Source organism: Stigmatopora nigra, chromosome 8, assembly GCF_051989575.1.
Source record: "Stigmatopora nigra isolate UIUO_SnigA chromosome 8, RoL_Snig_1.1, whole genome shotgun sequence".
NCBI lineage: Eukaryota > Metazoa > Chordata > Actinopteri > Syngnathiformes > Syngnathidae > Stigmatopora > Stigmatopora nigra.
In genome coordinates this window covers 13,490,779-13,562,867 of record NC_135515.1, presented here as the reverse complement: position 1 = coordinate 13,562,867, position 72,089 = coordinate 13,490,779, and the positions used below count along the sequence as shown (strand labels likewise).

General features: G+C 41.7%; 4 protein-coding genes and 1 long non-coding RNA gene across 11 annotated transcripts in view; 3 read left to right on the top strand and 2 right to left on the bottom strand.

The window, feature by feature from the left end:
* Window positions 1-14,295: 14,295 nt before the first annotated feature.
* LOC144200752 (galactose-3-O-sulfotransferase 2-like) lies at window positions 14,296-21,055 on the top strand. The gene is made up of 2 exons (XM_077723045.1): window positions 14,296-14,955; window positions 19,997-21,055. Exons 1-2 carry the CDS (start codon window positions 14,347-14,349, stop codon window positions 20,885-20,887), a joined length of 1,500 nt encoding a protein of 499 aa, XP_077579171.1. The 5' UTR covers window positions 14,296-14,346; the 3' UTR covers window positions 20,888-21,055.
* A 10,661-nt stretch (window positions 21,056-31,716) lies between these two features.
* vezf1b (vascular endothelial zinc finger 1b) lies at window positions 31,717-53,853 on the bottom strand. 3 transcript variants are annotated; one of them, XM_077722481.1, is made up of 8 exons: window positions 53,722-53,853; window positions 53,415-53,537; window positions 48,455-49,209; window positions 47,079-47,148; window positions 39,272-39,440; window positions 33,373-33,414; window positions 32,759-32,824; window positions 31,717-32,571 (listed from the first exon to the last, which is right to left on the bottom strand). In XM_077722481.1, exons 2-8 carry the CDS (start codon window positions 53,508-53,510, stop codon window positions 32,204-32,206), a joined length of 1,566 nt encoding a protein of 521 aa, XP_077578607.1. In that variant the 5' UTR covers window positions 53,511-53,537; window positions 53,722-53,853; the 3' UTR covers window positions 31,717-32,203. The 3 variants fall into 3 exon arrangements, with proteins under 3 accessions (XP_077578607.1, XP_077578608.1, XP_077578609.1); XM_077722482.1 differs by lacking the exon at window positions 32,759-32,824; XM_077722483.1 differs by lacking the exons at window positions 32,759-32,824; window positions 33,373-33,414.
* A 7,119-nt stretch (window positions 53,854-60,972) lies between these two features.
* On the top strand, window positions 60,973-62,981 carry LOC144200436 (gap junction delta-2 protein). Its single transcript, XM_077722596.1, has 2 exons — window positions 60,973-61,350; window positions 61,762-62,981. Exon 2 carries the CDS (start codon window positions 61,770-61,772, stop codon window positions 62,862-62,864), a length of 1,095 nt encoding a protein of 364 aa, XP_077578722.1. The 5' UTR covers window positions 60,973-61,350; window positions 61,762-61,769; the 3' UTR covers window positions 62,865-62,981.
* Window positions 62,982-64,884: 1,903 nt separating this feature from the next.
* The window catches only part of LOC144200326 (uncharacterized), a 10,884-nt gene continuing 3,679 nt past the window's right edge, over window positions 64,885-72,089 (top strand). The window contains exon 1 of the long non-coding RNA XR_013327090.1: window positions 64,885-65,207. This is a non-coding gene — a long non-coding RNA (uncharacterized LOC144200326). The remainder of the gene's footprint in view (window positions 65,208-72,089) is intronic.
* fat3a (FAT atypical cadherin 3a) overlaps window positions 70,275-72,089 on the bottom strand; it is a 129,295-nt gene continuing 127,480 nt past the window's right edge. For all 5 annotated transcript variants that reach the window (XM_077722403.1, XM_077722404.1, XM_077722406.1 and 2 more), the window contains one exon: window positions 70,275-72,089. This exon is cut by the window's right edge and continues 1,229 nt beyond it. The gene's annotated coding sequence lies outside the window, so the exon portion shown is untranslated.

The following is a 72,089-nucleotide window of genomic DNA, read 5'->3' as shown; positions in this document are numbered from 1 at the left end:
CGCCAAGCCCATTGACCCAAGAACGGAAAGGACCACGCCCAGCCCATTGACCCAAGAACAGAAAAGGACCACGCCAAGCCCATTGACCCAAGAACGGAAAGGACCACGCCAAGCCCATTGACCCAAGAACGGAAAGTACCACGCACCAAGTATACAAACCAGGACTACGGACAGGACACGGACAGGACTACGGATCAAGGATACAAGTTCCAAGACTACGCCACCGAAACAGAAACCGCCATTGTTGCAGACCAAGCGTATACCAAATAAAGGTTCTCTGAAAAGTACGACGTATATTTCTTTGCCTGCTTTGGGGCCCAACCCAGATCATAACATATTCAATCGTTTTGACCAGTGTTAGGTGTTCTGGCCATGGCTTCTTTATTTCTTCCATAGTTTTCTTAAGCCTTGGTTTTATTGTACCATTTGTTCGCTCTATCAGTCCCACGCTCTACATATGGTACAAGCAGTGTTTTTTTAGACTTATTCCTAGGTGTTTTGCAATGTTTATTACTATGCCGTTTACAAAATGAGCTTCATTGTCACTCCAGATGATAAAAAGAACACCCTCCCAGACAGGTGTTCAAATGAACAAAAATACAGAAAATAAGGCCTAGGGGTGCCACTGTCAGAACTGGTGTAATAAAAGTCTAGACAGGGGAATACATTATGTGTATAATTGCAACCAACTATATGTATACTCCGGGGTGTGTTTCCATGACAATACACTTGTAACCGAACATTCAAATTTAAATTAACTTGGATTAATATATACAGACACACTCAAACATATGTGTATTGTAACTTTACACAAAACTGAATTCTAATTTAGTTTTACATTTTTATACTTTCCGGCCGGGTTAGCTGTTTGTCACGCCTCCACCCTCACATTCGCTATCAATGGGCTGTTTGCTGTTGTATTCCCTTCAAAATGTTCTGAAAATGATGCACACAAATGTCGTTGACTTGGGAAACGTGAAAACTGGGGTGGATGCGGAGGCGCGGTGGGAGCTTGAGGCGCACGGCGCATGGGTTTATTACCCGTTCGATCTCGTAGGGGCCAATGAAGCAGGCGGACAGCTTCCAGGACTCGGTCCTTAGGGGGAGATCTCGGGTGGACAGCCATATCTTTTGACTGATGACGTAGGCTGTTGCGGGGTTCACAGCGGCGGTTGGTCTACCTTTGGGCACGGTTGGAGGCGTGCTGAAGCGCAGCCCGGGCCTTTTCCCCAGATACGGCCACATCTGGTCAGGTGTGCCTGGATGGAGGGCACGACAGTTACTACCTCCAGGGAAGGAAACAAGGGGTGTTGATAGCCCAGGGAACACTCGAAGGGGGAAAGACTGGAGGAGGAGTTAGGGTGGGAGTTGTGGGCATACTCAATCCAGGGCAGCTGGTCGCTCCAGGTGGTTGGGTTGCGCAGCCATGGCTGGCCCAGCGAATCGCTGCCTCCAACTGCTGATTGGTGCACTCACACTGATCGTTAGTCGAGTCGTTGGGAGAGGCTTGCTGTGATCTTGAGGACTGAACAGAAGGCAGACCAGACATGAGACGTGAATTGTGGACCCCGGTCCGAGACTATGTCGGCTGGGATTCCATGCAGGCGTAAAACATGCTGCGTAAGGAGGGCGGCCGTCTCCTGGGCTGAAGGTAGTTTTCAGAGGGCGATGAAGTGTGCAGCTTCGGAAAACCGGTCAACGATGGTTAGTATGATGGTGTTACCTTGGGATTTAGGAAGGCCTGTGATGAAGTCGATTGCAATGTGCGACCAAGGACGGCTAGGAATTGGGAGAGGATGGAGTCGACCAGAGTTCGGTTTGGTGGAGGACTTGTTGCGAGCGCACACGTGGCAGGCAAACACGAGGGATCATGTATCTGCCTTTAACGTCGGGCACCAAAGGGATTGGCGCAAGACCGCCAGTGTGCGGGCAAACCCGGGTGGCAGGTCAGGCGGGAGGTGTGGGCCCGTTCAGGCATTTTGGAACGCATTGGGGTCGGAATTTAAAGGTCAGACATAAATCCCTGATGATAGGCCGCCCCCTGGTCTAGGAGTGAAAACCAGGAGTTCCCGCCCAAGCTGTCCATGATGTCTTGGACTCTGGGAATCGACTGTCGATCAGGACGTGTCTTCCTATTTAAATCTCTGTAGTCTACGCATAACCGAAGAGTTCCATCTTTTTTTCTGACACACACGACTGGCGAGGAGTATGATGAGTTTGACTTTCTCACCCACCCCTGTGCTATTAAGTCATGGAGATGCCCTTTCATCTCTTGGTACAATGGTTGGGGCACTGACATATATGAACGCTTGACTGGCTCAGCATCTTTGAGTGAGATAATCATTTGTAATCTGTCAATGCAGCCAATGTCATTGTCTGAGGTTGAGAAGGAGTGACTATCTGTCTCTGCTTCTCTGTCAGGTGACTTACATCTATAGGTGGGTCCCATTGTTCACCTGTATTGAATGGGGTGTGAGTGCTGGTATGGTTCACTGCAATTGGTCCTGGGGTTGGTTAAAAAATCTCAGCGGGAAGTATAGTCAAAACATTTTGTACTGTGCCAATTACAGTGTGCCCAGGTAAGAAAATATCATTGTCTGTTGGATTCAAGACATCAATTGTGATGACAGGGAAAAAAAACCTTTCTTACCCTGACCAATGTGTCGTTGAACTCAAGACCATCTGGCCACTGGGAATGCACATCTGGTTGAAAAAGCACACTCGTGTCCTCTTTAAAAGTTGTGGCAGCTATTCGACACTCAATCTGAATAATGGTGTTTTTCAGTACCAAAACCCTGTTCTTCTTAGCTCTCACTACAGACTGGTCTATCTGTTCCGCACTGACGGCCTGTATTAAAGTCTTCACCTCGTTTCTTCTGAGACTTGGGAAAGCCCTCCTCACAGTAAGGTACTGTTGATGTACTTCAGCCTGTGCCAGAATGTGTTCGATAACATTAAAACCAATAATGGGATGGGACAGATGATGCCCACCGGTTACAAGCATTGGAATGATCAATGGGTTTTTTTCTGTCTACCCCTGAGACTAAATGAAATGTTGTCTCCACCCTCCCAATATAAGGCATCTCAATCCCATTTGCTGCAATCAATGTCAGATCTGCAGATGTTTCCAATATTTCTGACACATTTCTCAGTCGCACGCCAAGTAAATATTCATCTTTCCACCTTTCGTCAATAATTGAAACTTGCGAACCTGTGTCCCATAATGCTTGTAGTTTGTGGCCATTTATTTTACACTGAACTAGACATTGCCTTTGTTAGATTAATAATTTTGGCACCTTACTCCAATTCCTTAACTCTGTTTTATCCCATCTAACAATGGAGCGTGTTCAGCATCGGAGGAGACAAACCAGGGTTGAGTGAGTTAATCCACAGATGATTTATTCCATACAAATTGATCCATACAGAGCTCCGGGTCTCCCTCCCAAAGAATAAGCCCGCTGAGTGTTGATGTCCCAAGCGGAGGATGAGAAAGACATCGCCCAGACCCTCATTTGCCCAGTTATAGTATTACAAAAATGCATATTCATTTGCTGGTTGACAATGAAGCGGACTGTTCCACGGCTGCCGAGGGGGGGGGGGGTGTCTTCTTCCGGACTTCGCACTCTTCATCCTCGAATCCACATCCTCCAGACCATCTGTCTCCTTATCAGCATGAATCCAATCTGAGAAGAAGAATCTCAGACAAAGCATTTTGTTAACATTGTAATTGAGGCAAGAACAAGAGTTTAATCCGGCAGTAGTAATATCATAAGGAAACAGCTACAGTAATATGAATGAGTAAAATATGTCATATTCTTCACTTTCCAACTAGGGAGGTAATTTTATGTTGATGACCTATTACTGCCGGCGGTGACCGGTAGGGCGTGCCTTGGTCTTTGTGAGGAAGTTCCCCATGGTCACCATGTATAAATCGTTGGAACCTTTCTCTCTTCATGGTCGACACCTGTCCCGCAAGGGCAAAGATTAGTCGTTTAAAGGGGCTTCTCGTAGTTGCCTGACAACTCGGGTTTTACATCCAAATTGGAAATGTTCCCCAGTTCCACACCAATAACAATGTGTGCGCTGGACATCTCGCCCTTCACGCAGATAAACAAAACACCTCCTCGTGACATGGGCAGGGCGGCCTGTGTTCCAGTGGGGTGGTGGGGGCTGGCTGTAGTAATTTTGTCGAGCAGTAGGTGGCTGGGGGTCCATCACTGGTCTTCTGACTGAGGGTGGGGGTAGGGCTGATGCTGGAACATAGGCTGTTGTAATGTCTCTGTAAGCTGAGCTATCTCGGCACCGAGATCTTTAAAAGACGGAACACTTGTCTTCAGTTCAGTCAGCTTCGCTTGTGCTTCAGGGGACATTTTAGATTTTTCTTCGACAGGCCGATTAATAGGTCGCAGGCCTTCTGACTGTACTTTGTTAATTTGTCTCGCTGTCTGTGGGGTGCTAAACTTCTTTTTATTTCTCCTTTCCAATTCATTAGCACATGCTATATTTAACCTGTCCAGTAACAGCTAATTGGCAGTTTTACAGTCCAGCAAGAGAGGCTGCATGTCTACCCGGACACTGCCACTCTGTAGCCCAGTAAGTATTGTGTGCAAACACATACGCTGGACTAAACTTGGGTAGTACTGGAGTCCTGATTCTGCTTCCCGGGATGCAAACAATACTTTCTGCCTAAGGCCCAAGACTCGCATTGAAGGGCTTGAAGGGACTTTGAGGGCTCTCTCTGATCTGCTGTACTTCGAAAGTTAACTGCTTATAAAGGTCGGTAGCACTCCTCTCCTGAAAATGAGCGCAGAGGATGAAGTTGAGTGTGGGAAAAGTGAGGTTGGGTTTTCCTTCTCAGTAATTCCGTAACTGTAGACTGGGGGAGATAGCTCTGATAACTGAATCTATGATTTCTACATCCTGGTAACCCCTATTTAATCCATTTTCAATTTGATGAACCAAGCTGGAGAATGTCAGCTTGTCCTTCTGGCCTGGTTCACCTATTTGACTGGCAATTTTGAAATCTTTGCACCAGTATGGGCTTGGCTGGTGCTGGGGAGACACGCCCCTTCGAGGGTCCGCAGCGGCTAATAGCTGGGGCAAAGTTGTTGGAGACTCTTCCCTTCTTGATCCTGGTCTTTCATTTTCATCTCTTTTTACTTCTTGCTTCATGTCTGATATTCTATCTTTCAATTTCAACAATTCAGACATGACTTCATCCTTTTCATCTTCTAGTTCTTCTCTTTCTAGGTGCTTCACAATGTGAGCCTCCAATGATAAACGTGATTTGTGTTTAACACTTCTTAATATATTAAGAAAATCACATATTTCTAGCAGGTTATTGTCGGTCAGGTCATTCAACGTTCCTACCACCTCTTCGTGTAACTGCTCAATTTCGTCGACTGTGTAGAACAGGGGTGGCCAACCAGTCAGAGACCAAGAGCCACATTTTTTACTGTGGTACCGCAAAGAGCCACATTATTTACTGTGTTACCGCAAAGAGCCACATCATACACATACCTTTGCTCAGCCAGATTTATTGTAAATGTCACACACCAGCATAGTAATGACATAAATTGACTCCTACAGCACTAACAGCACAGGCCAGTCATTATCAACAATGAACATTGTGTGCACTGTCTCACACAGACAAACTCTCAGTTCAACCAAGTCCACAAACAAAAATATAATAATTTACAATAGCGTTTTTCTTTTGCTAAGCATGTTACTTAGTGGGACTTCTGGCATAAAATTAGAGCCTATTTTTGCGCAACATTCGCTCCTTGTGAGCTCTCATTTATTATGAATGGCTTTTAAGTAGCGCGCCCACCACGTGGTGTACGCCTCACTCTCCTATTGGCTGCTCCCGGCTGAGCACTCTCGCCTTGGTCTGCCTCGCAGGGGGTGTGGCTTTTTCAGCCGAGGCTCGATCTTTGGGATACTTTGTGTGTGCGCGACGCTGTTCATTGTCGCTTCTGGTTCACGGGAGCTCTCCCACTCTGTTAAAAACGTTTACTTAAATGACCTTGCTCCTACTGGGAAACTTTGAGGTATTTTCATCCCGAGCACATGCGCATTGGACGAAAATACCGTATTGAACTCAAGCGAAGCGCACACGCAAATAAAAATAAAACACAAATACAAACTTTGATATGGACGTAAGAGCCGCATGAAACCGGGCAAAGAGCCGCGGGTTGGCCACCCCTGGTGTAGAAGTTCGGTTGACTGTGCATGAGTGATCTCTGAACTGGCACGTCTTTACCGTCTCTCTGATGACCTCCGCTAGGCCTCAGATGACGAGTACTCAACTGCCAACTTCAAGTTCTTTTTAACAGCAGCACCTTTCCTCACTGCCTTCTTCCTGGTTTGTGGTGTTTGGATTTAGCTGGCTCAGAATTCAGTGAGCAGGTCGTGGAAACTGGTCATCTAAGCAGCAATCCCAGCGGTGCCTCCAAATGTTGCACCCCGCATTTTAATATTGCTTTTAAACACAGGGAGAAATAATCATACAGTGGTCAGTTGTTGTTGTCTTCAAACCAACTTTTACTGTAATTATTCACACAAAAACACAATATACAATTTCACCCATATATACACATATATTAACAAGCCGTTATGACCCTAAACAATGTACTTGTTCCATAAACGGTCATAACTTGTGACTTGTGTAACCTTTGGTTTTCCAACTTAGAGGAGTCCTTAGCTATTCAGGAGGGCAAACAATTAAATCTCAATAGCATAGCATAGCTTCATTTGCTATGACCGTCATACACACATACACATTATAATGCTAACTATAATGGCGACCGAGGGTAGCTTGCTAAATGCTATCACATGTCCTCCACCCGAGGCTCGTGAAATCTCAATAGCATAGTTTCCTTTGCTACAACCGTCATACACTGCATATTATATTGTTAACTATAATGGTGCCCGAGGTTAGCTTGCTAAATGCTGTTACATGTGCTTCACCCGAGACTAGCACATTCACGCACACACATCAAAAGTAAACAAACATCAAACATTACTAAACATTATCTTCTTTCTCACATGCTAAACATTGTATCTTGCAAACCACACACTCAATCGGCCTCTACAACAAACAACATACCTTGTAAACATAAGGAGAAATAGTCATAGAGTGGTCAGTTGTTGTTGTCTTCAAACCTTTTACATTAATGACTAAAAAATCTCCCGTGCCCCAACCCATCTGCACCGAGACATAAATAATCGAACACTGATACATACCCTTGCTATTTGGATGAAGGCATCAATAATCGAACACTGATAGCCATCCAATCCAAAACTAGTTTTACATCACCAACATGCAATCATTTATAACTTAAACACTTTAGCATGTCACCCTCTATTATTAATAACTCACACACTTTAGCCTGTCACACTTTCATTTCTGTCAGACCTGGCTTCTTCACGGGCTGCCTGCAGCGCACTAACCTCGGTTGCATTGGATCACAGCTTCCTACTAGCGAATGGGAGGGAAGTTACTGGGAGATGCCAATGAAAAAGCTATTCTAGCATGGGAATATAAAAAAAGGAAATATCAGATATAGGAAGCATATTTATATTTTATTTTTATAATTAGATGGCCGAGTGGCTCCCAGTTGTGGGTTTGAGGGTTTAATCCTAGGTTGGCATAGTTTGCATGTTCAACCTCGGACTGTGTGGATTTTTGCAAGGTACTTGTCACAGATTTTAGCAATGTATAGTGAAATCCAGTGGGTCATCACTTTAACATGTTCACAATTCTACTCATAATGTTACGCGCTGTTGTTTTGTATTCATTCAAGTAAAGACAGGATCTGAAACATGGTATCAGAAGTGGCTGGCTAAAACTGGAAGCAATTTTCCCTCTAAGCTGCGCGTGTGCGCAATTGCGCACTATTCTCGTCTTCTCTCTGCACAGCAGCAATAATATGGCGCACACAAAAAAATCCAAACTTTTTTCCCCTTTCCCTATGATGGCGCCGTTCATGCGGCAGTCAGTGGCAGTAGCTCTGTCCACTTATGTTTTTTTGTGTTTTACAGTTCTTCTAACTTCTTAAAACATTCCTTTTTACTTTACTGTGCAAATAGAAGAACAAGCCGCAAAATCGGGTGAGAATTGTCTAAATCTGCTGTGTGTGGTTTTGTGCGTGCGTGTGTGTCTAGTATGTGTGAGAGGGGAGAGAGGGGAGAGAGGGGAGAGAGGAGAGAGAGGGGAGAGAGAGAGAGAGAGAGAGAGAGAGAGAGAGAGAGAGAGAGAGAGAGAGAGAGAGAGAGAGAGAGAGAGAGAGAGGGGAGAGAGAGAGAGAGAGAGGGAGAGGAGAGAGAGAGAGAGAGAGAGAGAGAGTGAGAGAGAGAGAGACAGAGACAGAGACAGAGACAGAGAGAGAGAGAGAGAGAGAGAGACAGAGAGACAGAGAGACAGAGACAGAGAGAGACAGAGAGAGAGAGAGAGAGAGAGAGAGAGAGAGAGAGAGAGAGAGAGAGAGAGAGAGAGAGAGAGAGAGAGAGGGGGGGGGGGAGGGGAGAGAGAGAGAGAGAGAGAGAGAGAGAGAGAGAGAGAGAGAGAGAGAGAGAGAGAGAGAGAGAGAGAGAGAGAGAGAGAGAGAGAGAGAGAGAGAGAAAGAGAGAGAGATAGAGAGAGACAAGACACAGTCACTCTGTGGTTGCATTGCACATTCTAAATGCAATATTACAACATGACCATCACTCTGTGATTATCACCACCTCTAAATTTTAGAGGGAGCTAGTTTAGGTTTTGCAGATGCTGTCCCCTCAGAGAAAATGGCTCCAGGACCAAGCATCCACCTACATCTACTTGTAAGTCCTCTCAAGCTTGAATTATTTATCTAAATTCAGACGAGTACTGAAACATAGCTGAGTGGCAGTAATTCAAACTCACAAAATGTCCTGCCCTAGGTAACTATGTAATTTGATAAATATAGTAAGGTTAGGTAAACTATGCAATTTGCACTCTGCGAGGATGATTGACTCACAAAATGAAAGAGTTTAGGGGAAATTGACATTACTGAGCAAATTATAAATGAGCATTATGACTAGATATATTCAACAATAAGTATGTTTTCAGTATGGAAATATGTTCCACGGGTTAAGAGACTTTTAGCGCCTCGTTGCACCAGTAGGTCACACCACTTATTCATGTTGACTACTTATCTACATTTATTATTTATTTATATCGACAACTCATGTTGACGACTTATTTATTACTTATTTATTGATTATTTATGTGTGCACTTCATTGTTAAACTTTAAATCTCATTATACTTGGATAATGACAATGAATTGACTTCATAAGTAGAGATATGACTGGATTAGGCTTTAGACATTTAGTTTGTGTGACAAAGACTTCTTGTGTATTGTGTGCCCCCTTCTAGTCTTAATAGGCCATATCATTAGTAGCCCATCCTGGGTAACCCTATTCCTACTAGCCATTTCCTGTTAGGATTCATCGCAGCCCATCAAACTTTATGTGTTAGCTTTTACTTCCATATTGAATTAATGAATTGTTTAGGGTTAGGGATTTGTATATCAGTCTTACGTGCAGATAATTTAAGAAATCATACACCTTATTGCTTTTTCCTATCATATCCTACTCATATGTGGCCTTATTTTAAACTTGTTTTAAAGCATGTTTTTACTTTCTAAACACTTAAGGATCTTTGCTGCTTGCTTGTCACAAAAATCATTAATAGCGGAATACAGGTCAAAGCTTGATAGCACTATTAAGTCAGTCACCTTAGTAGAAAAACCTCATACTTTTATTTGATGGTTTCCTCTGCAGGTGCACGCGAAGAATATTCTGCAGAAAGTGTCCCTTGCTGTTGATATTACTGATTTTGATTGTTGTCTGCATTGCCATTCAGACATTACTACTCTACAAAGAAAGGTAAAATTAATTTATCAGACTGTATTTGGTTAGAAAAGTGTTCATAGAACAAATGAATGTCAAGAAAATCTATTCATCAGGTTTCATGTTATCGTTAACAATTCAAAAGTTACCACTTGTGCCATTCTAGTCATGATGGGAAAGAGAAAGGCAATTCTTCACCAGAGGAATGCAGTTGTGCTTCATGAGTTTCCAACCACGTGCTGGCTGACAATTGTTCAGTTGTATTGACTTTAGTGCTGGAATGAAAAAACAAACAAATAAATGAGCATAATGCGTGACTGTTTTTCAAATATGCTGGTACTGCAGACCCGATCCAGGGAAAGAATTTTTGTCACAGCATGGCATTCTCGATGGCACTTTATGCGCAGTTCTATTTTTTTTTACCAATTTGGGCCCCGAGACGCTCGACCGGAGAATGAGGACCCCTATCTTTTTCCGATTATTCCTACCCGGATTACCCCGACAGGCATCTGCATGGTGGGCTGGCCAGTTCTATTTTTCTACGTTTGAACTTTGGGAGAGAGAGGATACTAGTGGCTGCAGTGAATACTTACTACTCTACAAACACTGTAACTAATACTACTCAGGGTATAGAGCTGACCCACTGTTCCACGGCCAGGAGGAAAACAACTTTTCTCCTCCTCAATCCATGATTCAACTTGTTGGCGGACCCTCCTCTCCGGTAGCAAATAGACCTTTCCAGGAAGGCTGAGGAGTGTGATTCCTCTCTAATTGGAACAGATCGATCCGACCAAATTGACCCAACGGGACGCCGCCGACGCGCTTGTCGACGCCAGCCATCCTCCTTCAAGCTACCCGACCACATGGAATTAATGAGAAGCCCCTCAAGCTCACATGAGGAGTTCAATATGGACACGCCTCAGGCACGTATTTGCAGAGTAGGAATCTCGGCTAAGAGGAAATTCCGATCCTCCATTCACTCCAACACCCCCCACCGCTCAGCCCGTCGCACTGGGCTGCCTGAACAGTTAAGTCATTATGCCCAGGTGCGGACAACCACAGTAAATCACCCATGTTATTTGATGTCAAGAACTAGAGGATCTTTTTCACAACGAAGGGACCCTGATTATTCTGAGGATGAGGACGACGATGAGCTAATTGATTTCTTTGTCAGAGTTTCTGACTCGGTCAGGGATTTTTTTTTACCAATTTGGGCCCCGAGACGCTCCACCGGAGAATGAGGACCCCTACCTTTTTCCGATTATTCCTACCCGGATTACCCCGACAGGCATCTGCATGGTGGGCTGGCCACCTACAATGGGCCACCACCTGACGGCGGGGGTGCTGTGCAATCCTCCCGGAGGAGGGCCTGTACACTCGAACCCCTGACCAAGCTCCTCGCCCATCCAAGATCCTCGCCCGATCTCGCCTGTCCAGGCTCCTCGGCCGACCTCGCCCGATCTCGCCTGTCCAAGCTCCTCGGCCGACCTCGCCCGTCCAATCTCCTCGGCCGACCTCGCCGTTCCAAGCACCCCAAGTTCCTGTGCCGAGGCCATGCAAAGTACTCCCATTGCCACTGGGGCCGCCAGTCGCACCCGCACCGAAGTCACGAACCAGGCTTCCGGTGTCGGCCGGCCTTCCTAGCACCATTCTGCCTAGCAAGTTTCTGCCTAGGACCGTTCTGCCAAGCACCGCTCTGCCCAGCGCCTGCCCGCCCAGCCCCTGCCTGCCCAGAAGCGGCGCCAATGCTCCAGCGCCCCTGGATGACGGGGCCGGCGATGGCGAGAGCGGCAATGCTTCGGCGCCCCTGGCTGACGGGGCCGGCGAGAGCGGCAATGCTTCGGCGCCCCTGGATGACGGGGCCGGCGAGAGCGGCAATGCTCCGGCGCCCCCCTGATGACGAGGCCGGTGTCAGCGAGAGCGGCAATGCACCCGCGCTCCTGGATGACGGGGCCGCCAACGGCGAGAGCGGCAATGCTTCGGGGCCCCTGGATGAAGGGGCCGGCGACGCAGACGCCCGCCGGACCAACCATCATCTCGCTCTTAGCCGGCGTGGACGCCTGCCTGGCCGACCACAGCCTCGTCTCGTTTCTGGCCGGACCGACCACTGCCTCGTCTCGTTTCGGGCCACCGCGGACGCCCGCCAGACCGGCCACGCCCATGCCTTGTCACAGGCTGGCGCGAACGCCCACCGGACCTAACACATCCTTGTCTTGTTTCTGGCCAGCGTGGAAGGCCGCCAGACCGGCCACGCCTCGTCACTGGCAGGCGCGGACACCCGCCCGACCATAGCCTCGTCATGTTTCTGGCCAGCGCGGACGCCCGCCAGATAGGCCATGCCCACACCTTGTCATCGCGCGCCGCGGACACCCGCCGGACCGGCCACTGTCTTGTCTCGTTTCTGGCCGCCGCGGACGCCCGCCAGACAGGCCACGCGCATGCTTTCTCATCGGCCGGCGCGGACGCCTGCCGGACCGACCGACCACAGCCTCTTCTCGTTCCACAACTCATTAGAACCAGCCACGCCCACGCCTGTTCACCGGCCGGCACGGACGACCGCCGGACCAATCACTGCCTCGTCTCATTTCTTGCCGGCGCAGACGCCCGCCGGACCGATCACTGCCTCGTCTCGTTTCTGGCCGGCGCAGACGCCCGCGCGACAGGCCACGCCCACACCTTGTCACCGGCCGTCACGGACGTCCGCCGGACAGACCACAGCTTCTTCTCGTTTCTGGCCAGTGCGGACGCCCGACAGACCGACCACTTCCTCATCTGTTCACGGGCTGGCATGGACCTGCGCAAGGCTGACCTCTTCCTCGTCTGTTCACGGGCTGGCATGGACGCCCCCGGACAACGTTATGGCTCCCAACCGCCCTTCATGCTTGCTTCACGTTTCTCATCTACATTTGACCTTGGCACCTCTAGGATTCGTCCCTTAGAGGGGAGGTACTGTCAGTGGCTCTTTGCCCCTCCTGGCTAGATGGCATTTTTAGCTCAGCTGTGTTCAACTACTTGATTAGGTTTCCTGGGTTATTTACTTTTCGGGTCATGCAGACATCACTTGCTGGCGTTACTTCCACGACGCTACGCCACACCACGCCGAAACCTTCAGCACTTTGTGGGATATCATGTTTCTTTTCATTTAGATTCGGTTGATTCAAGCCTGTGTTGTTTTATATGTTTTTGTTGAGTTATTAAACAAAGCCTTCAAATGCAAACAGAACGGCCTCCTTCCTCCGGCATCACCGCACATGGGTAACGTTTACCCCGGTCGCGCCACGCTACGTGGACAGTACGTAACAGGATATCATCCAACACTGGGGTCTTGCCACTGAGGAGCTTTTTAACCACCTGAGTGACTGAGTGGATGAAGGAAAGTATTTGACGCTCCGATTCATAACATCCCAAGTCTGGAACTCCCCATCCCCACTTTACACTGTGTTGATGGTGCACCGCTTTGCCCTCCAGTAACACCAGATGGCCGACCAAAATTTAATTGAAATCATCAAAAAGTCGTTTTCCAGGGTCTCATCTAACTCCTCCCACATCTGAGTTTTTGCTTCAGAGACCACCAGAGTCGCATGCTGTGGGCCAAAAATGCCAAAACAGTCACCAACCTCCTTTTGGCCACAGTTCCGGGCAGTCGCCTCGGCAATAGCGGTAGGGTACGTGGTCCATTCAGACCAAATCTCTGCCACGTTGCCCCGGACATGAGTTTCTGTTGGAGGTGTTAGTTGAAACTCCTTATCACAGGGGACTCTACCAAGCATTCCTAGCAGACCTTCACAAAATGTTTGGTTCTGCTGGGTCAAACTGGCATCTTCTCCCACCATCGGCACCAACTCACCCCCAGGTGGTCATCGGTTGACAGCTCTTCCCCTCTTTACCCGAGTGCCCAAGTCATGTGGCTGCAAGTCCGATGACACAACAGCAAAGCCAATCATTGAACTGCGGCCTGGTGGTAAGTGCACACGTACCCGGTTATGCTTGAACATGGTGTTCATTAATGACCATCCATGGTTTCACTGTCATTGGTCACATGATCATTGAAGTCCCCAAGCAGAACAATGCAGTTCCTAAAAGGGAACTATTCTACAAAGGGCCGCTGTGGGTGTAGGTTTTCATTCCAACCCATAAAGAGAACACTTTTGCATCAATCTGATGTCCTACAAGTGCAATCAGTGAATTGGAGTTAGGCTTGTTGTTTTCTGCAGAAATCTCATTGGTCAAAGTATCCGTGAGGGATCAGTTGGAGCAAAACCCTACACCCACAGTGGCCTTCGAGGACCGGTTTATATACTCCTGAGATAGGCTGTATGGAAAATGAATGAAGGAATCATGATGCCATATGGATTTCAAATGTTGTGAAATACGTTGTGATTTACACCACTTTAATTGAATGTAATTTCAAGTCTGAAGAGATCCCACGTGTAAATTCAACCCCTGCCAATAAACACTCCTTACAAGAGCAAAATATGTGGACGGACCCTCATACTCTGGCTACACTGAAAGAAATGCAGGACGTGCAATCAGGGCAGACTCAAAGAAATGCAAAGCTTCATAATCAAAATGAGCAAAATGTGGAACAAGAAAATAATATCTCTTCAAACAGTGTCGATACAACAATCTTCCATTACATAGGCTCAAAGACCGGTGGTATTTCAACAAAACGATTTTTAATGTTGGATCATCAAAAGAGAATTAAGATTAAACTTGAAGATTATTTGGCTCCAGAGAGTGATGAAAAGAGTTCCATGGCTAGCAAAGACACGCACCAGACCAACATGCCCTCTTCTTCATATTTAGTCAAAGAAAAGACCCCAAATATTTATAAAGAAAGGAAGTGTACCCCAGCAATTCACATTGTGTTTCTCAAGACACACAAGACAGCAAGCAGCACAATTCTAAACATCCTTTACCGCTATGGGGAAAGTAGGAACTTGACATTTGCACTTCCCCGAAACAAAAAAAAACAGCTTTATTATCCCAACTATTTTGCTTCAAATTTTGTGGAAGGTATCAGCAGAAGAAACATGAAGGGATTTCACATCCTATGCAATCACATGAGGTTTAAAAAAGCTGAGGTGAGTGCGTGTTTATAAAAACTGTTTATTAGTTTCACACCACATACATTTCCATTCATAAATATCAATATATCGAGTAAAGACCCCACCTTTTTAAAATGAATGAAGACGGCAAAACTGAGTGAGCATCTACTTTTACAGTGAATCACATCACACTCGAAACAAACGTGTTAGTGTTTCATTATTCTAAACAGTTTGTATAAAATTACTTTTGTAGCACAAATATTTTAACAATAACAAAACAGGAAACTAAAGCCAACCTTCATTTGGATTAAACCAATCACACCATTTGACATAACAATCATATACCAATTACATAAAGAAGCTCGGAGTGCGTCACGAGGTATGCACACTATGCGCGTGTTGCTGGAAGTGGCAAATATCTGTATCTGTTGGAAGCCCGAGTCCTTGCTGCCTCCCGATCAACAATCCTCGGAGCCCGATACTGGGTGAGATGTCGGATAAACAATCCTTGGATAAGAACTAGATGACTGGTTACGACCCTGAGCACATTTTGAACAATTGGAAGAATGATTTAACGAAGAAATGATTTACTACACATATATATAATAGTAATACAGAATAAACCCAACATATGTGCACCAGACATTAATAATCGAATACCGATACATACTTTAACATATTACTCTTGTTATTTGGGTGAAGGCATCAATAATTGAACACTGATAACAATCCAATCCAAAACAAGTTTTACATCACACATGCAATCATTAATAACTTACACACGTTAGCCTGTCACACTCTCCCCCACAAAACAAATGTTGTCTCGACATCAGCATATTCCAAATACCTCTCCACTTGTTGGTTATTCTGAACAGTCTTGCAAACTCGTTGCTTCACATCCTCTTCTGAGCTGATACTCGTGAAAACTCCAGGCGGCAAGGGCCACAGTTCAAATATAATCCCCAACTCGTACGGTCCACGTTTACTTGATGGGAACTGCAATCACAGTCCGTAACAGTCCATGCCCGCATAATACATGTCACCTTCGTAGGATCAAGCTTGTTGGAGTCCATACATAAAGGGTGGTCGCATGTAATATGGATGCAGGTGTACTAAGCAAGGGACCACTCCTGGTGCAGAGTAGACAGGTAGCCGCTGATGCGGTGACGGTACTATAACAAGAGCGGGCACCAAGCTGATCATAGGTCGTGCGTCGTGCTGGGTGTCTCTCCCTTCTTGGCCATTGGTCAGTCAGCGCCTCAGGTTCAGTCACGTCGAATGGCGGAGACGTCTCTGATAAATGATCATCACGAGGATCTTCAAGAGGAGGATTTGTTCCCTCACCAGGCAGGCAGGTGCAGCGGCTCCATGCTCTCCAGTTTGGTGGTTTGTTTTCTCAATCTAATCTTATCGTTTTATACTAACATCTGCGAGGCAAAGTTTTGTTTGCAGTCGCCATGATTTAATTACTTTAGGGAGGAGATGCGATATCTCCATCACAACAGATTACCAACAGACCTACAATATCCCCGATGACATCTTGAGACCACCTGGATAATGTGTCTGTTAACGCAGATGCCTAACTAGCAGAGGAACTGAACCGTTTCTTTGCCCGCTTTGAGACTGACAAATCAGACCCAGTCTCAACACATTTAACGCCACCCTGCAGCAGTACACTGGAGCTTCAGGAACATGAAGTGAGACAGGTACTGCAGACTGTGAACACCTGGAAGGCTGCTGGCACTGACGGAGTACCTGAGTGGGTGCTGAAAGGTTCATAAATAATTACCCTTCCGATGTAATTATCAATCACTGCAGGCAGACATCTTATTTAATTATTGACATTTAATTAAATAGATTGCATCATGGATAAGGACCCTAAGGGAAGATACATCAAAGCAACAAGACTTCCCCCTTGTCTTCAAAGTATCCTCTCGAACAGTAATTCCCGTACGGCTTTTAAGGCCATAAATCAAAACAATTACAAGGTTATTGATTAATTCAACATGCGTAAGCAAAAACAACATCTGAAATTGAAATAACATCAAGGTATTTTAACAATAACAAAACAGGAAACTAAAACCAACCTTCATTTGGATTAAAACAATCACGCCTTCATTTGACATAATCATATAACAATTACATAAAGAAGCCCGAAATGCGTCACGAGGTATGCACACTATACAAGTGTTATGGAAGTGGCAGATATCCGTATCTGCAAACCCAGAATAATCTTCCTCGGAGCCCAGACTGGTTAAGATGTCGGATAAACAATCCTTGGATAAGCTGTCCTCGTGAGAGGACCAGACGACTGTTTATGACCCCGAGCACTTTTCAAACAATAGGAAGAATGATTTAACAAAGAAATGATTTACTACACATATATGTATAATAGTAATACAGAATAAACCCAACACCTAACTACCAGAGGAACTTAACCGTTTCTTTGTCCGCTTTGAGAATAACAAATCAGACCCAGTCTCAACACATCTAACGCCACCCTGCAGCAGTACACTGGAGCTTCAGGAACATGAAGTGAGACAGGTACTGCGGACTGTGAACACCTGGAAGGCTGCTGGCACTGACGGAGTACCTGAGTGGGTGCTGAAAGCCTGTGCTGACCAGCTGACTGGTGTTTTCACAAAGATCAACAATTCTTCCCTGCAACAATCCATCATCCCATCCTGCCTGAAATCTGCCACCATTATCTCTGTACCCAAAAGGCCAACCGTTGACAGCCTGAATGATTATAGGCCTGTTGCACTTACACCTGTGATCATGAAGTGCTTTGAAAAGTTGGTCGCCCGCCATATCAAGTATACAATCCCTGCCTCAGTTGACTCTCACCAGTTACGCTATAGAGCAAATAGGTCCACCGAGAACGCCATCGCCATAGCTCTACACACAGCACAGAGCCACCTGGAGCACCATGGAAACTACGTCAGGATGCTTTTCATTGACTAGAGCTGAGCCCCTGATGACATTGAAATCGTGGAGAATTTTAGGTACCAGGGTGTTCACCTCAACAACAAACTAGACTGGTCCACAAACATAGATGCCCTGTATGAAAAGCCTGCTCTACCTACTGAGGAGACTACGGTCCTTTGGAGTGTGCAGGACACTGCTGAAGGCCTTTTACGACAGTGGTGGCATCTAGTTTTATGCAGTGGTCTGTTGGGGATGCGAGAGCATAAGGGACAGGAACACCGTTCCTCCCATCAGCTGTCAGGCTCTTTAACAAAAAAATGGCTGAGTGTTAAGACCTACCATATGTATACATGTACAGTTGTGGTCAAAAGTTTACATTCATTTGTGAAGAACAAGAGTTTCCAGTTATTTCTACAACTGACTTTTCTCTGGTAAAGTGATTGGAACAGATATTTCTTTGTCACAAAAAACATTCAAGAAGTTTGTTTCTTTTATGAATATTATGGGTCAACAGAAAAAGTAATAAAATCTGCTGTGTCAGAAATATACATACAGCAACACGAATTAGCAATTTTGGTGACTTAATAAGTTGTCAGTGAAATGAGCTTCATAGCATGGCCTCTTCACTTCTTGAGTGATTATGAGTGACTACAGCTGGGGACTTCCCTGAGGCAATTTAAAAAGGGCTCATTGGATTCAAATGCCCACAAATGCTACAATGGGAAAGTCAAATGAGTTCAGCATGGGTCTGAAAAAGCGAATCCTTTACTTGAACAAATCAGGAAAGTCATTTGGATCCATTTCAAAGCAGCTACAGGTCCCAAGAGAAACAAAGCAAACAATTGTTTGTGAGTATAAAATGCATGGCACTGTTTTTTTCACTGCCACAAACAGGAAGAAAATGCAAGCTATCACCTGCTGCTGAGAGAAAATTGGTCAGGAGGGTGAAGATTTAACCGAGAATAACAGAAAGCAGAACTGCCAAGAATTACAAGCTGTTGGGACACAGGTGTCAGTGTCCACAGTCAAATGTGTTTTGCATCTCCATGGACTGAGAGACTGCCGTGCACGAAGGAAGCCCTTGCTCCATAAGCAGCACCTTAAGGCTCAACGGAAGAAAAAGTGTGTCTGGAGAAAAGTTCTGTGGTCAGACGAAACAAAAATTGAGCTGTTTGGCCACAATGCCCAGCAATATGTTTGGAGGAGAAAATGTAGGGCCTTTAACCCCAAGTACACCATGGCTACCATCAAGTACGGTGGTGGTAGTGTTATGCTGTGGTGGCTGTTTCCTAGCCAACGGAACTGGTGCGTTAAGAGAGAGTAAATGGGCAAGGTTGGGTGTTCCAACAGGACAATGACCCCAAACACACATCCAAAGTGGTAATTGAAAGGGTTAATCAGGCTCGAATTAAGGTTTTCGAATGGCCTTCCCAAAGTCCTGACTGAACCCCATTGAGAACTTTGTGGACAATGCTGAAGAAACAAGTCCAACAAGGGTGTTCACTCCTGAAATGGGGTCAACCGAGGTTGGCAGTTCTGCTGTATACTTCCTATGTTACATACATAAGATGATAAGTAGAGGTACCAGTGTGCTGCATTATATTCATATACTCTTGGCTTGGTTTGGCTCAGCAAGGAAGTAGGAAGTGGCAGCCTCCAGAAAATGTTCCTCATTGTTCAGCATTCCTGATGTTTGAGAATGTTGAGGAAGAATAAAGAGGGCAGGTATTTCAATCATAAGGCACACTTTCATTCACACCTGGACCATTTTAAAAACCAACAGTTTGAAGAACAAATTCACCTGCAAATTTAATTCAAATCAATCAGTCAAAAGCCTTTATAATCATAATACACAGCTGCGCACAACGAAATAGGTGGAGCTATTTCACAATGTGCGTTTTCCCACTAAAAACATAAATAAGTACTATAAAAATATAAAAAGTCACGTCCGGGCTAGGCAAAATCTAAAATATTGCACAATCTAAGATATTGCACATTGTTATTGCAATAAAAAAGAGACAAATTACACCAATAACTCACTTGAGCCATGGCACACTCCAATTTTGACCTAGTTTAGGCATGAAACACTTCAAAATATGTAATGTGAAATGACTTAGTACCTCTTTGAACAATATTTTTCATGCCCCAGGTGGAAAAGATAATGCCTGCGGATTCATTCTACTTCTCCATCATCAGGAATCCAGTGGACATGATGGATTCCATCTTTATTTACTACAAGAGTATCCCAGCCTTTCACAAGACTTCAAGCTTGGATGACTTCCTAGACTGGGGTAGCCAAAATTTCAATTCATCAGTTCCTAGTAACCATTACGCTCACAATATTTTAGCCTTTGACTTTGGCTTTGACAACAATGTTATGTCAGATGATAAAGAATTGGAAGAAATGACTAATAATTCTATTGCTGCAATTGAACAGGACTTCCACCTCATTCTCATTTTGGAATACTTTGAAGAGTCTGTGATCTTGCTTAAATACATCCTTTGCTGGTCTCTGGATGACGTGGTCTCCTTCAAGATGAACAGTCGTAGTCAACGCACACGCAGCCTTCTTTTACCAACCACTGCAGAAAAAATAAAGAGTTGGAATGCTCTAGACTGGAAAATTTACCTGCATTTCAACAGGAGTTTTTGGCACAAAGTGGATATTGTGGTTGGACAAGACCAAATGAAAGTTGAAGTTGCTCAGTTGAGAAAAATACAGGCTAAATTAGCTAACACATGTCTGAAAGATAGCGGGCCCGTTGACCCACTTCAGATAAAAGAACCTAGATTAAAGCCATTTCAGTATGGAAAAGCTGTCATCCAAGGTTACAACCTTAATCCAAACATGGCTCCACAAAATAAAATTAAATGTGAAAGACTGATAACACCAGAACTGCAATATACAGATCTTCTATATGCTCGACAGTTCCCTGAGTTAGCAGCTAAGCATAGAAAATCAAAGACGGCAGGAAAGTCAGCAAATGGAAATAACAGACTTGTCGAGAAAACTTATGAAAAAGAAGCCTTGAAAAACTAAACTTCGAGAATCAGAGGGTGTACAAAAAATGGGTGTGTGCGCGTGTGTATTTGTACATGTCAGTAGTGTCCCGTCAGGGCCTTCAAGGCCTTCTCTGCTGGCCTAAGAAATATCTGAATCACAGACTGATGTTAATTATATTTTGCCCATGAATACTTACTAAATAATTCCAAATTGTAACCAATCACATTTCACTCAAAGGACACACCGTTTTTGAAGACGTAGCCAGGCATGACAAAACATACACCAGCTTAAATTTAAGGACACACGTTTTTAAAAAGGTAACGGAAGCAAAACCGAGTTTGGCTGTACTTTATTTAGCCATTTTACAATGTACAGTAATCCCTCGGTTATCGCGGTTAATGGGGACCGGGACCACCCGTGATTAGTGAATTTCCGCGAAGTACAAACAAATCAAATAGAGTATATATACAGTAAAAAAAACTGCAAATGTAATCAATGTAAACTTTTATTCAGCTTTCAAAAACATCATAGTAGTTCAGATGGAGGATCTTCTGCAGTTTTTTGCGCGTAAGAAACATTGTTATTGGGGAGTTGTGAACCATGTTTTTTTTGGTCGGTGAATATACGCGTGTAAACAGCCATGACGTCATCGATGTCATTGCTGAACTTGACGGCTTTCACCATGTTATCGTCCATTTCTTTGGCCTTTTTTGGAGGTCTTTGGCAGCATTGAAGAGGTCCTGCAAATTATGCTAAGTAAGGCCACCTTCGTCAGCTTCATCACCCTCGTCAGCAGCAGACTCGTCTTCATCCTCACTTGCCGACTTGGTCATTTCCTGTAGGTCCTCCTCTGTCAGTGGGTCGGAGTGAGAGTCGAGAGAGAGAGATTTGTAATTTCATCAGCCGTCATATCCGAGAAGCCTTCAGTCTGCACCAACCTAACCAGCCTGACAGCCTTATCAACGGCAGAGTGATGAATTTCGCTAGGCGTGAAACCCTCAGTCTCGAGTGATTTTGTTTGGCCACAATTTCTTTGAACTGGAGATGAGTGTCTGTTCTTTCATGCCCTTTAGGGCATTCTGGATATTAGTCAGGCACATAGCTATGTTGTAGTCCTTCCAATAAGATTTGATGCTAAATATCTCGTCGGGCTCTTCAATGGAGGAGATGAGACCCTCCTTTGTCGACTTGGTGTAGAGGGCTTTGAAGGCCCTAATAATCCCCCGATCCATGGGCTCTATAAGGGAAGTGGTGTTGGGGGGAAGGAACTCCACCTGTACCCCTTCATGATGCAAATTAGCTGCATGACATTATGCACAGTCCATGAGGAGAACCACTTTGAAGAGCAGTCCCTTTTCACCCAGGTAAAGCTTTACCTGTGGTATGAAAGAGTTAAAGAACCAATCAAGTGTGAGGGCCTTGGTGATTCATGCCTTTTTATTGGACATCCAGTACACTGGCAGTAAGGCTTTGTTCTTGTTCTTCAATGACCTGTAGATCAGGCCGGGCTTCATCATGAATCCTGCAGCATTGCCACACAAGAGCAGAGTCACTCGATCCTTGTGGGCTTTGAAACCTGTCATCTGAAGTTCGTCCTTGAAAAGAAATGTTCGGGACGGCATCCTCTTCCAGAAGAGTCCTGTTTCATCCATATTGAAGATTTGCTCCGGGACATAGCCATTTTCTTCTATCATATCCGGAAACACATCCTCAACATAATGCCTCGCTGCTGCTCCGTCTGCAGAGGCTGCCTCTCCATACAACGACACACTCTTAAGTCCGACTCGCCGCTTAAACCTCTCAAGCCAGCCCTTGCTGGCAGCTAAAGTCGTACGTGGTCGTGGGTTAGTCTGGCTTGAGGTACCAGGCAGAGGATCACCTTTTTCGTCGCCGTCTGGGCATAACCCCAATGGGCTGTACGGCTAAAACGCGGGCAATTCTCAAAAGCTACATATCCATTTCAAAAGATACATATGGATTTTATTGAATTAAGTAAGATATCATTCCACGATGAGGAATTCCAGAAACCATGTATAGTGATAATGGCACCCATTTAGTTAATAGAATATTGAAGGAATTGGCACTAGGTTTCATATTTTGTTGCGAAATCATTGCGCCTACCATCCACAATTGGCGGGCCTTGTCGAATGAATAGATGGAAATATAAAAATAGACAAAAAAATGCATGAAAGAAACAAAAAGTCCATGGAAATAGGGTATTGATTTAGTAAAATTATACATTAACGTCACAACTTCAAATGAATTAATCCCATATGAAGTCCTGTTTGGTAGACCTTACAAATTGCCATTATTCACTACACAATGGGAATTGGATAATGAGGCAAATCTAGCAGACTACATAAGGCAATTTAAGCTACCAGAGGGAGATTTTGCTTCTCAATAGGATACAGACGTAGCGGCGGTGATTCCTGGAGACTGGGTGCTGAAACGCAGCATAAAAAAGAAGCATTGGAGCGATGCGAAGTGGCAGGGTCCATGTAAAGCAGGGGTCTCAAACTCGTGCAAATTAGCGTCCCTCGGGCCGCAGTTGGCCCGCGGGACGCTAATTTGCAAGATTAATGTCCGTGCGGCCCGCAAGATTGATATAAATGACACGGTGTTCAGAGCTAGATGAACCAATCACGGTGAAGTATACGGCTCTGGAGGGCGGGACATTGGCCGGGCTGTCCAGTGCCTCGTTCACTCACTCATTCATTCCTCCAATCAGCTGGGCAGAGGAGAAGCCGTGAAGCCGATCACTCCGGTCGGCTCGGAGTGCTGCCGTAATCCAATACGATCGGAGAGCGGAAGTGCGCATGCGCCACAGACCCGCGCGTCTGAAAGTCAAACGGTCAAATCGAAAGTGCGCATGCGCCACAGAACCGTGCGGCTGAAAGTTAAAAATTCAATCCGAGACTCATTCCTAGTGTACACCCATATTACAGCCCCGGAGATGTCTGTTTCAAAGCCTGCCGTGAAGAGAAAGGACAGTGATGAGCACAGACATTTTCAAGAAAAGTGGGGAGTGCAATATTTCTTTGTTGAGCACAGGGGCACTCGACGTGTCTCATTTGCACTGAAAAAGTTGCGGTCCACAAGGAATACAATTTGAAACGTCATTATGCTACGAGACATGCTGGGGAGTACGACAAATCCCAGGGAGATGAGAGAGCCAACCAGGTTGACAGTCTTAAAACAAGTCTTCTGAGGCAACAGGGTTTTTTCAAGAAGGCTACATATTACAGGCTGCACATATTGTCTGTCCAGAAAAAAAAGTCAGTTCAACAACATCAGCCTTTCTGCCAACACCGTGGTAGAGCGCATTTCTGACCTGTCAAGTGACATTTATGATCAACTTTGTGAGAACGCGCAAAACTTCAGTGTATATTCAGTGGCTCTTGATGAGACCAAAGACATCACAGACACTGCCCAGCTCGCAATATATGTCCGTGGTGTTGATGACAATTTTGAAGTGTTGGAGGAGTTGCTCACAATAATTCCAATGCATGGCCAGAACACCGCAAAGGAGTTATTTCACAAGCTGTGTGATGCCATTCAGAATGCCGGTTTGCAATAGAGAGCTTTGTTGGAATAACAACTGATGGAGCCCCATCAATGATTGGGAGGAAGAATGGACTGGTAGCACTTGTTAAAAAAAAAAACAGGAAGAGGAGGGTGTGGAGGAGGCCATAGCTCTGCACTGCATTATCCATCAGCAGGCCCTTTGCAGCAGATGCCTGAAGTTTGACAATGTGATGTCTGTCGTTGTGAAATGCATCAACCAAATCAGATCCAGGGGCTAAAGCATAGAAGGTTTCGTGCTTTTTTTGGAGGAAATGGAGTCTGAATATGGGGATGTGCTCTACTTCACTGAGGTACGTTGGCTCAGCAGGGGAAATGTGTTAAAGAGATGTTTTTTGAGTTGAGAGCAGAAGTAAAAGACTTCATGGAGATAGACAGGGTTGCTGTTCCGGTGCTAAGGGATCCCAAATGGCTCATGGACTTAGCTTTTCTTGTTGATATCACACATGAGCTTAATGTACTGAACAAGAAGCTAAAGGCCAGGGGCAACTTGTCAGTGCTGCCTATGACAATGTGAGAGCATTCTGCACTAAACTTTTGTTATGGAAAGGCCAGCTCTCTCAGCCAAACCTTTTCCATTTCCCAGCATGCAAGGCTCTTGTGGATGCAGGCTCACCATTCAGTGGTGAGAAATATGTGGAGGCCATTTCGAAGCTGCAGGAGGAATTTGATCACAGATTTTTAGACTTCAAGACACACAAAGCCACAGTTCAAATGTTTGCGGACCCCCTTCTCATTTGATGTGCAAGATGCCCCTCCTGAGCTTCAAATGGAGCTCATTGACCTGCAGTGCAACTCTGCACTCAAAGCCAAGTTCAGGGAGGCGAGTGGAGAAGCAGACAAGCTTGGACAATTTTTGAGAGTTGACCCCCAGCTTCCCTGAACTTTCCCGAATGTTCAAGTTGACCATGTACCTTTTTAGGAGCACATACTTGTGTGAGAAACTCTTCTCCACCTTGAACTTCAATAAGTCCAAGTATAGGTCCAGACTTACTGATGAGCATCTTCAAGCTCTATTGCGGGTCTCCACTGCTTCCTCCCTTAAGCCAAATGTGACTCAGCTATGTGAGAAGAAGCGCTGCCACGTCTCTAGCAGCAAGAAGTAAAGTTCAGAAAATTAAAATTTAAAGAGCTGTTAATAGACATTTGAAACAAAAAATAAAAAAAATTAGTTTTCTCTACTTAGCCAGCCACTGTATATCTACTGTATTCTCATTATTTTTTTATTACTTATTGATTTATTTTTTATTCATCTTTAAGTTAATTTATTTAATTCATTATTTTTTGTTAAAAAATAAAGATATTTGAAAACGTTGGAATGTTTTATCAGCGCTTTTCCTGTGGAAATCCTGATGCGGCCCAGCCTTACCCAGACTCTGCCTCTTGCGGCCCTCAGGTAAATTGAGTTGAGACCCCTGATGTTAAGTGTTGCTAACCACACTAACAGCTATCAAAGTAGCTGGGAGGGGAACACGGATCCACCTTTCCCACAGTAGGAAGGTTGTCTCAAATGAAACATTTCAAGAAGAAAACTACCTAAACAAAGACAAAAAGTCATGTTTAAATGGGATTAATGATGATTGTGATTTTATTCTTCTCCACAGTAGGGCTGTTTTCTCCAGTTGTAGAGAAAGGCGTTTCAATTGAGGATGCACCTTTTTGGGAGACATGTATTCGAGATTGAAAAATATATTTGGACTCGGCAACTTCCCTGTTGCCATACAAGGGATCAACGTATGGTGGGGAATATGTGGTACATACCAGCCCAAAATGGAGATTGGGAAATCCTTGTTGCAGAAACTGGTCAAGATTGGAAAGCTTGGATTGACATATTAACTTGTGGAATATATTTCTGAAAAAGGTATTTCCCGAACGTAGGATAATTTGGTGCTGTTAATGGAAAATGCAGCCATTGATATAAATCAAACCTGCAGTGTAAAGAAGAAGCACAAGCGATATGTGGAGCTACTTTTGTAAAAGGGTGGTCTCAGTTGAAACATTAAGTGGACAGGTTAGAGAAGCTTTCTGACTTAATAAAATGCGGGAAACACCCCAATATTGATTGGAAAGATTATTATATACACACACAGACACACACACACCTATATCTATATCCATCCATGCATCCGTCCGACCATCCCACCCAGACAACCCTCCCATCCATCCATCCATCCATCCATCCATCCATCCATCCATCCATCCATCCATCCATCCACCCACCCACCCATCCACCCACCCACCCACCCACCCACCCACCCACCCACCCACCCACCCATCCATCCATCCATCCATCCATCCATCCATCCATCCATCCATCCATCCATCCATCCATCCATCCATCCTATCTATCGATCTATCTATCTAGCTACGATTAACGGTTTGTGTGGAGATTTTTAGCAACATACACTAGACCACCTCAACATTGTACATGTCTCAACATAGCCAGTAGACACATTTTGCTGTTTTCTTTTATTCAGACAAACCAAATAAAAGGCACATTAAAACATTGCGCATAGGTTTACATAATAATTCTCCATTAACATACATTTTTTAAAAATGTAGGAATGTTTTACCTTTCTGCTAATCAGAAAGCCTAGCCTTCATATGTACAAAACATTTTAAATCTAATACAAAATGATTTTATAAAAAAGACTTTCTTGCATGTCTGTCATTACTATATCTAAGTCCTCGGATCTAAACATTAGTACAAAGATATACATTCATTTGCCTTCACAACATTTGCCATTATTTCCATCCCACCCCCAACCCCCCAAAAAAATATTTGGCCAGATACACATTTAATAAGCACCCCAACCCTACCCTCAAGTTATTCTGAGGGGAAAAAATGTCTTTTATATTCCAACCTCCTTTTTATTTCTGTTTTAACTGGAGTAACACCACATTCATGTTGCAGAAAATAAATTGTTAATGCCAAAGTTTGGTTGTCAGATATCCACCAACATCTGTAAAAGGCTTCCATCACAATGAACTTATGGAGAAGTCTTGCAAAGTATTTCAGGCACATTTGTTCACACCCACTACAGTAGGACACATGACAGCACATGCTTCAATTCACCCTAAGTTTTTTTGTTTTTTACTTAATATTACTAACATTCTAAATAATGTTTCTGAACTTAAACCTATACCGGACTAAATCAGTCCACATGCGACATTATATATTAAAGTAGTAGCGATTAAATGAATAAAAATGTCCAAGATCATAATGCCATTCCACAATTTGTAGCATTTTCCATGGAGGACAGTGTTGACATGCATACAATGAAATGAGAAAATTTGGACTACGGGACACCCCCACAAAAAAATTAAGGCCTGCTAACTACATACAACAAATTGAAATGCTTCTTAACGTACCATTCACCCTCGTAGTGTACATATGCTTGTCTGCTGCAAGTGCTTCAATAAGTCGACACTTCCCAAAATCAACTTAATAGAGGGTTCACTTTGACAAATTTGCTTGGATCAAACATCAGAGAAAGCTCTAGCTACTTGTTGAGAGATAAAAAAAAAAATACATAAAAAAATAGCACTGTACGGCATTGAGGCCAGTAAAGAAAAAGGATCAAGCTCATCTTAAAGGATGGTTAAAAACGAATAAAATTTTCAACACAGTTGGCAATTTGATGGCAATACACGAGGCTTCGAAAGTTTAGAATCCAACATCTGGAAGAAAAATGCTTGCAATGCCAAAAATTAGGCAATCTATAATCCCTTGATGCTTATTGTTGCAAAACAGACACACTAGAGATCCAAGCAGCCTCAATCTTTTTTGAAACATAGCTGCCTATTTTTGATAATTTACATCATTCATTGTTAATTATTTAAGAATTATTTTTTGTTTTTGAATTATTTATTTTAGAATCTTTTATATTTTGATCTTTTAATTTGTATCGTACTTTTTGAAATAAATGTGCACTATGTGGTGAAAGCCTTGAATCTCATTATACATTCAATTCAATATTATACTCTACATAGATAATGGATACATATTTAAGGTTTAAGAATTGAAACATTGGTATGATTTAAATCTAAATTGCCTTAATTCATGGGAAATAAATTCTCTGTTTAGATCACAGCCTATTTAAGTTTCACGTTGACCTGAAACTGTGACTTTGTAAATGTGAGCTGTACAAGAAAATTCAGTTCAAAAGAATAATGCTGGTGATAGATAATGTTATCCACTTTTCCCCCTAAATCGTTGGAGAGCTAAAAACATGTTTTTTATGTTGGTTGGTTTTACAACTAAGTTTATTTTAAACAAATTAAACCAGTTATTTTCGTGCAATGGATGGGGGAACAATATTAATTAGTATTTTTTTGGAATTCTTGCTGTTGGTTTCATAAATGCCGATATAGTTCTTAATTGGAGCTCGTGATGCAAAGTCAGACTGGCGCTTCCGGAGGTTGAAGCAGATTTTTTTTTCAACTATCAAAAAAAAGGTGATATAATTCATTTATTTTAAAATACTAATTTCAGTCATCTGGGTTTTATTTGAGTAATTATATCGTATGCCTGCTAATGTAAACATTCTAACCGACCAGACAACTGTCGGCATGCACTGTCCATGTGCAACTAAGCAAACCTATTCAACTCCAAGATGTGTGTGTGTGTATGTATGTATATGTATATGTATGTGTATGTGTATGTGTATGTGTATGTGTATGTATATATATATATATATATATATATATATATATATATATATATATATATATATATATATATATATATATATATATATATATATATATATATATATATATATATATATATATATATATATATATATATATATATATATATATATATCTATCTATCTATCTATCTATCTATCTATATATCTATATATCTATATATCTATATATCTATATATCTATATATCTATATATCTATATATCTATATATCTATATATCTATATATCTATATATCTATATATATATATCTATATATCTATATATATATATATATATATATATATATATATATATATATATATATATATATATATATATATATATATATATATATATATATATATATATATATATATATATATATATATATAGAGAGAGAGAGAGAGAGATAGAGATAGATATAGATATATAAACCTTCCCATTTGACTTTTGAAAATAGTGGCAAGGGCGAAAGCCGAGATTTTTGTTGGGGAAAGAAGAGGGAAAAAACACTGTCCCCTCTTACTGTACCAATACCTGACATGTTCTCATATAAATATATTAAAATAATGCCATATTGATGATGTCATACAAGTGCATAGTGTCTCAAGCAGTTATATCAAGTGCCCAGATTCCGACCACTTCAACAGAGAAATTGGAGGAGTTGATAACAGATAAATTTGAAACCGCTCCTTCGAGCAGCCCCAGAAAAATTAAAGAAATAAAAAATATTGCTCAACACAGCTTTCCTAAAAGAAAGATGTTTTTTTCTAGTGAAATCTTGAAAGACAAGCACTATTAAATATTCATAAGACGTCTAAAAAAAATTTAAACATCAAAACATAAACTGGAAGCATTTTCAATGTTAATAAATACACCAGTTGTAAGATGTCATACGTTTTGACATCAAATGCCCAGAATGCAGTAAATCTTAGTTCAGCTGTTCACTTAGACACTGTTGTTCAGTAATTTAACAGAAATAGAAAAATTAAAAAATGTTAAGCCTAAAATTGTGGGTGGAAGTGTAATTGTAGACAATGTTATAATTCATAATAGTTAGTACTAAAGTTCTACTTGACAATACAATTATATATAGAGAAATATATATATATATATATATATATATATATATATATATATATATAGATATAGAGATAGAGATAGAGATATATATATATATATATATATATATATAGATATGTAGAGAGAAATATATATATTTCTATATCTATCTATCCATATCTATCCATATCTATCCATATCTATCCATATATACACATATATACACATATATACACATATATACACATATATACATATATATACATATATACACATATATACACATATATATATATATATATATATATATATATATATATATATATATATATATATATATATATATATATATATATATATATATATATATATATATATATATATATATATATATATATATATATATATATATATATAAATATATATATATAGATAGACTACTTTGTATTGTCACAAATGTAATAACCTTTATGAACTTCACACGTGTACAGTTGTGGTCAAAAGTTTACATACACTTGTAAAGAACATGATGTCATGGCTCTTAAATTTTCAGTTATTTGTACAACTGTTTTTTCTGATAGTGATATGCACAGGTACTTCTTTGTCACAAAAAACATTCATAAAGTTTGGTTCTTTTATGACTTTATTATGGGTTAACAGAAAAAGTGATCAAATCTGCTGATTCAAAAATATACATACAGCAACACAAATTAGCAATTTGGTGACTTAGAAAGTTGTCAGTGAAATGAACTTCATAGCATGGCCTCTTAACCTCATGAGTGATTATGAGCGACTAGAGCTGGTGACTTCTCTGAGTCAATTTAAATACAGAGAGTAACTGAGATAATGCAGGCGGAGGATTCCCTTCAAATTCCTCAAAATAAAATAGTCATCAGCCCGAAGACTGCGTCAACAGGAGAATGACCCTAAATACACATCAAAAGTCGTAATGGAATCGCTAAATCAAGGCTAGCATTAAGGTTATCGAATGGCCTTCCCAAAGTCCTGACTTAAACACCAATGAGAACTTGTGGACAATGCTGAAGAAACAAGTCCATGTCAGAGAGCCATCAAATTTAACTGAACTTCACCAATTCTGTCACGAGGAGTGTTCAAAGATTCAACCAGAAGCTTGCCAGAAACTTGTGGATGGCTACTAAAAGCGCCTAATTGAAGTGAAAATGGTCAAGGGACATGTTACCAAATAATAGCGCTGCTGTATGTATATTTTGACCCAGCAGATTAATAGCTTTTTTTATGTTCACTCATAAAAGGACCAAATTTCATAAATGTTTTTGCGACAAAGAAGTATCTGTTCCAATCACTATATCAGAGAAAAATCTGAGTTGTAGAAATAACTTGAAACTCAAGAGAGCCATGACATTATGTTCTTCACAAGTGTATGTAAACATAACTGTATATATATACATCCACGCTGCAAGCCTGGAACAGATTCAAATTTGACGCCTCATGGTTGCCTTTGGCCTCCCAAAATATTTAAAAATATAGAACTCACAAGAGAAATGTGTTGCTTGAAAAATCTTTGGTATTAAAAAAGAACATTAAGTGGAATAACTTAAAAAACAAGAGCAGACAGTCTCACACTTGATTTTCTGTTGCTTTTCCCTTTTATAGATAAAGATAGTCTTTTTCTTTCTTAGTTGGGGAATAGCATTAAACTGCTCTTTTCTTGGCAAATTGAGAGGGACGGCTTAAAAGGGTATATTAGATTGACAGCATTTCGCATCAATGTGATGAATCAATTTATCTGATATGTCAATCAAGTTTGTTTTAGCAGGAGCTTTTCCAAGCATTTCCTTCTCTTATAAATAATAATTTTAGCACTGATTTCAAATCTATGTAAATTTCTGAATGATGATGTAGAAAATCGGACGGCATACGAACTTAACATTTTGCTGATATACTAAGAATGCTATTATACAAAGATTTGACAGGTTATTTCTATTGTTAGCTGGTTACATTCTCAACAGTTACTCACTGACTCAATAAACAAACTACCAAGGAGGTGAGGATGGCAGAACTTGGGATAGAAAAGGCATGCTCTCCATTGGCCTCATTGCGATGTTAAGTGGGCCGGTGATATTCATGGACATCGGGGTTGTGATGGCCACGGAATGGGCAATATTCATGTGGGCTGTGGTGGGGATATTGACGGAAGCTAGGTTTACTGGGGCCGTAATGGTGACCGGGTGTTGTAGGTTAACAGGGTTTGTAATGTTGACCGTGCTGGTTGTGATGTTCATCTGAGCAGCAATGGTGACGGGGCTGCTGGCATTACCACCACGGTTCATGGCCGAGGTGATGGCTGCCGTGTTGGTGACTGGCGTGTTTGTGGCGGAATTGTTGTGCATATTGTTGGCATCTGCAAATTGAAAAAAGGGAGGGAAAAACAAGAAAAATAAAAGCCTATTCACCTAGGTAATAATTTTCATTAATTTTGAAAAAATTACAGTAAAGCCACAAGTCCATTCACCGCCTTGGTCACTGAAAATGTAAATACATTATTTGTACATCATGTCAACTAAAGTAGTATTGCTGGAGAAACCTACCTTTGTGAGAGTTGTCAATTAGGACTTGGAAGGAGTTATTTAAAATCTCTCCTACCGTCAAATCACCTAAGGGGTAAATTCAAAAAGCAGGATCAATAGACTAAACAGCTAACTTTCTGAGGGTTAAAAAGCTGTAGGTTTGAACATTAAAACAGTGTAAAATAATTCCCAGATCTATGTGCAGAAGGCTAGATGAACAGAACAATGCATCACTGTTAACAGGACTATCTAATCAATTTAAGGCAGGGACAATTTCGGTAAATCTTGCCCAAACCAGCATCAACATGGGTAGCTGCTGGAGTATTGAAGTCCCAATTCATCGAGGGAGACCTAACAGTCGGGTAGTGTGCATTTAGCCTGCATGATGGTCCAGTTTTGTGTTAATTTAAAAAAAAAAAATCTACTGATCCTGCTTCATGAACTCTAACCTAAGACACACAACTGTATATGCAATAAACATAGAAACCGTAATCACATCAGCTCTCAAAGAAAGCACAGGTCATCAAGGCAAAATTGTGTAACAAGACTAAAAACTGGCCACTTGTGTTTAGTAAAGTTTAAAAATATATTTTTAAAAGTTTTGGTTTTGGCTACCAACTACAGGACTGAATTACCTTTTCGTGGCCCTGAGTGATTCCACTGCCAGTCATTTATGCCTAGTCAAAAATACAGACACAAGGAGTTACAAAAACATAAGGCAATATTGCCACCATTGAGGGACAAGGTTGACATGGTTAAGGGTATGGCTATGTTCGAAAGGTGGGAAAGTGGAAAAATTGAAGTTACTAGATATGCTGAAGGTGGGCAACAAGTATTCTCATTTTTGCATTATGGATACCTACATGATTAAAACCAAAGCCAAGAGCTTTTACGATAGCTTTGCGCCTGACGAAGACAATGAAGATGGACCTAAGCCTTATACAAGTGCAGATAGTGAGGGTTGTGATTTTATTGAATGGTTTGAAAAGTTTAAGAGTTATGGTCTACAACAGGGGTGGCCATGTCTGGTCCTCGAGAGCACCTATCCAATTTGTTATACATGTCTCACTCCACTAACAAACCTTAATCAAACAATCATGTTCGGAATGAAGCTTCTGGACAGCTTGCTGTTGAGTTGATGATTGGATTCACGTGTGGTAGATAGGAGAGATATGGAAAACAGACTGTACTATAGAGGCTCTCAAGACCTGACTTGGCCACCACTGGTCTACAAAGTGTTTCGCTGTATGGGGAAGCCTCCTCGGCAGCAAAACGATACGTTGAGGAAGAGGTCCCGAACATAAATGAAGAGAATGGCTATCTTTTGGAGAAAGTCTTTAACATGGATGAAACCAGTGTTTTTGGAAGAGTATGCCTTCCAGGACATTCTTATTTAAAGATGAACTGTGCTAGGGTTCAAGGTTTACGAGCATCATCGACACTCATCATGTGTGGGAACACTGCTGGCTTCATGGGAGAGCCAACCTTAACTTGCAAGTTCGACCTTCCTCATGCTTTAAAAAACAATAAAAAAAAGACTTGCCTAAATGTTCTAGTTAAGAAAAAAATTCTGAAGCAATTGATTTTGTAAGTAGAGAGGCATGACCATTTCTTAATAATTGTACTTGTGTACTTGTACATCTGTATAGGCGAGAAAACATGTGATATGCTAGTAATAATAGGATTATCCTATTTTGAAGTGTTTCGATTATTGTGGCCATGTCTGGTCAACATTATCCACCAAATTAGAGGGATTACCATATCTATTTATTAGCGGCGGTCCGTGCATTTTCTAGCCACGCCTTCAATCCAACCCTCAGTAACTATTTTAAGATATAAAACCTCTACGGCCTCTACAGCTGGAACACAAAAAAAATCATCAATAATAACCTCATACAATTAAAATATTATTTAGGAATGTAGCCACATTTTACTTACCAAAAATCATTTTTAACTGTACACAATATCCATCCTTTCCTTCTTCCTTCTTTTCTATCGCCATCGAAGCTAATGATGAAAGTCGATTATGTCCTGTCGTATTTCTTGCATAATCCGTCTTGAAAATGGCTTTAAATCAACACAGCAATATATTTGCTTGTGCAGCTCGCTCCGAATACAGCTTGGTAGCTCTCATAGTTAGCGCATTGAAAGTGGCGGACACACCCTTTTACCGGCTGTAACAGGCTTGCTAGCTTTGGAGTTGACCGCCCTTTCTTAATGATGTCCATTTTTTTCTGGAAAAGTCCATCTGGAAAATAGCTTTGTGAGCAAATCTGCAACCAAATCCATTTGTTTTTCTCCGTCTGTCATTGTGGGTGGAGTTTGCGATCCCTGGCTGGCTCACTTTGGCTTTGGGCCGCCTACTAGCCAATCATAGTTGGTGAAAGCGATGACGTATCCCTCCGCCTGCGAAATGGCCTTGGTGTCATCAAATCGAATTCTGATTGGTTAAAGCAACAGTCTTATCGACGCTTGTTTAATGCAGCAGAGCCCGCAGAACTGATTGTGAAGGCCTTGAGGCAGATTTCTGACCCTGGCAACAAAATAATGGCTGAAATGTGATTGGTTAAATGCTTCAATATGAAAACACACATCTGGTGAAACCAGCGGGGAAAGCAATGAAAGGAAGCTAACAGACAATTTGGAATTCTTTAATAAGTATTGATGGCCAAAATATATATGATTCCGATATTTCTTAGGCCAGCAGAGAAGGCCTTGACGGCCCTGACACACACACATCTATACATAAACACACACCCCTATTTATACATCTATTTATCTGTTAACTTACTTATTACTTATCTATTCATGTCTAAAATGCCCTTTCTATATCTGCATCCTCACCATCACTGTGACAACAAATCGGGACGAAAAAAGTTATCCAATCCGTATAGTTATGGTAGAGATAATCATCCCGAATGGTTTTGTTTAACGCCTGTCAGTTTTGGGATCTCTCTTTTTGGTACTGTCATTTGCTCTGATATGTTTTTTTGAGCAGATGAGTATCTACTTTTAGGAATCTTTTTTGAGAATAGGAGGTTATGGTCTGATAGACCTTCAATCTAATTGAACGTCTTTTGGATCCTTTCATGCTCATTAGAAAAGAGCAGATCTATACATGTTTCGAAAGAAGACATTAGTCCAGTACAGACATGGGCAAACTACGGCCCGTGAAGCATTTTAATCCAGCCCGCCGACATTGTCCAAATATGTTGTTTTGTTTCCCCCAAGATAGCGCCGTCACGCGGAAGCCCGTGGCAGTAGATGTAAAATATATGAAAACAAAATTAAAATTCAGTTTTGTGTGAAGTTACATTAAAAGTTGAGTATCTGTATATAGTTATCCAAGTTAATTTAAATTTGTTTGTTTGTTTAGGAGTGCCGTGGATAAAGGTCCCCCCAACAACCACCCCCCCTGCTTCCGTGTATGCCGCTATCTCTACCCTGCGTGAAATGCGTCTAGTTTTACATCTAATAAACACTTTTTGTTACTAGTAAACCACTCATTATTTATTACTTTGTCAATACAGACGCTCCCCTACTTACGAACAAGTTAGGTTCCGAGCGCTTGTTCATAAGTTGAAAGTGTTCATAAGTAGAAATTGTTCAAATTGAAGTTGAAGAAGCTTTCTAATGACGATTGCAGTTTTCTTTTTTTTTTCCTCATAAATTCGGTAGCACTGTATGGCATCATTCAATTGATTTGCAACCTTTGTGCAACGTTCAATATTTCGGTCCTGCTGCTCGATCTTTCTGTTTATAAATGGTCATTGACGGTCGAACGATTCAAGTTGTATTCCCGTGCAACGCTAACCACGTTCTTACGCGCATCAAGCTTCTTTATTATTGCCACTTTCGTTTCAAATGAAATGGATTGCCTCTTCCTTGCACCTGCCTTACTAGAAGCTTTTCGCTTTTCCCCAACCATAATGAATAATGGATGCACGGGATATTTAATGATAGAAATTAAAAAGGTTATTTGTGCAATGGAGATATGTTACGGACTTCCGCATAGCAACGAACTGGGCAGAGGAAGGTAGATGCTGGGTGAGCGGAGTTCACAGCGGCAGGCGTCGGTATTAGCGGCGGAAAGAAGCACTACTCGGAAAACGGCGCGCAATCCAAAATCGAATTTACGAACATTTTTCGACATAATCAATTAGCAGAAATGTTCGTTTGTGCCGTTTGTTCGTAAGTAGGGGAGCGTCTGTATATCGCAAATTAGAAGAAATAAAACCTTTTGCCCAATCCGATATCCTTTATTTTTTTCAGAGGGTTGGGACAAATTTGTTATCAATTCATTTCAATGGGAAACGTCCGCTTGAGTTGCGAAAAGCTTGTCATACGATCTCAGTCTCGGAACGGATTACGATCGTATGTCGAGGTACCACTGTATTGAAACAATTCTGCACAGAAGAAAGGGCCAAAGTTACTTCAAAGCACTGTGAAAGACTCGTCACATATTATCGTAAACGCTTGATTTCAGTTGTTGCTGCCAAAGTTGGCACAACCCGTTATTAGGTTCAGGGAGCAATTACTTTTTCAGAGGGCTGCAAAAGTTTGTAATGTTTTCTACCTTGGTAAATAAAAGCATCATTTAGAAACTGCATTTTCTATTTGCTTGGGTTTTCTTTGTGCCTTACTAAAATTGATTTGATCTGAAACCTCTCTGTGATAAAAATATGCAAAAAACACAGATCATCGTGTTCCCTAATATAGAACATCACTTCCCTGCCACGGTTTCCCTTACAGTCTCTTCTGAAGATATTGTAACCCGGTGTTTTCAATCCTGCAATCAGTGAATTTACATTTAGCCAGGTGACAATTAAGCATATAAAAAATTTATAATAGATGAATTTGGTCACAATTTGGCAAGATGATTCTGATATTTAAATGACCATCAATGATTCCTTTTGGTTTATGTCGTGGGTCCCATTGCGCCTTGGCTTGGTTAAGGCAGTGCTTCTCAAATAGTGGGGCGCGCCCCCCTGGGGGGGCACGTGTAACCCTGGGGAACAGGATTTTATTTGGTCGTACTAGTATAAAGTGTAATTGCGCATCCACAACAGTAGCTGGCAGTGGCGCTCTCATTGTTACTTCTGTCATGTTTGTGAGAGTGCAACATTTCACATGTTGTACCTATAACACTTTTATAAAATGATCTTATTTATAGTCACGGTGGGAAGTGGGGGTGGGGGGGCACGAATAGTTTTCTTCTTGCTAGGGGGGGCCCAACAGAAAATAATTGAGAAGCACTGGGTTAAGGGCACTGTATAAATGGCCAGTTCTTTTTTTCTTAAATAAAATGTTTTTTTTTAAATAAATCATTTTGGGACACTGGTTTAATTTGAGGAGTTGAAAGCTCCTCGGCTAACAGGTGTCTAGGGTCACATAAATCACTCTGGGATTTTAAATCGGCAAATTTAGCTTGAAGAGTTGAAAGTCCGGCTAACTGACACATAGGTTCGCATAAATCTCTCAAAAACTCTTTAAAAAGTTTAAATCCGGCAAAGGGGCGAGTAGGCTCATTTGTGTAGCTAAACGTGTAAATTCGGCTAATTTAGCTAATGACGTAGCAAACGGTGTAGGTTCAACTAATCTGGTGAATAGTGTAGCCTCAGTTAACTTTGAGTTTAGTTAATCGGCCCACTCTACAACCTTGCTTTCGCAACCTATTTCGACGCAGAGGTCTTGGCTATTTAGATCCGATAATGATCCATGGTCGTGGTCCTGTCGATCTCGCTATCTCTTTCTGTATATTATGGAAGTGATGGAAGTCGTTATAAATCGTAGTTACGTGCCGGAACCCATTTTTAATTTATCTTAGTGGCTGTATTTGATAATAAAGTGTGGTATTAACGAACAACTTGCAATAAGACACGAAAAACACGATGAGTAAAAAAGTAGGGAGAGTTTGGCGCTACCGGCATCGGCACCGCCATCTTGTCATTTTGACTTCGTCCATCCATCCCTTCTGATTAAGAAGGTGTTCTAACTTGGGCCACCTCGCTTTACATCCATGGAAACTCAGCTTCAGCTTTTTGACTTGTCGAAGATGATTTTCCAGCTGCCTCCACTTTCAAACCATGGACTCGTTTATGTTGAGGGGCCTCACTGCAGCTCGATTTCCGTGCTCTTCTGCGATTGCTACCAGTTTGAACTGTGCCTTGTCGGTGTCTCTTTGCAGGTGCCATTTTTGGGGATCAGACTGATATTGGTTTGCACAACGCATTCCAGCCCTATTTTTAGGTACGTGATCCATTCATTCCCAACCCCCCTTTCACACCCACATCAGTCACGTCCGTCTTCTGACTATACCAGTATGGCGCGTCAGCAAGAAATTAACCCACACAGTCAAGCGGTCAGAGTCATTCAGCGACATCTATAGCATCTTGAATTTAGTGCCTACATAAGGCTCACCCAATTCACAAATTAGTGTTTTAAGTGCATTCCATAGGCGTGAAAATATGATAATTGTATTCAGAATTAAAAAATTAAGTCAGAATGGGATTGCTATATATGAAAACAGCTTACCTTTATTGTTACATTGGTTGCTGAAGCTGGCCTGACCGTGAGTCTTGAGGTGACTTGTGATGTATGCAGCACTTAGCATTTTGCCACAGATGTTACAGGTGACTTTGCCTTCATGTCTAATCATATGAGAGCGTAGACGGTCTTTGGTAGCAAAAGCAGATGTACAGGCCTGAGGACAAAAAATACATTTATAGCGGAAAAATGGAAATCATTACTCGTAAAAAGCTGAATAGCTATTTAAACACTTGAAAAATATAAAGTTTCTGCAAGCAAAACTACTACTATTACTTGGCCACATGATGTGTCGCCACAGCAAATACATTTATTTCATTTCACCCTTTCATCATCCTCCCCTACAACAGCTACTTTGATGCCCACCAATTTACCAATTTCGTCATACGCAGTTTCTGGGTATGATAACAATTAGGCATTTGTTGAGTCAATGATGATGACAAAGCCTATGTCCGATTATTGTACTAACCCTTACTGCATCCATGTATCTTCTACCATGTCAACCACTAACCCTGTTCACTGGCAGCTCCACCCTCATTATCCTTCTACCGATAGAGTCCCTATCTTCCCTCTGTACATGCCTAAACCATCAAAATTTGATCTCTTTGACCTGGTCACCAAGACACCTCACCCTTACTGTCCCTCTAGTGGTCTCATTTCTTAGTTTACAAAATCTTCCATCACAAAGCTTCTCCGCCACTGCAAGATTTTGTCCGAAAAAATCCAACACATCAACAAGGGCTGGCTCTAGGAGTGACTGTGTAATTCCCTCCTTCAAAAAGACTAGTTTCAGCCAAAGCAGCTTTTCTGTCCATGCCGCACATATCAATATCAATTAACATAGAAGAACTCCCATCTTTGAACCTCTTCGACAATCACCTTAAAGCTGTTAGACGAACATAATTGCGATTTGTAAGGCATAAGTAAAAGATATTTCCCCATCAATTTCTTTGCACTGTGGAATTTCTTGCAGCCGTAAGAACAAATGAGGACAAAGTAGCAGTTGTTTAATTGATAACTCTTTGGAGTTCGAGATACGCAGAAATATATACCTGTTAAACATATTTAAATTTTAAATAATTACCCATTACTTTAGGAAATATATATTCAAAATGATTTGCTGAGAACCTTAATTCTACGATTAATCTCAATGTTTTCTACGCTGGTGTAAATTGTATCTACTGTTATAACTACTTTTTACTGTTATGATTACTTTGTTTGGCCGTGAATAAATGCCCTACTTATTCTAAATGAATGTTATTATCTGTAACTTGTTATTCTAAATGTATGTAGTTATCAGTAACGGGCCATAAAACTTGTACATACACGACGGGGGGCGGGGCGAGCGTGTCGGCTAAATGTTCTTCGACTAGATCAGGGGTCTCAAACTTAATTTACCTGAGGGCCGCAGAGGCAGTCTGGGTGAGGCTGGGCCGCATCAGGATGTCCACAAGAAAAGCGCTGATAAAACATCCCAACGTTATCAAATATCTTTTTTTTAACAAAAAATAATGAATTAAATAAATTAACTTAAAGATGAATAAAAAAAATCAATAGTCTTCTGAGGCAACAGGGTTTTTTCAAGAAGGCTACAAAAGAAAGTGATGCAGCAGTCGACGGTAGCTACGCCATTTGTGAGCCGATTGCCAAGGCAGGCAAGCCATTCACAGAAGGTGAATTTATCAAAAAGTGCATATTACAGGCTGCACATATTGTCTGTCCAGAAGAAAAAAGTCAGTTCAACAACATCAGCCTTTCTGCCAACACCGTGGTAGAGCGCATTTCTGACCTGTCAAGTGACATTTATCATCACCTTTGTGAGAAAGTGCAAAACTTCAGTGTATATTCAGTGGCTCTTGAGGAGACCAGACATCACAGACACTGCTCAGCTCGCAATATATGTCCGTGGTGTTGTTGACAATTTTGAAGTGTTGGAGGAGTTGCTCACAATAATTCCAATGCATGGCCAGAACACCGCAAAGGAATTATTTCACAAGCTGTGTCATGCCATTCAGAATGCCGGTTTGCCATGGAAGAGCTTTGTTGGAATAACAACTGAAGGAGCCCCATCAATGATTGGGAGGAAGAATGGACTGGTAGCACTTGTTAAAAAAACTGGAAAAGGAGGGTGTGGAAGAGGCCATAGCTCTGCACTGCATTATCTATCAGCATGCCCTTTGCAGCAGATGCCTGAAGTTCGACAATGTGATGTCTGTCGTTGTGAAATGCATCAACCAAATCAGATCCAGGGGCTTAAAGCATAGAAGGTTTCGTGCTTTTTTGGAGGAAATGGATTCTGAATATGGGGATGTGCTCTACTTCACTGAGGTACGTTGGCTCAGCAGGGGAAATGTGTTAAAGAGATTTTTGCGAGTTGAGAGCAGAAGTAAAAGACTTCATGGTGATAGACGGGGTTGCTGTTTTTGCGCTAAGTGATCCCGAAAGGCTCATGGACTTAGCTTTTCTTGTTGATATCACACATGAGCTTAATGTACTGAACAAGAACCTAAAAGGCCAGGGGCAACTTGTCAGTGCTGCCTATGTCAATGTGAGAGCATTCTGCACTAAACCTTTGTTATGGAAAGCCCAGCTCTCAGGCAAACCTTTTCCATTTCCCAGCATGCAAGGCTCTTAAGGATGCAGGCACACCATTCAGTGGTGAGAAATATGTGGAGGCCATTTCGAAGCTGCAGGAGGAATTTGATCACAGATTTGCAGACTTCAAGACATACAAAGCCACATTTCAAATGTTTGCGGACCCCTTCTCATTTTATGTGCAAGATGGCCCTCCTGAGCTTCAAATGGAGCTCATTGACCAGCAGAGCAACTCTGCACTCAAAGCCGAGTTCAGGGAGGTGAGTGCAGAAGCAGACAAGCTTAGACATTTTTTGAGAGAGTTGACCCTCAGCTTCCCTGAGCTTTCCCGAATCTTCATGCGGACCATGTGCCTTTTTGGGAGCCCACACTTGTGTGAGAAACTCTTCGCCACCTTGAACTTAAATAAGTCCAAGTATAGGTCCAGACTTCCTGATGAGCGTCTCCACTGCTTCCTCCCTCAAGCCAAATGTGACTCAGCTATGTGAGAAGAAGCACTGCCAGGTCTCTAGCAGCACGAAGTAAAGTTCAGAAAGTTAAAATTTAAAGAGCTGTTGATACAGACATTTGAAACAAAATAAAAATAATTCGTTTTCTCTACTTAGCCAGCCACTGTATATCTACTGTATTCTCATTATTATTATTTTATTACTTATTGATTTATTTTTTATTAATCTTTAAGTTAATTTATTTAATTCATTATTTTTTGTTAAAAAATAAAGTTATTTGATAACGTTGGAATGTTTTATCAACGCTTTTCTTGTGGAAATCCTGATGCGGCCCAGCCAGTGTTCTCGTTACCTCTGCGTCCTGCGTCTGATACGCACAGCTTTTCTTCCAGACGCACAATTTCAAGTAATGTGCTTTTTTCGGACGCAAAGAAATTTTTATAAAAAAAAAAAAACCAAAACACATATCCGATAGCAAACCAATTTATTCCACATAATCTTTGCGAAATAATTCTCGCGTGAACGAGACTAGCAGACACTAGCAGACGAAGGAGAGAAAGCGATAGCAAGAGTTTCGTAATAGTGTAAGAAAGATAAAAAATGTTTCAGAAAAAGCAAAACAGTCTGGATAGTTATTTCGCAGTTAAAAAATACAACTAGTAAGAAAAGAACTGCAGAAGATTCGATCGATGATCATGAAGCAAAACGGGGGAAGCAAGGAAAAATACGCACATTTCAAAAGACTTTTGGCTGCAAAGAGAGGAGGATCTACGAGCTGAAAGACTAGTACAATGATAAATAAACCCTAACCCTAAACCATATAATAAATAAATTAAATCTGAATGTTTATATATCGTTGCTTATGTTTTATTTGCATCCGTAGTATGTTGGGACTCGTGACAAGTTTCCTGGGACGCACAGTTTTCAGACAAGCGAATCCCTGGGACTCGCAGTGTGCCAATTGTAAAATTATCACTGGGCCCAGCCTCACCCAGACTCTGCCTCTTGCGGCCCTCAGGTAAATTGAGTTTGAGACTCCCGGTCTATAATGTGCCATCGTCTATCTTTGGCCTAGACCAGGAACTAAAGATGTAAATTGGCCCTTAGCTACAATCTTACATATTTACATATAAAATGTCAATCATTATCTTGGGTTCGGGTAGGGCTTCTCTCCTGCTGAAAAATTAAATACGAAAAAGATGTGGTTCTCTCGCTGACTTTTTAAAATACAAATATGTTTATAACAATATATACTAAAATAGTGTGTGGATACTAAAGTAAGGAGTACTTCTAAAATAAATAATTAGGATAAAACAGACAGACAATCATTGCACGTGCTATTTTTGAGATACTGTGTGAATCAAAAGCACATTATTAGGGTCAATATCCTTGGGAAATTAACATGCATGTCTTTATATGCAAAATATCAAATTATTCAATTTAAAAACAGACAGACAATCATTGCACGTGCTATTTTTGAGATACTGTGTGAATCAAAAGCACATTATTAGGGTCAATATCCTTGGGAAATTAACATGCATGTCTTTATATGCAAAATATCAAATTATTCAATTTAAAAGAAGAAATAAGTCTATATTGACGCGAACAAAAATATTAGCGACTTAGCTCAATGTTGCCTCATCTACCCAGATACTCCGGTCAGAGTGAGACGAAGGCACACAGATGATTCTTTAACTTTTTATATCAATTCCAAGTAATCATCAGTAAGCAGACTTATTTGACAACAGATTACAGTCAACTTTGATGAAGACTGAATCAAACTCTGCTGGAAATGTTACGGGTGCGCTCTACTAAAGAGTACAACTCAAACTGGAACTATAGGATCCGAAGCTGTCCGCGGTCCTCGGGCGATTCGCCAAAAGACGTTTAGCCGACGGACATCTGGCCAAGGGACAGTTCGCAGAGGGGCCGTTTGGCCAAACTGTTAGCGGAACGAATAGTTAGCCGACTGGATAGCCAGCCGACGGACGTTACGCCAACGCGCTTCTCCACCCCTTGACGTTGCACCGATGCGCTCGCCCCGGCCCCCGGACGTTGCGCCGACGCGCTCACCCCGCCCCCGGCCGTGTGTGTAAAGGTTTTTTTAACCTCGGCTCGCGGGCCATTTACGGCCCTTACAGATAACAACATTCATTTCGAATAACAAGGGCGTTTATTCACGGCCAAACACACGCAGAACAGTACGTGACAGAAGAAAAAAAGTAGTTGTAACAAAAAGTACAGGAATGAAATCGTAAATCCAGGAATCCTACTCCAGTACATGACAGAAGAAAAAAGTAGTTATAACAGTAAGTAATGTAAATCCATGAACTCTAGAAAATTTACACCAGCATAGAAAACATTGAGATTGATCTTTGAATTAAGATTTTGAGCAAATCGTAATATGCCAATCAGCCATGAGGCGAAACGTCCAAAATGCCCGGAAATGCATAAAAAAACTACTTTAAATCCAGCCGAAAACAGCATTTATCGATGAACTGTTTCTCGGTCAGACGTCCGCCGGCGTGCCTGAACGAAAAGAAGGCTTTAACCTGCCTTTTAATGAAAAGAACGGAAAACAAAGGAAATTTATCACAATAAATGTAGAATTGTATTTTATTTCTAAATCAAGGCTACTCGCGTCTGGCCAGTTAAAGCATGTTTAACTAGGTTTAAATTTCATTGCCCTAGGTAAGATGGATGTGCCCCGAGCGAGCAGTGACGGGAACGTGAACTTCAAATTAATTGTTCAATGTGCGAGAGAAACTTGGTTGGCTTTGCTAAATGTACCATATTTTCTCGACTTTAAGGAGCACTAAAAAGTCTTCCATTTTCTCCAAAATAGACAGGGCACCTTATAATGCGGAGCGCCGTGTGTATGCTCTAAAGCCTGACCGAGATCACTTCTTGCCGACACACTTCTTATATAGAGAGAAGGCGGACGTTGGTGGGGTCAGACACTAAAGGCACGCCCCTACAAGGTACCCATATATAGTGTGGGCATGTGTTTATTGCAAAACAATTTCGGTTTGGTTTCTAAGGCCCCACGAAAATGAATACAAATAGACACGCGCATACGATGCTCGGTTTACACTTTAAGCCATCAATTATGCAGGGGAACATTGGAATAGAGCAGCTGTGAGGGAATTTTAGATGAACGAATCCATGGACGAAGCAGAACGAGCTTCGCTAAGTCAAGAAGAAACTGAGTTTATTTGCAACTCCATCCGTGCCCATCTCGCAGCAGCGGTGAAAAATCAAGTCACGAAAATGAACTCTGAGCTACACTCCTGGTGTAATCGCACCTCAACACGAAACTCTTCTCTGACTGCTGGAGTACAATGGTCATAAATGTCCTGAACTATGACTCCAGACCTCCTCTTTCATAGGTATTCTGTCACAGGCATTTCGTAAGATCTATAAAGACAACACAGTTCCTTGTGGCCTTCACTGCACTTGTCCATTGCCAGCCTCAATGCAAATGTTGCATATGTGGTATTCTTCCTCATCATAAACCAATACTGCTGCTTACAAATATTTACTTTGGTCTTTAATCTAGCATCCATAACTCCATAGTGTGACTTATTAGTTTTATTCCCCTAGTTTCCACAACCTTATTCATCTCTCTTCTTCTAGAACAGGGAACCTTTTTGATGGAAAGAGCAATAAACAATTCATATTTTTAAAATGTTAATCCATGCTGCAAATCTAAAAGTCAACATACATGAAAACCTGTGCATTTGTTCGTCACTTCAACACTTTCAAAGTACAAAAAGTCAGAGTATCAATGAGAATATTCATGCTGAAGAGTGTAATGAAAAAAAAAGTATGATTACAAGGCACTGAGGGTAGTTTCAATGCCATAATGCAAACGTGACACTCCTATTCCTGCGCTTTCTCGCCAGCAGTTTCCATAGTTTACCTCACAGTTTAGCGGAGAGCCATATGCACCCGTCAAAAGAGCCATAGGTTCCCTACCCCTGTTCTAGAAGAAAGCACGAGTACACTTAATTCCTCTGGCATTTCCTTTTTCATGATTCGTTATCACAAAAGAAGTTTTCTAATGCTTTGTATTTGATAAGGTAACAAAATAGAGGTTCCAGCAGAGGAACGGAAACCGGTACTCGAGGGCCACTGAGTGCAAGTCTTTGTTCCAATCAATTCAGCACAGACACTTTAACCAATAAGATTTCTGCAGAAAACAAGAAGCACCTGATTGCACTTGTAGGATAACAAAAACCCGCACCCACTGCGGGCCTTTGTGGAATAGTGTGAAATATATTTTTTGCACATCCCTGGGTTAGAGCCAGGGGCGGGCAAACTATTCCACATAGGGCCATAGTGGGTGCGTTTTTTTGTTCCAACCCATTAAGTAAGTGCACACCTTTTCACCAATCTGGTGTCTTAAGAGCAGTGGATTGAAGTCAGGTGCTTCTTTTTTTGTGCAGAAATTTCATCTGTGCTCGATCGGTTGGAACAAAATCCTGCACCCACAGTGGCACTCGAAGCGGTACCGGTTTGCCCACACCTAGGTTAGACAAAAGGTTTGGACTTGTTTAAATTGACGTGGATGGTATCATTAGTTTGTCAAGAGTGAAGCAAGTCATATAGCATATTTAAATCTGTTCAAATCTGTGGACACATTCTCATTGAGTGATACGTTTCATATGCTGAAGCAGTAACATACGGCTATGTTCAAACTCGTATTCACAAAACAAACAAGTGTTAAAGATGGTGTTGAAAACGATTACCGTAACTTGGCACTTGAAAGGCCTCTCTGAGGAATGGACATGTTTGACATGACAGCTTAGGTGATCAGGCCTGAACCAAAAGATAAAGACATTTAGAATAATTGAGGGTAGGCATGGGCAATATGAAAATAATTGTATCACAATTTTTTTAAATAGTCTATCTATAATTATTAGGATAATAATCACTTTTTCTCAAATTTAAAATGTTAAACTTCTGTGTATAATTAATTACTTTTCTCGTTATTCAATAATGAAATTAACTATCTTACTTTATAAGAAAGGAACATAAAATAAGATTTTAAAGTCTTTTTGTTGTTCTGTTGTGCAATAAGACAACTCCTTTCACTACAAAAATTACAGAATAACAAAACCTGCATACATTTTGACAGCTATCTACTTATATAAATTTTGTTTCAAATCATAAGTTGCTGCACAATATGAAATCAAGAAAATCAAATGGAGAGATAACTACTAGCAAGAAGACTATTTCCAGCCTTACACAAAGAAATGGAAATTTAAGTCAGGTAGCCTATTGCAAAATTTATTTCAAAAAGTTGGATAAGCTTAACCCATTTTAACCCAACTTAACAAATTTTAAAATGTTTGAAACGTTTTCATAACATTTGCATAAATAGGGAAACTCCTTGATATAAACTAAGAAAACAATTACAGGCTATCCTGTGGGTTAAAATGGCTTTTCCTTACTATTTTCATCTACAGACTGAACATTGGTCTGGAACTACTGTTAACATCACATCAGCGCCCCTGGTCTTTGCGGTGTTTGGGTAGTGCATTTGCAGTTTAAATTTTTCCAAATTTATCGAAAGTTTATAATATTGTTGAAAAAATTAGTTGAGGATATTTATCAATGTCATTTTATCGCCCAGGTCTAATTGAAGATGATATAGAGTAGCAATCACAAACTCAACTGATCTGAGGGTGACTGTAGTTGAGTGTCTGGGCCGCATCAAGTATCTAAAACACACGGTTTCTAATATTTATAAAAATAACAACTACAATAGCGGCCCGGTGGAGCAAGTGGCTAGAGCGTCAGCCTCACAGCTCTGGGTCCTCGGTTCAAATCCAGGTCACGTCCATCAGTGGAGTTTGAATTTCCTCCGGGTACTCCGGTTTCTGCCCACGTTCCAAAGACATGAATGGTAGACTGATTGGACACTCTAAATTGCCCCTAGATATGGGTGTGAGTGTGCATGGTTGTCCGTATGTTTGTACCCTGAGATCGGCTGGCCACTGATTTAAGGTGTCCCCCGCCTCTGCCCCGGAGACAGCTGGGATAGGCTCCAGCACCCCCACGGCCCTAACAAGGATAAGGCGGTTCAGAAAATGAGATGAGATCAAATGTGGCATATACCTACCTGGAGAACCCTTTTCCACATACAGAACAAATATAAGGCTTGTGAACTCCACCATCATGGGAGCGTGCATGATATGTCATCCGATCCTTCCTCTTGAACCTCTGATGGCAGATGGGACATTCAAATGGCTTCTCGTCAGAGTGGGACAACTTGTGGCGGTTCAGGTGATAAACATCCCTGAAGGCCTTTCCACACATATCACAGCCGTGATTCTTTTTCACTGGTTTGGGGTTTTTTTTAGGGATGTTCTGCTGCTGTTGGTGTTGCATTGGGGTCATAATACTCGTACCTGATGCTGTTGATGTGGTGGCTGTTGTCAAAATACCAGCTACAGTAGTGACATAAGAAGGGTTTCCATTATTCTCACGAGGTACAGTGGATATGATTGGCACCATGGTGGGAGCAGTTTGTGCTTTCTTTGACCGCGAAACCATCTTAATGCCAGTGTGGCAGGATTCGTGTCGTCGAAGGTGGTAGCTGTCCCTGAAAGCCTTGTTGCAATAGCCACAAATGAATGGAGTCTTTGATTTTGGCTCTTTTTTGACACTAGCAAGTGGAGGTCCTCCTCCGCCTCCTCCCCCAGTTGCAATGGCCACATTATCTTTAAAAAGTTCTGCAGCACTGACTGGTGGTTTCTGGTCCAACAATATGGGAAGCACTGGTTTCTGATCAGGAGGTTCTGTTCCAGAAGTGAGCAAAGGCAAGAGGCTATTCCCAGCTAATTGATGCTGGTGGTGAAGCGCCTCATTGGCCTGCTACCAGGAAGAAAACAAAGATAGATAATGTTTATTCAGTCACAGAATAGAAAATTAGTGATATTTGCACTGAAATGCAAAAGGTGTCAAAACACGATAATCAAATTAAACAACTGATGTGCACAGATTGTAATAAGCTAAATAATCGATGTGCACAGTTGCAGCTCAACTTTGCTCAGATTGATAAGGGGTGGCCATTGTACATCTTCAGTAGAGGGGAAAAAAACACCACATTGAGCACCAGCTGATAATGGTTTTGTGCAAAATAAGGCCGGTTTTGTAAAACCCTCTCTAAAAAATTATTGGCCCTTTCCTAAAAAAAAGTTGGTGTTTGATAGTTGTTTTTTTTTAAGAAAAAAGAATATTAATCATAGCCAGAATATAACAATATTCATGCAACCTTCATTAATTTAGTCATACAACCTCTCATTATTCTCTTAAATAAGATGACAAATCTGTCAGTTTCCCCTCAATTGTTTTTAGTGTGATTCAAATTTGTGTACAACACGCTTGTAACGAAACATACACAATTTAAATGCAGACACACTCAAAAATAAATTTAATTGAACCTAACACTAACCTTAATTCTAATTTTGTTTGACATTTTGATACCTTTCTCCCGGGTTGGCTCTTTTTGCCCCACCTCCACACTGACCTCAGTCAATATCGAGGTTTGTTTGAGTTTGTATTACCTTCTAAATATTCCCTAACTGATGCACACAAATGACCTCACAATAGGATAACGCACGACCACTTGCCAATGAAAAGTGGTATAAACGTCATTAGCACTGACTAACGGGGAAAAAAAAACACTGAAAAAATGCAACTCTCCGCCCAGTGCTTGACAAAGAGGGAGTTGCGACCAGAGACATTACACGTGGGAGTTGGGCGGAGAGAGACAGTGCCCATGATGTTCTTATGAGCAGCATCTCAAGTTCGCTGTCTGCTCCTATATCAAAATTAGTAAATATTTGCCCGAAATTTTACTCGTATTTCGAATTGCTCGAATTGAAAATGTGGTCTTTGTCAGATTTATTAGGGATGTCCTGAGTCTGATTTTTTCCTCACCTTCAGGACTTATTTTGAAATGTTTGGCCATGGAACAATAGCTGAGTTGGGGCTGGGAAACAACAAAGCAGACAATATTAGAATTTATAAAAATAAAATTTAAATAAAAAAACCTTCCTGAACCTAAGATTAGTTGCGTAATGAACAATTCATTCAAGAGGCCACTTGAATGTATGGTCAGCACAAGGGAAGCTTTTGAAACAAATGGTACAGAGAACATCTGAAGTCTGCAGCTGCTAGCGCCCATTGTTCAATTGGTTATGGCAGATTCCCAATGGGATAGACAGAAAAGAGGCTAGTGTGTATGAATATTTTGGCAAGTGAAAAATGAAAATAATCAACATTGTAGTGGGCTAGTTTACCACTGGTCAGCTCAGAAATGTGATGATTGTGAAAGCTTGTTTTTTTTTTCCTCCCGGCGATTTCCAAGGGGCAAGGTTAAAGACCTGAGCCTTGGCTTTTCAGATTCGGCCAAACATCACTACTATGTCAGCCAACCAAAGGGGATATAGGGATTTTTTTTCAAGATGCTGTTTTACCCCGCTGTGTTCTTTTATGTACAACACAAATCTGAGGTGGATCGGGGAATGTTCGGCTGGCACCCGTATCCCTACTGGATAAAAGGAGCAATGCTGTGTTTTAGTATGGTGGGGTGAGTTGGGGTCTGTTCCATATTGGTCAATCGTTTTTATATTTGCCACACTGCAGTACTTTGAGAAGTATCATTACTGCAATTAGCATGTTCTGAGCACACTTATTCGGGACTGAGGAAATGCAAGTCTAATGTTCTATCAAACTGGTCTGATAGTTTAAGTACAAGATGAGAAAGGTAACATGTTTCTCTCGATAAGAGTAAAAACGTGTTTAAGACAATTGAAAAAAAGACATTGCTGTCCATTTTATTTCCATCCCATATTTTAAGGGGAAGAAAAACATGAATGGAAATGCATGCTTATTATTGAATATTAATAGTTAATTTAACCAAATTGTCTTTCCACAACCATCAGCTGAGTATTTTATATAAATCCTTAAGGAAAACAATCATTTTTAGCTACACTAGAATAAAGTGTAATTGCACATTCACCGCATCTCCATCACAAGATATCTACGAGCACCGGGCCGTACAGGATATATTTTTTACTGGAGATTGCGTGACCGAGTCGATAATCTGCCAACTTGCCCTAAGATGCCAGCGGAAGCTACATGGACTTGAAAGCAAGCATCTGAAAAAGACACCAGTGAAACCCTTCAAGGCAAGTCGTGGCTGGTTCGAGGATCTAAAAAAACGAACACTCACATGAAGAAACCACGAAGTTCCGACACGGAAGCCCTGGTATGTGTATCGCAATCAAAGTTCATTTAAGTTAAATTTAAAGTTCATGTTGTTATGAGCGCGTTGCCGTCAAGTCTCACTTCTATCCTCTTTCTCCTCTACACACTACGCAGTACCATCTGCCTGTACTAAATAATGTCACATTTTTGGATTGAATATCATAACGTCTAGACCAGTGGTCTCAAACCGGTCCTCAAAGGGCCGCAGTGGGTGCAGGTTTTCATTCCAACTCAACAAGGATACCTTTTGCAAGTGCAATCAGTTAATTAGAGTCAGGTGCTACTTATTTTAAAGACACCTGATTGGTTACAATGTCGGCACTGGATCGGTTGGAACAAAAACCAGGACCCACTGCGGCCCTATGTGGAACCGGTTTGAGACCACTGGTCTAGACTCTAGATTAATATTTGTTATCTTGTGATTAGGTGGTCAATTAGGACAAATAAAAAGATGTCTTTCCATTGTAATATCCTGTTTGTGTTTTTCAGAAGGTTGGAACGGATTAATTTGGATTAGGTTCATTACTATTGGAAAATTTTATTTGAGATAGGAGTACATTGAAATACAAGCTCGATGCTGATGTGCGAGTCATAGATGTAAAGAATATTTACTTGGATATCAGCAGTAGGTCAATGTGATTACTAAAAGTAACATAACTAAACCAAATAATTTCAACCCCAGTTGTGTCCCAAAGAAATATGATAGAAAATCTCCATTTCGTTAAAATCTGTTATTTAAGGATTTGGGCGATCTACTGTCAAATAACTTAGAAAATGTACGAAAAACATTTTCCAAAGAAACATTGATGATTTGTTAACAAGTTGTTATAAAGAAAATAGGTATACGAACTATGGATGTTTAGATGTGCAATTTGTTATTTTTGAGAGACCCTATGACCGAACATTGTAATTATGCATGACCACATATTGTAATCAATTAAAATATTTTTTTTCATCTCTTATTTTATCCCCTTCATGCACCGTTGTTACTCGGGTGAGTACAGGCAAATGGAGTCACAATTTCTTAATTGTGACCCGTTTCACGTTTCTAGTTTATCAGGGACCAATGAAGTTTCCCAATAATAGTCGATTCTTTAACAAAAATATTTTAGTTACTTTTTGAGCTGCATTCTCTGTTGAAATCAATGCTGCCACTGGGTGTTTGAACATACAAAACTTTTTAATTGCCGAGTTTCAGATTTTACCAAGGGTCCCCCGCGTGCTTCCCATCATTGACTTGAGTTAATATTTTGTTATCGGCCAACGTGGTTATGTCGCCAGCCCACTTTGCTCAAGGCGTCCTTTATGGGCATATCCTCAGTAGTTATAATAAATCACTTACAGAAATCTACGAAAAGAACGGCGAATGTGGTTGATGTACTGCAGATGAGACACGAAGCCTCCTGCGCTAAACGATTAGCCGACAAGCTTAGCATGGCTACATGGAACAGCAATCGCTAGGGCTTTTCACTTAACGCGCGCAACAGAAGCTCATTGGAGATTTGGTGAAAATACAAGTATTTATAACAGCGTAGAATTTGCGAGAAGAATGCTATATGACCATCTTAAATACACTGATTTTGAGATCACCGACGCATTACACCAAAGTGGCACGCGTCTTGAAACAGTAGTTTGGTTATGAGTGAGCTAGTTGGAAGGCTAATGCTAACACCTTTGTTTTTGCTGAGCAAACTGTACTTCAAATTCAGAAAGAAATTGGAGCACCTCCACGTGGCTAAGATTATTTGCAGATTTCAATATTGTACACGCCCTTGCTTCGACGACTTAATCCCTGTGTTACTTACTTGAAATAAAAACGTACTCCAGCTCGGTTCCATTTCAACTCTTGTGGCAAAGCCCGCAGGAAACCAAGAATCCTCTACAAAGCAGCCGCTGAACATGGCAGCAACTTCCTGTCACCTAGCGGTCTGAAACAAATAAAGCAGACCAGTGGCATAACATTTTTTATTTCCACCCAAACGCTAAAACATGATGATTTAAATAGAAGGGACCAATAATATATCTATACTATTTATTGATTATTATGCCGAAAACAATATAAAGACATTACATTACAACTTTGGGGAAAAAAACGAGAACATCTACACAAACCTACGTCTGCTTGACCAATCCGACAACGACAGCCACTTTCTACAACCCAATGTTTATTTGTTTACTATAAGTGTTGTTTTTTGCCGTGTTAGAAAACTATTTGCGTCTGATAGTTAGTTCCACACCAGAGAAAAACTGCACGGCTCAACGATACGCTAAACACCTAACTAGAAGAAAGGCTGTGCAAAATGGACCAACCCCAATTTTTTTCTCAAGACAACATAAAACAATTAATTTTCGGTAATTCGAAAAATGTTTTTGGTGATAATTGGGGGGGGGGGGGGCATGCGTATTTCAAACAGCCTACAAAAGTTGAAGACGAGGAAAAGTAGACTCCGTTTAATTATTTAGCTCTTTACGGAAAATCACAACTAAAAGCAGAGCAAAACAACTCAAACATGAGAAACAAAAAGAAAAATGTAAACCTTGAAAAATAATAAAGTAATAAAAAAACAAGACAAGAATTTCAGTTGCCAAATACATAAACACGGTGGGTCGTCAGGGCCTGCAAGGTCTTCTCTGCTGGCCTAAAAAATATCTGAAATAGAGGTAAGATCGGGACGAAAAATCCTGCCCGACCTGACCAGGCCTGCGCGTATTAGAGCCTGGCCCGGCCCGAGCCCAGCGAATTAACTTTATTTGCAGGACTAAGCCCAAAGCAAACCCGAAATTACAGATATTTATTTATGCCCACACTATATACTGGTACCTGCTAGGGGTGTGCCTTTAGCGTCTTCTTACAACCCCCTTCATTCATTGGCAGACCTCTGCATGCCTGTCCCCATGTCCGCCTTTTCTCTCTATAACAAGGGTGTCGGCCAGAAGTGCTTGCCGTCAGGTTTTGGAACTCGGCACATACTCACCTCTCTGCATTATAAGGCGCCCTGCCTATTTTTGAAAAAAAATAAGACTTTTAAGTGTGCCTTATAGTACGGTACCTATTTCCTTTGGGAATGATTATAGCTGATAGGACAGCAAAATGGGGTGAGCTGCCAAGAAGCCCCTCTGGGGATGGCGGTCTCCATTGGTGATGAAAATTTGCAGACCACTGATGTATGGGTAAACGACCCAAATAGAAAGCCTCGTGGTTAACGCATCAACCTTACGATTATAAGATCTACTAATGAAAGCTGGGTGAATCGAATCCCGATCTTCCAGAGCAGGGGTGGCCAACCCGCGGCTCGCGAGCCGGATGCGGCTCTTTGCCCGGTTTCATGCGGCTCTTACGTCTATATCAAAGTTTGTATTTGTGTTTTATTTTTATTTGCGTGTGCGCTTCGCTTGAGTTCAATACGGTATTTTCGTCCAATGCGCATGTGCTCGGGATGAAAATACCTCAAAGTTTCCCAGTAGGAGCAAGGTCATTTAAGTAAACGTTTTTAACAGAGTGGGAGAGCTCCCGTGAACCAGAAGCGACAATGAACGGCGTCGCGCACACAAAAAGTATCCCAAAGATCGAGCGTCGGCTGAAAAAGCCACACCCCCTGCGAGGCAGACCAAGGCGAGAGTGCTCAGCCGGGAGCAGCCAATAGGAGAGTGAGGCGTACACCACGTGGTGGGCGCGCTACTTAAAAGCCATTCATAATAAATGACAGCTCACGAGGAGCGAATGTTGCGCAAAAATAGGCTCTGATTTTATGCCAGAAGTCCCACTAAGTAACATGCATAGCAAAAGAAAAACGCTATTGTAAATTATTATATTTTTGTTTGTGGACTTGGTTGAACTGAGAGTTTGTCTGTGTGAGACAGTGCACACAATGTTCATTGTTGATAATGACTGGCCTGTGCTGTTAGTGCTGTAGGAGTCAATTTATGTCATTACTATGCTGGTGTGTGACATTTACAATAAATCTGGCTGAGCAAAGGTATGTGTATGATGTGGCTCTTTGCGGTACCACAGTAAAAAATGTGGCTCTTGGTCTCTGACTGGTTGGCCACCCCTGTTCCAGAGTGTGGAATATTCATGGTGCACTTGAAAATTCTTGGGTTTACTTCGAGTACTTCGAGTAGTTCCCCTGATTATGAGTATGATTGGATTGGATAACTTTTTTCATTCCGTATTTGGGAAATTTTGTTGTCACAGTAGCAAGGGGGTGAGGATGCAGAAATAGGAAAGGCATTTTAGACATAAATATGAGATGGCGGTCTTATCCCGTCGTGTGTGCTTTACATTTGCAGATAGCCATTGGTACCTGCACCGCTTTGAGGAGTTCTATGAGAAGCTCTGTTTGTTTGACTGGGGATCCATTGGACATTTTCATTCCTCGTTTATATTAACCATGTACTCGGACGTTTGGTCGCCGGACGTTTGGTCACCTGGACGTTTGGTTGTCAGATGTTTGGTTGTCAGACGTTTGGTTGTCAGACGTTTCGTCGCCAGACGTTTGGTCGCCCGGATGTTTGGTCGTTGGACGTTTGGTCCCTGTTGGTCCCCGGTCTTTTGGTCATCAGTCAAATGGTGACAGAGAGTAAGTACTGTTGAAAAATGCTCTCAACAAGAGTTTAATATCTCTATATCTACTGTTGATTTATGAGAGAGAGAGGTTGATATCTAAGTACTGTTTAAAATCTAAGTACTGTTTAAACCAGCTCTCAAAAATATATTCTCAAGAGTTTATTATCTAAATATCTATTGTTGATTCATGACAGAGAGAGTTTAATATCTAAATATATACTGTTGATTCATGAGAGAGTTTAATATCTAAATATCTACTGTTGATTCATGAGAGAGTTTAATATCTAAATATCTACTGTTGATTCATGAGAGAGAGACGTTAATATCTCAGTACTGTTTAATATATAAATACTGTTTAATATCTAAGTACTGTTGAAACCATCACTCAAAATTATATTCATTAAATTTTAATATCTAAATATCTAATATCAAAATATCAATAAGAGCACTCATTTAACACACTGGCTGCTGCCATTGACTGTCATAGGCGTCCAATGAACCTTCATTCTCTCTGGGGGACGTTGCAATGTTGGAATACTTTAGATGGTCATTTTTATCAAAAAAATAATAGTCTTAACATACTTTTAGCCCGGAACTTTGACATCAAAACAAAAGGCAATAAGTACATTCTACTTATTGCCTTTTTATGTCAAAGTTCTGGGCTAAAAGTATACTAAAACTTTCATTTGTTTGATAAAAATGACCATGTAAAGTAGTAGTTGTAGATATTTAGATATTAAACTCTTGTGAATATAGTTTTGGGAGCTGGTTTCAACAGTACTTAGATATTAAACAGATCGAAGTGTCTGTTCGACGAAACGTCTGTTCGACGAAACGTCTGTTCGACGAAACGTCTGTTCGACGAAACGTCTGTTCGACGAAACGTCTGTTCGACGAAACGTCTGTTCGACGAAACGTCTGTTCGACGAAACGTCTGTTCGACGAAACGTCTGTTCGACGAAACGTCTGTTCGACGAAACGTCTGTTCGACGAAACGTCTGTTCGACGAAACGTCTGTTCGACGAAACGTCTGTTCGACGAAACGTCTGTTCGACGAAACGTCTGTTCGACGAAACGTCTGTTCGACGAAACGTCTGTTCGACGAAACGTCTGTTCGACGAAACGTCTGTTCGACGAAACGTCTGTTCGACGAAACGTCTGTTCGACGAAACGTCTGTTCGACGAAACGTCTGTTCGACGAAACGTCTGTTCGACGAAACGTCTGTTCGACGAAACGTCTGTTCGACGAAACGTCTGTTCGCCAAAACGCCCTTTCGACGAACTGTCCGTCGACGAAACGTCCATTTGATGAACTGTCCATCGACCAAACGTCCGTTCGACAAAACGTCCGGGTATCATTCATATAAAGCAGAGAGGAACTATTTTCACTGTCAGTACAATATTTAAAGTTTTGGCCAAACCGGTCCTCGAGGGCCGCTATGGGTGCAGGGTATTGTTCCAACCCATCCAGCACTGACACTTTGACCAATGAGATTTCTGCAGAAAACAAGAATCACATGACTGCATTTCACCGATTGCACTTGTAGTACTCCAGATTGGTGAAAAGGTGTACTCTTGATGGCTTGGAATGAAAACCTGCACCCACTGTGGCTTTTTGTGGTATAGTTTACTCACTCCAGCTTTACAGTCTTTTGATATGCTTGTAGCTGTAATATTTACTAAATATACACTTTTTCATAATTGTACTTGTTTTTCTGTACAGTGGTACCTCTACAAACGAACAGCTCTACCTACGATATGCTCCAGATACGAGGAAAATTTTGAGCAAATAATTAGATCTAGATATGAGAAAAAATTGAGATGCGAGAAAGCCAGGTGGCCATGACATGAGAGGCTGTTTATCATTGTAGCTTGTAATTTTTTGCTGCATCTCTTTCGTGTATAACAGATTCCGAGCACTGAACGGTTTCTTCACACGAGTTTCTCCTACACATGGACCAGAAAACGCACAACGCGCATGCACGGGCAAAAAGAGGGCTTTCTGGATAATGAAGTATACTTGTGCACACAACACCGATAGCCAACGGCACCCTTTCTCAGAATAAAACTTACCCACAATCAATACGTGGGTAGGCTGAGCTGTTGTGTTTCCTTCCTTAGCCTGTTAGCTCCCACGATCGCTCATTCAAGACTACTTGTCGTTTGCAAGTGGTCTCACCCAGCCGGAATGTATAAAAATCTAAAACAAAATTAGAATTTAATTTTGTTTTAGAGTTAGTTTAAGTTACATTAAACATATGTTTTGAGTGTGTCTGTTCAATAATTACCCTTCCGATGTAATTATTAATCACTGCGGGCAGACATCTTATTTAATTATTGACATTTAATTAAATAGATTGCATCATGGATAAGGACCTTAAGGGAAGATACAGCAAAGCAACAAGACTTCCCCCTTGTCTTCAAAGTATCCTCCCGAACAGTAATTCGGCTACGACTTTTAAGACCATAAACATCTGTAACTAAAATAACAATCAAGGTATTTTAACAATAACAAAACAGGAGACTAAAACCAACCCTCATTTGGATTAAACCAATCAGGCCTTCATTTGACATAACAATCATATAACAATTACGTAAAGAAGCCCAAAGTGCGTCACGAGGTATGCACATTATACGAGTGTTATGGAAGTGGCAGATATTCGTATCTGTTGTTGGAAGCCCGAGTCCTTGCTGCCTCCTTGGAGCCCGATACTGGATGAGATGTCGGATAAACAATCCCTGGATAAGAAGTCCATGTGAGAGAGGACCAGATAGATGGCTGTTTATGACCTCGAGCACTTTCCGAATAATAGGAAGAATGATCTAACAAAGAAATGAATTACTACACATATATGTATAATAGTAATACAGAATAAACCCAACAATATATTAATCCGAGTTCTTTTTTTTTTTTTGGTTCGGTTACGAGTGTCTTGTCGTGGAAAGATCCCCGCCCCTTCCTGATTTCCCTTTCTGTACCCTCTGCAAAATTCTTCTAGTTTTTTGTGTATTGCAGCCATGTTTGGTCTACATTAACCGCGATATTTGAGGGATGACTGTAACTGGTCTATTCTTTGATTATAAGACAAATGTCAGACTTTGAAATATACGTAAACAACGTGATGCACAGGCCCTCACATTGTCAGGGACCCATACCACCCTGGTCACAACCTGTTCCAGCTGCTGCCCTCTGGCAGACGCTACAGGTCTCACAAAGCACGGACAAATAGACTTAAGGACATTTTATTCCCACAGCCATCAGGACTCTGAACTTGCGTTAGCACGACACACAATCCCTTCTGTGCAATGACTTTGGGGTGTGCAATAATTTCTTAGATTGTGCAATATTTTAGAATTTACCTTAACAGAATGTGACTCTATATTTTTATATTACTTCTTTTTGTTCTTTTACTGGAAAAAAACGTACTTTGTTGAGAAGCACCATCAATTTCGTTTATGATGACAACAAAGGCTTTTGATGATTTGATGAAGATGGTAAAGCCTATGCCTGCACATGATATCATGCTTTATCGACAAGCGCAAAAAATAAACGTTCAAGATCAAGGATAACTTTTTCTAGTGTTGTGCGACAATATTAGCAATCGACAATGACGTTGTCGTCTGCTACAAGTGACCTAGACTATCCAAATTAAAGCCGAAATGGGTAAAATCAGATTGGTCATCCAAAAAACGTACAAAAGTTGTTATACGGCTACACAATTTGAAATTATCAAAAAACTTATAAAATACGGAAAAACGTATGAGATGAGGATTTTTTTATTTTAAAATAAGCCGTGCCGAGTAAGGTTGCACGGGGCTCTCATTTCTGATAAAAGTTCACACTCACATAGGCATGGAAACCATCTCAGTGCTGAATTTAGTGACACAGTCTTCTGTCTTCTGCCAATTCCCTAGTGGCAAGCCGAAGAAGGGGTAATGGCTTCCAAGCTTCCAAGTTTTAGCATGGATTTTAACATTTTTATGAACTATGAAAAAAAAATCACGATGTCGTGAAGCCGCGAGAGTTGAAGCCACGAAGTGAAGGATCCAATACACTCGTGCTACAGCACAGTCGCCACCAAGGATAACCTGTATCTCAGTTTGCCAAGCACAGTTAATGAATAAAAATTATAAGTGTAAGAATAATAATAATCAATGGATAATTATAACAGTATAAGAAAAATAATATATACTGACTATCAAGTGACTATGCAGAAACATCCTTCATAGGCCGATGAGTTTGAACTGGAGCTATTCAACATAAGACCTACATAAATAATGACTGTCAATATATTGTCCGTACGTATTTGGGATTAATAAGCCTTCTAACTGGCGGCTGAGGGGTTAGCATCAGCCTCACAGCTCTGTGGTCCTGGGTTCAAATGCAGGTCATGACCATCTGTGAGGAGTTTGCACATTCTCCCTGGGCCTGTGTGGGTTTCCTCCAGGTTCTCCGGTCCCCCTTTCCCACATTCCAAAAACATGCACGGTAGGCTGATTGGAAACTCTTAATTGGCCTTAATAATGGGTGTGAGTGTGCATGGTTGACCGTCTCCTTATGCCCTGCGATCGGCTGGACATCAATTCAGGGTGTCCCCCGCCTCAGGCCCAGAGTCAGCTGGGATAGGCTCCAGCACATCCCGCGGCCCTAATGAGGATAAATAGGTGCAGGACATGAGATGATATGAGAAGCCTTCTAACAGCCCCATACTCACTGGTATATTTAATGCAAAATGTATATTATTGACACTGTCAGTGCTACATTTCAGTGGCTGTGGATGTAAACACACAAATCTATATTCCTTATAAACCTGTTGTGTTCACAATGTTGATTATTATTGTAAAACTTTACCAGCTAAACAGTGAGCTTTTACAAACCAGCATTGGGTCTTTCCAGTTGGTTCCATACACTGTTGAACCATTTCACCGTTCCCAGCTTTTCAGAAAAGGAACCCCCTCATTGTGATTTGCACTGTACATTGCCTGCTTTTGTAGCCACACTGCACAATGCGAGTTTCAGACGGGCTGGTTCATTATGTGTTGTCAGCCTATTCTCCCTAACCAGGCTCAACAGGATTCATCTCATCAAACTTGAAGATTCCAAAAGCCAGATAAAATGCATTTTAACGCTTAGCTGAAAGAATTTGTTCTGAACGGTTCAACTTTACATGAAGGTAAGTCAAAACATCATTCAATTCCAGATTATTTGATTTGATAAATAAAGCATACCTAGTTCTACATATTAGGTAAAATACTTAAACATTAATTAACAAAGACAATGTAACCAAGAAAAAAGAAAGAAAATTATACTATTGAGCACAGCTTTGTTAAGTATATGGAACTCTGTTTTATATTTACAGATTTGCATTTTAAAATGATAAAATCCCTTCACATTTCTATAACATCAAGCATTCATCTATTAATAGATCAATAATGTAGGAATATACAAGAATAACAGCTACTGTATACTACTTGATGTGCTTTTTAATATGATGGATTCACAGCATTTCATAGTCCACAATTGGTAGTTAAGACAGTTAGACAGTACATCAATGCTGCTGACATATTTTTTCTTTACTTCTAAGGTCAAATCATGGGTGACTGGTCCATTCTTGGGCGTTTTCTGTCCGAGGTCCAGAATCATTCCACAGTCATAGGCAAGATCTGGCTCACGATGCTGCTCATTTTCCGCATCTTGCTGGTAGCTTTGGTGGGAGATGCAGTCTACAACGATGAGCAGTCCAAGTTTACCTGCAATACCCAGCAGCCTGGATGCAACAATGTCTGCTACGACACATTTGCACCTGTATCCCACTTGAGGTTTTGGGTTTTTCAAATTGTGCTGGTCTCCACACCATCCATATTCTACATAGTATTTGTTTTGCATAAAATTGCCAAGGATGAGAAGCTAGACGGCCAGCGTGCACAGGTACTGAGGCAGAGGCCTTCAAGGCAAGGTATAGGGGAGAAAGATAGCAAGGAGAAGTTGAGAGTCGGTGTGCCAACTTACTGTCCTCATTTTAGGGAAGATTGGGATGATATGGAAAGAGCACAACACAGCTTTCTGGAGGAGGGCCACGGTGCACTAGCAGAAGACCCTACAAAGCAATCCAAACAGGTTCTTCTCATCTACATCCTTCATGTATTTCTTAGATCAATCATGGAGATCACCTTCTTAGTGGGCCAGTACTTATTATTTGGGTTTGAGGTCCCTAACCTCTACCGTTGTGAGACTTATCCTTGCCCGACTCGCACAGACTGTTTTGTGTCTCGTGCCACTGAGAAAACCATCTTCCTGAACTTTATGTTTAGCATCAGTCTGGGCTGTTTTGTGCTCAACATAGCAGAACTTCACTACCTGGGCTGGGTCTACATTTTCCGTGTCCTTTGCTCAGCATGCTCCAACTGTATTGGTCAAAAGAATGTTCTAGATAAAACGTACTCAAAGCAAAACCCGCTATTGCTTCAACTCAGGCATTCTCTGAGAGGTCAGCTGGTTCTGCAGACCAGGTCACCCATGGCTCAAGAGAAGACAAGAACTCTTCTTACACATGCTCCAGCTATATCTTTTGAGACAGACTCAACTGTGGAATGCACCTCAAAAAGGAGTCCAGAGAACATAGATAAGGTCAAGGTCAAGCTGGCAAACATGGCGAGGATGGGACGAACTAAGAAGTCTTGGCTGTGACAAGGTCTTTAAAGGTCATGCGACTGTGTTCTTAAAATGTTGTCTTGTTTTTTTTCCTCACATGTAGGACATTCTTTCAAAGTTAAAGCATAGTAGTATACTAGTATTACCTTTAAATCTGGCAGTGTATAATATTTGAAATTGATTTTTCAAATTGTATATATATATATATATATATATATATATATATATATATATATATATATATATATATATATATATATATATATATATATATATATATATATATATATATCTCGGAGTGCCGATAATTGAGTCTATAACCATCTGAATGACGTTTTGAGGCCCTGATTGTTCAGTCTTATTTTCTTTCAAAAGAGTCAGTTATGGCAGTTTTAGTTTGAATGTATAATTGTTTAAACTTTTGATTACTGTCTTCTTACATATTTTCTTCATAAATGTCTTGATAGACTAGATTATTATTTTGATGATATCACACTGATGTATATGCATCACCACCAAGCTTGTGCTTATCAAGGTTTATTTCAAATGTGAGACAACACGATGTTTGCGTAAAAACAATCCAATTTTTTTTAATAAGCACGTGATGTATATGGTTATAATGTGACTTTTACCGAGTAGAAGGTGATTTCAGTTGAATTTTGAGTGATTCATTTTCTGTAGCATTAAGTTGCTCTATTGTTCAATTCGTGCAGTAGTGCAGTAAGGAAGAAGTTAACATTAGCATACAAATACATGCACATAATCACTCATCTAAACAACTTCAAATAATTAATTCAAAACAACTTAGCATTAAATATAACTCCAAAGGACCAACGGTCCCTCCATATCATCATTCAGTCCATGCCAAGGAGTTGTGGCTTTGAATGTTTCCTTCAGGTTCAATAGCGTAGCAATGCTATTGGGTGGAGTACGACTGGCCATATTGCTTTGCAATATCTGTCAGCCGCATGTGATTATCTTATCTTCTGTTTTTTGATGAATAACAGGGTTCGCTTATTCATTTCATTCACACACACACAATTTTAAATAAAGGAATCTGTGACGATAAATGGCGGTAAATTGTTGTTCTTGTTGTGGGGGGTTCCAAGGGAAAGTAAAGCAGGCCGCAATGTTACTGGGACAATTTCAAAATATGATGATGGAGGCAGGAAATCCCACCTTTTAGAAGATTACGTCATTTGCATATCAAAGGGTTTTGTTACCTGAAAATTCCGCACAAGGGATTTGTAAGTAGGAGTACGACTGTATTGAGGATTATTTTTTTGGCTGGTAATGTCAGCATGTAGTCGCTTCCCCATACTGGAAATTTAAAAAAAAGCAGTGTCATTTGTCTGATGAATTGAATTAAAAGAGGATACCTTCCCAGACATTCCTATTCAAAGAGGAACTGAAAGAGCCAGGGTTCATAATGTGTTTGCTGCTGGCTTGATGGTAAACTCATCCTTAAACTACAAGTTCGACCATCCTCATACTTTAAAAAACAATAACAAATCCTTGCTGCCTGTCTACTGGGTGAGGAACAGGTAAGCCTGGATCATGAAAGCCCTCACAATGGAATTGTTTCAACCCGAAAGTGAAGCTATATCTCGCTGAAAGGGGCTTGAATCAAGGTCCTCTTCCTACTGGACTGTGCAGGAGGGTTTGGACTAAAAAACCCATTAACCTGTTTTTTAAATTATATCAATCAGAAAGGAACTTTATTCGCTGTGAGTAAAGCATATACATTATTTGCATTTTTTAATATATAGATTACATCTAGATATTAATACAGTATTTTCATATGCTTATAACTGTTATCCATAATCCTTGTGAAATAATCTTAAGTAAACAAAGAATGTTTCAATACATGTCATAGAGACCTTTAATATCATCGATGTCACAGTCCTGATGCATCTTTCTCATAGAGCCATGGACCTTTTTCATAGAGAATTTGTATGTCCTTTGTCAAAGAGAATTTGTATGTCCTTTGTCATAGAGTATTTGCATGTCCTTTGTCATAGAGAATTTGTATGTCCTTTGTCATAGAGAATGTGTATGTCATGAAAGCTTGGCCTAATTAAACAGTTGATGTAGAGGCAGAGTCGTCGGACCCTCCTTCTGCAGAGGCGTCAAAATCGCACTCATCTGTCTTGGCTGCTTACTTGTGTTTGACCTTGTGAATGTTCGTCATGCACCGGACATTTTGGTGCCGAAAACCCAGGATTCAAGATCTGTGTCATCGGGACGACGGGGAATCGAGAGGCCAAGAAACTGATGTCAGCCATCCCCCATTGATGGAAGGGGCCATTAGGGATTGGTCCCCCGTCGCCCCGAGGTCCAGTGACGAATCTCATCGAACCAGGACAAACACCTAAGACGGTAAGGCACTGGTTAAAACTAATTCGTAAAAACAATCTAGCATTCTCTGTTCGATGGAAAAAAGTGGCATACTGTTCCCTATGGGTTGGGGAAGCGTTGTCTGTTAGTCGGAGAAATACAAAAAAGGTATACACCAGGATCGTGGCTGTGTGTCAGCCTATCTCCGAGAGAGTCTCTGCCTTTCCGGACGATCCAAGGCAAGGGGGGGGTCGCATACCCCGTCCAGGGACTTCGAAGATTGTGTTAAAATAGAGTAAAAGAATAGAAATACCCATGTTTAGTTTAGATAGTGAGTAAAACAGAGCTCCATATAAGAAAAATAGAATACTAAGTGATAGCATGCGTGATCCTCATAGGGGGAAATAGATAAAACCAGGAGGTGCGTTGCGACGCACTTATAAAACTTGACGATTGTCGCACAAAATAAGAAAATAAATGACTTAAGATGCTACTTGGGCGGATAAATAAGATTACAAATAAGTATTAAAGAGATAATAAATTAAGACGGGACGTCCCTAGAGAGAAATAGCGTAAAATGCAGCCGTAAGATAAGACGTTCGTAACAAAGTTAGTGATGAGAAAAAAAAAGTGAAGTAGTCTTGTGGTCTTGGTGTGTTAATGGAGTCAGGAACTCTGACGTGTGAATGAATGGCGCACGGTCTACTTGCCGAAAGACATTTAGCCGACCAAATCTAATTGAAAAGAAACATGAGATCCCACGTCTCGGCATGACGTCGCGTCAGCAAGTGACGTCCGCGTTATCCGAAGAGTCGATCCGACGACGACTAACACAAATGATGGTCCTTAACATAACCCAGGAACATAATCAAGTAATTGAACACATCTGAACAGAAAAATGACATCAAGCCAGGAGGGGAAACGAGCCACTCATGACAATACCTACCCTCTAAGAGACGGATCCTAGATGTCCCAAGATCAAATGTACATGAGAAACGAGAATGATAGGTTCATAAATAATTACCCTTCCGATGTAATTATCAATCACTGCAGGAAGATATCTTATTTAATTATTGACATTTAATTAAACAGATTGCATCATGGATAAGGACCTTAAGGGAAGATACAGCAAAAAGACTTCCCCCTTGTCTTCAAAAGTACCCTCTCGAACAGTAATTTGCGTACGGCTTTAAGGCCATGAATCAAAACAATTACAAGGTTCAAAAACAACATCTGTAACTATAATAACAATCAAGGTATTTTAACAATAACAGAATAGGAAACTAAAACCAACCCTTATTTGGATTAAAACAATCCCGCCTTCATTTGACCTAACAATCATATAGCAATTACATAAAGAAGCCCGAAGTGCGTCACGAGGTATGCACACTATACGAGTGTTATGGAAGTGGCAGATATCCTGAGTCCTTGCTGCCTCCCGATCAACAGCCCTCAGAGCCCGATACTGAGTGAGATGTAGCATAAAAAATCCTTGGCTAAGAAGTCCACGTGAGAGTTTATGACCTCGAGCACAATAGGAAAAATGATTTAACAAAGAAATGAATTACTACACATATATGTATAGTAGTAATACAGAATAAACCCAACAGAGAAGCAAGCAGGAAGGCCGGGGGTAACATAACGTTGTCCGGGGGAAGTCCACGCCAGCCCGTGAACAGACAAGTGAGAGGCAGGTCCGGCGGGCGTACGCGACCAGCCAGAAACGAGGAAGTGGTCGGTCCGGCGGGCGTCCGCGCCGGCCGGTGACGAGGCGTGGGCGTAGCCTGTCTGGCGTGCGTCCGCGCCGGCCAGGAAACGAGATGAGGCAATGTTCGGTCCGGCGGGCGTCTGCGCCGGCCGGTGAACAGGCGTGGGCGTGGCCGGTCTGACGGGCGTCCGCGCCGGCCGGTGACGAGGCATGGCTGGTCTGGCAGGCGTCTGTGCCGGCCAGAAACGAGACGAGGAAGTGGTCGGTCCGGCGGGTGTCCGCGCCGGCCGGTGACAAGGCTAGGCGTGGCCGGTCTGGCGGGCGTCCGCGCCGGCCAGAAACAAAAAGAGGGTGCGGTCGGTCCGGAGGGGGTCCGCGCCGGCCGGTGATGAGTCGTGGGAGTGGCCGGTCTGGCGGGCGTCCGCGCCGGCCAGAAATGAGACAAGGCAGTGGTCGGTCCGGCGGGCATCCGCGCCAGCCGGTGACAAGGAGCGATCGTGGCCGGTCCGGCGGGCGTCCCCGCTGGTCCTTTACGTCTTGGCCAAGCCCTCTGCCCTTAGGAGACACCAGAATTTTAGAACGGCACCTTACCCTGGTTGCTCGGAGGGTCGCCAACTCCCTCGTCCCAAAGCATTGCCGCTCTCGCCGGCCCCGTCATCCAGGGGTGGCGGAGCATTGCCGGCGGGCGTCCGCGCCGGCCGGTGACGAGGCGTGGGCGTAGCCTGTCTGGCGTGCGTCCGCGCCGGCCAGGAAACGAGATGAGGCAATGTTCGGTCCGGCGGGCGTCTGCGCCGGCCGGTGAACAGGCGTGGGCGTGGCCGGTCTGACGGGCGTCCGCGCCGGCCGGTGACGAGGCATGGCTGGTCTGGCAGGCGTCTGTGCCGGCCAGAAACGAGACGAGGAAGTGGTCGGTCCGGCGGGTGTCCGCGCCGGCCGGTGACAAGGCTAGGCGTGGCCGGTCTGGCGGGCGTCCGCGCCGGCCAGAAACAAAAAGAGGGTGCGGTCGGTCCGGAGGGGGTCCGCGCCGGCCGGTGATGAGTCGTGGGAGTGGCCGGTCTGGCGGGCGTCCGCGCCGGCCAGAAATGAGACAAGGCAGTGGTCGGTCCGGCGGGCGTCCGCGCCAGCCGGTGACAAGGAGCGATCGTGGCCGGTCCGGCGGGCGTCCCCGCTGGTCCTTTACGTCTTGGCCAAGCCCTCTGCCCTTAGGAGACACCAGAATTTTAGAACGGCACCTTACCCTGGTTGCTCGGAGGGTCGCCAACTCCCTCGTCCCAAAGCATTGCCGCTCTCGCCGGCCCCGTCATCCAGGGGTGGCGGAGCATTGCCGCTCTGGTCGTCGCCGGCCCCGTCATCCAGGGGCGGCGCAGCATTGCCGCTCTGGTCGTCGCCGGCCCCGTCATCCAGTGGCGCCGGAGCATTGTCGCTCTCGCCGGCCTCGTCATCCAGGGGCGCCGGCGCATTGTCGCTCTTGCCGGCCTCGTCATCCAGGGGCGCCGGCGCATTGCCGCTCAGAATTTCCTCTTAGCCGACCACGGCGTCTCCATATTGAACTCCTCATGTGAGCTTGAGTGGCTTCTCATTAATTCCATGTGGTTGGGTGGGTTGAAGGAGGATAGCTGGCATCGACGAGTGCGTCGGCGCGAGCGTGGGTGACGTCCCGCTGGGTACATTTGGTCGGATCGATCCGTTACGGCAGCGTGGCGCGACCGGGGGAAACATTACCCATGTGTGGGGACGCCGGAGGGAACAAGGCCTTTTGTTCTTATTTGTAGACTTGGTTTAATTACTCAACAAAAACTTATAAAAAAAAACAGGGGCTTGAATAACCCAAATCTAACCGCAAAGAAACATGAGATCCCACGTCTCGGCGTGGCGTCGCGTCAGCAAGCAACGTCCGCGTGATCCGAAGAGTCCATCCGATGACGACTAACACAAACGATGGTCCTAAATAATTTGGTTTCTGGGGGGAAACTGGGACACCGCACATACTCTACGGTACTCGGACGTTTGGTCACGGGCGTTTGGTCGCCTAGACGTTTGGTCACCGGACGTTTGGTCACCAGACGTTTGGTCACCGGACATTTGGTCACCGGACGTCTGGTCGCCGGACATTTGGTTGCCGGACGCTTGGTCCCCTTTGGTCCCCGTTTTTTTGGTCACCAGTCAAATGGTGAGAGAGAGTAAGTATTGTTGAAAACAGCTCTCAACAAGAGTTTAATATCTAAATATCTACTGTTGATTCATGAGAGAGAGGTTAATATCTAAGTACTGTATAATATATATGTACTGTTTAATATCTAAGTACTGTTGCAACCAGCTCTCAAAAATTATATTCACCAGAGTTTATTAAATAAATATCTACTGTGGATTCATGACAGATAGTTTAATATCTAAGTACTGTTTAATATCTAAGTACTGTTTAATATCTAAGTACTGTTTAATATCTAAGTACTGTTTAATATCTAAGTACTGTTTGATATCTAAGTACTGTTCAATATCTAAGTACTGTTTAATATCTAAGTACTGTATAATATCTAAGTACTGTTTAATATCTAAGGACTGTTTAATATCTAATTACTGTTTAATATCTAAGTACTGTTTAATATCTAAGTCCTGTTTAATATCTAAGTACTGTTTAATATCTAAGTACTGTTGCCTTTTGTTTAGCCGGGCTAAAAGTATACTAAGACTTTTATTTGTTTGATAAAAATGACCATCTAAAGAAGTAGTAGTAGATATTTAGATATTTACCTCTCTCTCTCTCATTAATCAACAGTAGATATTTTGATATTAAACTCTTGTTGAGAGCTGTTTTCAACAGTACTTATTCTCTCTCACCATTTGACTGGCGACCAAACGTCCGACGACGAAACGTCCGGGCGACCAAACGTCCGGGCGACCAAACGTCCGGCGACCAAACGTCCGGCCAGGCTACTTTACACACTGTAAGGTTGGAACCCACCCGAGATTCCATAGTCGATCTCAGAACTGTGAGATTGATGTGCCAACCACTAGTCCATTCGGCCGCTCACCCACACATCAGTGGCATGGAAATTATCACAATTGGAGACTGCCATCCCAACTGGGGGCTTCTTGGCAGCCCCCTCCCCTTTTGCTGTCCTATCAGAAAAATAATTCCCGAAGAAAATAGGTAATTAATGTATTAGATATGTCCCACACTCACAAATCAAAAATTTGTTTTGGAAGTCGAACTGTAGCCATTAGTCGCCACAGTAAGTCAGCATGCGCGACTGCCATGGCATTTTTTTTTTGCCAGTAATGCAATAATGGGCAAAACTGTGTCACTGTGATAACTTTTGTGAGATTCATTCCAACCGACCATTATCTCAAATATTGGAAAGAAAATAGCGTCATCATGTAATCTAAACATCCCAAGCAGATGGCATGAGCAATAAACTTTTTATTTTTTGCACTGAATAGAAATATAATTAAGAAAAGGAAAAAAAACTCAACTTATTTTGTACCAGATATATTTTTTGTAGCAGATATATTTTCATACTGCCTTGAAAATTAAGAGTAAAATAAAAGAAGTTCAGCCCATTTATTGAGCTGATTATGAAGGAAATACAAAAGTTCATGTTATGGTACAATGCGTTGACTGAATATTATTCAGCTGTAATAATGAATTTATGTGGAATTTATTTGCTAATATATGCCTGGCAGCAAAGAAATTAAAATGATCTAATACTAATACTATGCTAGTATTTTCCACATTCTCATTGAAAAAAAACATAGATTACACATCTATTTAAACTGTACAAAAATTTAAACATTAACATACATCTTTTAAAGAGAAAAATGACCTTTATGAATAATTTGTGGTGTTTAGAGGATGTATAATGGCGAGCAACTTCTAGATACCAAAAAGTGGTGAATGTATTGTACGTGATGTGCTTAATTATACAACAGCACAGCAGATGCTTGACAACAGTTTTCATTCATTTTTAGTTTGATTCAATCATACAATACAACACCAGGTGGGATTGGATTTCTAAATGTGACACAACATCTCAAAAACATCTAAACAAAGAAACATATCACTATGAATATCACTTGTGCAAACCATTTAATGACATGTTGTATTATTACTGAAGCTCAGAGTGCTGTGTTTACCAACCCTCCCTGAAATTTAAATGTATAATTTCACTTTAGTTAGCCAATTATAAAACACTATTAGAGCGTTTTATCATCTGCTGTTTAAAATATGATACTTCCATCTAACTTGCATTCCTGAATAGGATATGCTCAAGCTTTGTTGCCAAAAAGTGTTGTCATAGGTGGCAAACCATACTTTATCAGTGGTGGACCATCAGGCCCTGCAAGGCCTTCTCTGCTGGCCTAAAAAAATATCTCAATCACAGACTGTGGTTATTTATATTTTTTCCATGAATACTTATTAAATAATAAAACCGAGAACAGAAATATACAGCACTAAATAGAAATAAAAACTTGCCAGAAATAATAAGAGAACAAACTTGACATTCAGCATTAGCTTGGATGGCGATAGGAAAGAGCTTGATTATTCTGTATTCATGAATTTAGTGGGTTAGTGTATTAATGGACATGTCCCTGCCAGAGGTAAGAGAACCAAGAATAAAATAACTAGAATTTCTCAGATGTAAGGCAGTAAGTGCTTTTGGTGTAGATCTACATTGAGCCAAATTTTACTTATTGACAATGACAACTGGCTTTCTAAAAAAGACCGAATTGAAAGTACCATAGCAACAACAGCAGCCCTGAGCCTTCAAACAACACTAAGCATTATTTAAAGGGGGCACATTCCACATAAAACAAAATGTATTCAGAAAAAGGAATTTTCTTTTCCAGGACCTCACCATAGTTAGTTTTTTATTATTATTTAGTTTTTAATATACAAAGTCTGTACAAAAACTTTAAATTGTGCATGAAGGGCAAAAAATAAGGCAGGAATATGGAAAAATGTTTGTTTCTAGAAAGAAGTACTACTCCTTTGGCATTTGTGAGTCACCGGGAAGTATAACAATCTTTTCAATTAAATTAATATCCTTTCTTGTTGTTCTTCTCCATAAAATGTCTGAACAGTGATACTTTAAAAATGTGTCTCTCATTCACATTCTCTAGCCATTTCTTCTGGCAATTCATATTTCCTGTTGATAGAGAAAGAGTGACTGACTTTCTGAAAATTAAATAATGATTATCAATAGGTGGTGATTTTC

Coding starts and splice junctions, on each gene's coding strand:
- LOC144200752 (XM_077723045.1), top strand. CDS start 14,347: ATGTGGACGGACCCTCATACTCTGGCTACACTGAAAGAAATGCAGGAC. Junction 14,956..19,996: donor TGAGGTTTAAAAAAGCTGAG/GTGAGTGCGTGT, acceptor TTCATGCCCCAG/GTGGAAAAGATAATGCCTGC.
- vezf1b (XM_077722481.1), bottom strand. CDS start 53,510: ATGTTCAGCGGCTGCTTTGTAGAGGATTCTTGGTTTCCTGCGGGCTTT. Junction 39,441..47,078: donor CTTTCAAGTGCCAAGTTACG/GTAATCGTTTTC, acceptor TTTTGTCCTCAG/GCCTGTACATCTGCTTTTGC. Junction 32,825..33,372: donor TCACTCAGGGCCACGAAAAG/GTAATTCAGTCC, acceptor TTTACCCCTTAG/GTGATTTGACGGTAGGAGAG.
- LOC144200436 (XM_077722596.1), top strand. CDS start 61,770: ATGGGTGACTGGTCCATTCTTGGGCGTTTTCTGTCCGAGGTCCAGAAT.